This window comes from Diprion similis, chromosome 8 (assembly GCF_021155765.1).
Source record: "Diprion similis isolate iyDipSimi1 chromosome 8, iyDipSimi1.1, whole genome shotgun sequence".
NCBI lineage: Eukaryota > Metazoa > Arthropoda > Insecta > Hymenoptera > Diprionidae > Diprion > Diprion similis.
This window is the reverse complement of record NC_060112.1, coordinates 26,972,602-27,033,549: the sequence shown is the minus strand read 5'-3', so window position 1 is coordinate 27,033,549 and position 60,948 is coordinate 26,972,602. Positions and strand designations below refer to the sequence as shown.

General features: G+C 45.3%; 1 protein-coding gene across 1 annotated transcript; it reads left to right on the top strand.

The window, feature by feature from the left end:
* Window positions 1–20,297: 20,297 nt before the first annotated feature.
* LOC124408647 lies at window positions 20,298–27,800 on the top strand. The gene is made up of 3 exons (XM_046885744.1): window positions 20,298–20,781; window positions 26,912–27,234; window positions 27,317–27,800. Exons 1-3 carry the CDS (start codon window positions 20,612–20,614, stop codon window positions 27,760–27,762), a joined length of 939 nt encoding a protein of 312 aa, XP_046741700.1. The 5' UTR covers window positions 20,298–20,611; the 3' UTR covers window positions 27,763–27,800.
* The last annotated feature ends 33,148 nt before the right edge of the window (window positions 27,801–60,948 follow it).

Genomic DNA, 60,948 nt, shown 5'->3' with positions numbered 1-60,948 from the left:
GGCGGAGACATCACAGACTTGAAATTTCTGTCCCGAGAGAAATCACCATCTGTCGATATCAACTTATGAAACGTTTCGCCATCTTACCGGTAATCAATAAAAAGAATAAATACTTACCGCCTCGCAGAAGGTAGCAGCATTTCCGCATGCCATCGAAGCGATCATCGTTTGATGGCTGATAAGTTAGATGTTATCATTCGATCAGGGATACGTTTCGCAGTCACTGTTCCAGATCATAGATGCACGATGTATCACTACGCATCGGGGTCTTGTAGTTTCAATAAATTTTCTTGTACAAAAATTGCATCTATGAACTAACAGATGTGGTTCGTGAATGATGAAAGGATAGTCAATCAATCAGTCTGTCAGTATTCTCAAAATTCATCAATTTTTTAATAATTATGTACCGTCAAGCTTTAACTCGTGATTAAGACGATTAAAGTATTTTGTGTAATTCAATTGTATCAAAAATTATCCAGTTAGTCTAATATGATCAACAGAAACCAGAATTAGCGGAATCAACAACGACCTATCGTTGGATGGTTTTTGTAATTGTGCGCAACAATATAACAAGTCTACATAATTTCGCAATCAACCGTCCGGAATAACGAAGTTCCCGTCATGTGCGAAGGATTGGCGTTGTCTTCTAAAACTTGGAAAATGCCCTAAAAGTGAAAGCATTCACCTCGTGCACGATTTACCTCTCTGGATTCACGGAGAAGTCTGCTCTCTCCATCCTTGCAGCATATAGTCGATTGAAGAAGAATATCGAAAGAGGAAAACCGAACAGGGGGGTGGAAAATATGTCCGTAATTATGCAAAGCGATACTATGAATCAGCACGAGATCACTTTCATTTCTTATAACCTCATCGCATTTCACCTTTTACTTATTACCTCTGAACGGAAGACGCTTTTTTCCCATCTCACGTGTACTCGCCCAGGTATAGGTATAATATCCAGCACATACATGTGCCTGTGAGGTAGGTTGGTATATACGTACCAAGCGAGTATACGTAGGTTGGCCCGTATATGGGTACGCATAAGACGTGAGCGGGTATGCCCTTGGTCATAAAGCGCCTTAATAAAATGCCTTGGTTTCTAATACCACCCCCAACCAGTCCTCCGCACCCTCTTTCGACACCCTTCTCTGAGGCCCGTTCATCCCCCATACGTCTCATATGGGAGCTAGCTGCCGCACATAAAGTTTTACTAGATTGAATTTTCTAGCAGCAGCCAAAAGCGCTACGCGGATATAACATACGCATATATACCTATATATCTCTACGAGGCGAGATACAATACACCGCTGTTTTTCACATAGCTGCTTGTGTACCCCGAACCGTGTAAAAAAAAGCAAGGGTGGTCGCCTATGTCTGCAGGCTTACATCACAGCCTGCAAATTTTCGCGGCTAGATTGCAAACTCTCTCCGATAGCGTCGTGCTGAGTTAGCTATTACGGCAAAGTTCGTCAGGTGCGGAATTTTTACCTGCCGTATCGCGGGAGTTGATTGGGACTGAAAAAAAAATAATTGCTTGCGCGTGCTGATTCGAATTGCTCTTTAACGGTTTTCTCAAAGATTGCATGCCTACGCATGTATATCTGATGTAGCCACGAAACAGCGTTACGACGTGGCTTCTCACGTGATAATAAGTTTACAGTAATATGGAAAGCTTCCAACTCTTCGACGAATCTCGTCAATTCATCTATAGCGTGCACGCTCCGCATATCCTCTACATAAGTTTATAGCTTATCTTTTATCCATCCGAACGAATATAATAGTTTTAATTCGCTGGTGAAAACAACCGTTGGCAAGGCCTCCTTAGCTGATAAACGTAACGAATCGTCAATCTGGAATATGCGAAATATTATAGAATATTTGAAGGACATTTGTTTGAAAACACAACGAGGCATTTTGCAATATTACGCAAATCAAAGCGATCGCCAGTTGTTCAACGATTGGCTGTTCTGCTGGTTGATCGGTATAACCTTAAAATATTTTAGTACACGACACCCTGGATACAGTAAATTTTAAGCCCGTTACACACGCAGGAAGATATGCGTGGAATGGCATTAGCCAACGTCTACAGGTGTAACTTTTCAAAGGACAAATTAAAACCCTCTTCGGAAGGTAGATTTTAATGCCGCGGAACAGAACCGGAACTTGGTATTCAGACTACCTCGAGAAAAACCTTGTGTGCGCTGCCCGGCCGCAAAGACAAAAGGCGAAAGACTTGCACGTCCAAGTAGTGGGGTATAACCTGCCTACAAAGAATGGAAAGCTAGAGAAAGAGAGCGATCAACACCGCGGGGGGAGGAAAGGGCTGTGGTGTGAGAGAGCACAGAGGCAGAGCCAAAGGCACAGCCAGAGGCAGAGCCAGAGGCAGAGCCAAAGCCAGAGGCAGAGCCGGAGCCCTGCAGAGAGTAAAGAGGGCAATTTGGAATTTGGACGTCGACCACCGAGGCTCGGTCGATTGCGTCGAGTTTAGCGTCGTCGGACCAATGGGGACCCGGGTTCCAAGGGAATCGAAACTGCTCCGAACCCCTCGTCCCGCCCGCGCCCTCCTTCATCCCTGGCTCTTCCGTCTCTCCTGCGTAGATGCGGAGTCTTAGGACGAACTGGTTAGCGTGGCCCTGGCGGAGGAGAGGCAACCGACAGGAGTGGAGATGAGAGGAGAGTGAGCCCGATACCGGGCGAAATTGGTACGCAGGGCGGCAATGGTGGGCCACGAGGCGAACCAAGGGGGGGGGGGGGGGGAGGGGAGACGGGCCCCTAGTTTTACAGTTTCGTTTTATGACTCGCGGGTGTCGTGTGCTCGCCATAGGGTTTACTCTCTTCTCGTGGATGTCTGGGTGCCTCTACGTCAGCCTGCCACCATCCCCCGGCCTCCTGCACCCACACTAGACTCTATATTACCAGCTCTATATACATCAGCGCCTGTGCCTACAACCCGGCCTCTCTATCGTTTCTTATGGCTCGCGAGGTTCGTTGGCTCTCGCTTTTTCCTCAAACTGCAAAGGCGCCAGGAAACGTCGAAGCACTAGGTACTTAAATCGAACGCAGGCTCTCTCTCTCCCTTCCAGCATAGCGTTGTATTAAGCACTGATTGGGCATACGCCGGCTTGTAACTCAAAGCGTGTTATGTGCCCGCAGGATACGCTCAAGCAATAACCGAAGGTTTTCTTGTTCATTTTATTTTTTTATTTTATTTTTATTTTGAAGAATCGCTTACGTGTATACCGATAGGGTGAAAACGTGCGAACGATCCAGGAAGGGAAAAGGAAACAATCGAATCAGCGTCGCAGAGATCTGGGTCGTGTTGCTACAGCGGTAATAATGGGTCTCCAAGGAATGATCAGGGTCCCTGTCATGCTTCGGGATGGAGTCGACGTCTGTGACGTAAGCCGCGAGGTCATTCCATCGTTCATCCACTGCATATAATTTTCATCAAATTCGATCCGATTATCCCGATAGCTTGGTAACTTTTTTTCATCGAGTGGTCGATCCTGTAAGTTTAATATACCATGGGAATATAAAATTGTCAGCGGTGTATTTGAAAAATCTTTTTACCTATTCCGATATTTATTACGCAGGTATAAGTATCATCTAATACGTGTTGAGTTAATACACCGTAAGAAAAATCAAGCACGGTCAGCAATACAGACGATGATTTGGTGACAAAGTTGAATTCGCAACTTGACCGCAAATAACGTTCTGAGTTACAGGTGTTGAAATGTTTTACAGTGCAGAGATGCCAGTTCTGCCGAAACAAATTGGACCTCTGCCAATGATCTCCACGATTTGATATTCAATATTTTATTCCGAAGATCCGAAATTAGTATAATCATTTCCTTTCTTACGGCGTATGTGCAAATGTATTGAAAAGTGTAATATTTTCTATACTTTAATAGAAAATTTTTGTGTTACCGTATACCGCATAAAAAAACACAGCATTCATTCTTCGTGAATACAAAATAGTGAAGTGTGTTAGTGTGATTAAATTTGTCCATTAATTTCTGAAATTTCTACCAGCCGGTTCAAAGTGTTTTATTACGTGTAACGTGTAGCGAAGAATATCGTGCTGAATTTAAAAGCTGTTAATTGAAGCCTTTATGTTCAACTGATTATGTGGTCTGATAATTTGGGGTGGAGCTCGATGGTTGTATTATAATTGGTACAGACATATGAATATGAATGTATGAATTCTTGGGAACTGGTCAGCTAAGCAAGAACGCTCGAAGAATGTATCATTTCATCAAGGTACGAACGACGTATCCCGCTCTCCCCCCCCAGCATGTGCGTGCGCTGTGGGAATCTTTTCGCGTTCAAACAAAGAATTATCGCGATGATCTCAGAATCTCGCGTTCGACAAGTTTCGCGAAAATAATAATTACCTAAAGGTCAGTTGACGACCAACCGCGAGCTCCGCGGCGTCGCGCGAGTTCCCTGGTCCATATACTGTTTATTGTCGACTTGGTCTGCTTTCCAGGAACACGTGCGTAAATCACAATTTTATTACGGATAATTTTACGAGGTGAACGCCGCGGCCGGTGCGTCTGATGGCGGCTACCTTAAACCGAGTTAAACCATCTTAAACCGAGCTAAACCACCTTTAAACCGTCTTGGAATACACGAGCCGAGCCATGCCGGGAGTCGAGCTTGCAATCGAAGGCCGTCCCGCGAATTTACGGGCTTCCATCATCCTCGATCGCTCGTTAGCAACTTAGCAACTGACGCAATCTCGACGCCCGGAGTTTATCCAAATACACGCGATGCACTGCATCGAATCAATTTTATCCCAAACCTCTTTATCCGTAGAATCGTTGCATCGTCGATTTATTCTGCAATAAGAAGTGTAGCATACGACAAGACCGCAGGTCAAAGTCCGCACATTGCTTGCAGAATTGCCGCTAATTTCTTCTGACCCTCCTTTCTCCTATATTAACATTATCGTTCAATGAGATTAAAGGTATTCCAACCCAATGATTATTTTTCCATTCGAGTCTCCTTACGGGACTTTTTTTCTGTTCGCTTTAGATTGCTGAATTGCGTAATAAAAAATTTGAAACAAAGGAGAACGGAGATCGAAAGTTGTTTCCGACATGGTGAAATCGCTTACGATTAGTAGGCTGACCTGAAAACGTCGTCGTTATGTACCTCCTCTTCACATGCGATAAAATTACTTTTCCAACTGGCTATTCATAGCTTAAAAAAAATCTGATCAAGCTTTAAATTCCGTGGTACTTGCACAACTGGAAAAAGTATTCCGAAGGGAAAGTAATGCAGCCGATTAAAATTAGTCGAGCGAGTCCTTCGAGGTGCAGGATCGGAGTTCGTTACTCCCGAATGATAGCGATAGTAGTAAAATAGGATTCGATTTAACAAGACCCACCGCAAATGTGAGATAATAACAATCGAGCGGTCGTCGCCGGCAGAGGCGACCGCATCGTCTGCGGTTTTCGGAGGAAGAAGCTGTTAGAAAAAGGATCTGACGTGGCCCGACAGCGACTATTAATTACGCCCGGTCCAGTTTTCTCCTTGCCGCGGTAAGTCCTATACGTATATCCCGAGGCGCAGGGACGCGTCTAGGTATAGGTGCGGGTAAACTCTTCCCTTCGGAATTAGGTGCACACCCACACACAGACAGTCTCACACACCCAGGCCACGCAGTAATTTCCGCGAAGTTCTGAGCTCCCGCCACCGCCGCCGCCGCTTTGTTGCCGCGAGTAGAATATAAAGATTATTTCACACAGCGGGAGACACCGTGACTGTAAAGATGTCCGTAGCGCGAAGGGCGGGGGAGTGGTGGAGGGAAGAAGCGGTGTAAAACAAACACTTTCTCTGTTAGGCGCCCCTGTCTCCTTCTCCCTCGCTCATCTCTCAGCCCTGCCATTCTCACCTTCTTCCTCGCCGAGGTCCACCTCGGTGATTTTTAATCTCACGTCGGTAGGGCGGCGGCGGTGGCGGCGGTGAGCAAACGGGCATTCCTCGACACCACAAAAATGTCGGTCAGTGTGCGAGATTCTCTATCCCGTTCTTCCCTCTCCGGGATCCTCGGCACGGTGGTCCGCATTGCGCGCCAAGCCGGCTTCCCTGGATAATTATCAATCTCCTTTCGCTCTCAATTCCCTCGTCTCTTTACCCACGCTTCAGAGTCAAGGCTGTCTCGTTTAGTTTAGAGAACATTGCCACCAGTTCACCAGAACGATCGCTCTCCAGACAGTATCTTCGTCATTTCCGCTCTCACTTATAACTCCAAATAATTTATCCGTGGTTTGATGCGGCCGTAGCATATCGGAACGTATTATTTTACTACGTCGAAAACCGATTACTCACAGGTTTTTACATACCTGCCATTGGATTCGGACAAAAAGTATTAAAGCTGGATGGTTTAATACGCTTTATTCCAACGTAGGGAAAATTTTACTAAAATCGCTTTGCCGCAGAGAAACAAAGTTGCATGAATAGCAAAAAAAAAAAAAAAAAAAAAAAATGTATGGCTGCAGAAGCACATATTTAATTGGCTGAATAACGACCAGGTCGATAGCGGCAGCATCGATGGTGTTTCGGCCAATAGATCAGAATTATATTCGGAATATCACCGCTGGATATGCAACTAAAACTAACTTTGCTTTCGGTTTGAATTATAAAAATGACCGTACGTCACCTTGTTTCAGCTTTCCATAACTTAAAGTCTCGTACCAATTGCACAAATTTAATATCGATTGAACTCGTTCGTCCGCGGCAGAACCGACTATTTATCACGGAAATTTTCACGCGCAAACTGCGTGTTACATCGTTAAGATGATATTTTGTGACAAAAAAATTCGATAGAGTTTCGTCGATTTCTATTCCCAGCGTCATGGTACGTGGTGTTATATATTCCAATACCGAAAGGTCCCGATTACAGTGACTTATAATAACCGTCGACGAAATTCCGCGCGAGGACCCAAGTTCTCACGAGTAGTCGGCGACTTTGTTGTCAAGAAACGAAATGCTAATTCGATTTGCATAATTTATTTAATATATTCCGAATAAGATTCTTTCGGAAGACGGAGGCGAATTCATTTCGCTTGCGCAACTCGTCGTTGAAACTTCTGCACACGGCAGGCCGAGACCGCTTGTATTCCCGGAATTACAGTATACTTTTTCTCAACAAAATGTAAAATTAATTGACCACCGGGTTGACATTTGATTTTACGATTGTTTTACACACCGACCGTGGCGGCGAGACCACCCGTGTTAGACCGAGTGGATGAGAGGCGAGGGGCGATTTATTATTGAGGAACGATCACTGTGCCTCTTTTGCGTTGGCAAATATTTGACTCCTCCCCGGCACGCGAGCCAGGGCGGGATAAGGAAAATGCGAAAGACGTAATTTGTGATGGGTTGGGGTGAGAGGATGGGTAAGAGATGCGGTTAAGAGAGTCTTAAAGCAGATGTATGGGATTAAGATAATAGCCTCGGTGTACGGAAGAGCTGTTCTGCTATAAATTGCTCTAGTCTGCGAAATAGGTATAGACACACACACACGCGTGTGCACATCCCGATATAAAGAGGCGAACAGATCGCGCTGCTATACCTACGTATAGGGTAGCAAAAACGACTGATATGATGTGGGTCAAAGTCTTGAAGACTAGGGCACCAAGTCGGTCGAGTTCGACGAGCGGTTTTCCTCGGACGAAGACGGCTCGATGGTGCGAGAGAGTCGAGAATCCGCGGGGGATGGAAGATTAATTTTTCGATCCGGATAACGATAATTATCAGGCGCGTCGAAGCCTTCATTCACGGCAGACCTGTAACCTTTCAATTTTTAATTCAGTGATAATTTGTTCGAAAGTGTTAGAAGTATGGATAAAATGTTGCGGAGTTTGTATCGCACATCAACTGATGTGAGATATCGGAGAGAAATGGGGTAAAAAAAGTAGCTCAGTTTTTTGATGAAAAACTGTGCCAAATCTGATCCAGTCGAACATTGAAATGTGGATATGTAATAGACAGTGAAACTGAACGATGCGAGGATATGACACAGCTGTGTGCTGAGCGTAGGGTTAACCGAGGGTGGAATCTGGCTGACGTTTGACGTTGATAATAAATGCGCGAACCCTAGCAGCAATCGAAGCGACAATTTTGAGATTGAAAACTTGATTCCTTATCTCTGGGCGACGTTCGGCCGTTTTAACCGAGAAAGGGGCCAGCTGAGTTCCGAGCTTGAGAGTCAAGGAGTTAAACGAAGAGCGAGGTGGAAGAAGAAGAGCCGGGCGAAAGATCGCTTTATATGATGACTGATGGGCCGTGGGGTAGGTTCTTGGCTTTCTTTCATTTTTCTTCCATGCTACCTACCCTTCGCGTTCTCAGTCCCAGCACTACGGCTCCTCGGCCCATCGGACAGCCACCCCTCTGCTTTCGGGGACCCCGACCACCCTAATAAGATAACGATAAGGACGAGAGCGGCCGCCTTATCGCTACGGATCTTAATCTCGCGTACCACCGACGCCGACGCCGACGCCGAAGGCTACACCGCGGCGTTCTCTCTTCCTTTCCCATTCTTCCCTCTCTCACTCTCCCCTTTCCGTTTCTCTCCTTCTCTTTCGTGGTCCGTGGACGCTGGCCCGGAAAATTGGGATGTAGATCTAATTACGCCAGTGGAAATGGAAAATGTTCCAACGATGCGACGCTCTGCCTCTGTATGGTGCGCGCGTCCAAGATTTTCTTTGACGTCACTGATCCGAAATACCCCTCGGTGCAATGTAACGATTAGCCCGAGGTGTACTTATCTTTTGATCCCACTGAAAGCTCAACGAGTCGCACCTTCCTGATCTTGGATAACTGATGAAAGTTATCTTACGGTCTTCTGAAACCATCATCGGGTTGTAGACAATTGAGACGAAGTACCTTCTTTCGCATGGCTGTGGTATAAGCGAATTGATGAGAACTTGACCATAACGAATTCACGGTGATTCTACGTTAGATTCCAACACGGAGACATGCAGGGTGGAATGAATCTAGTACCCGGTGTGACCTGACCTCTGCAGCGTGGACGTAGGAACATATTTCTGCGTTGAACCGTTACCCGAGAAATCCGGCTCATTCTCAGGGCAGAATCAATCCCCGCGCTTGTCACGGGAGCGGGAAATTCCTCAACGGAAAAGAAGGAGAGAATCTGCCGGACGAAGGTCGACCCCGAAACTTGCCGGGCGATTTTCACCACGGGGTTGACAGCCCCTGGCTCTCTCCGCGTTTCTACGAGGTGGTTTGGGCCACGGGTGGCGCGCGCTGCAAGAGTGAACGGAACAGCGCGTTGGTTGGTGCCTATATGTATGCTTCCTTGCCTGCTTGCGAGTTTGCAGGCTTGGGGCAGCTTTGCCGACCGGACCTCGTGCACCTCCCTCGCCCCGCAACGCACGTATACATACACCTATACACAAGTATACATGTATACAGGTATATATGTATACGTAGCGCCCTCTTGGCCCCCGGTAACACGTAGGGGTTGTTCGCAAAAGGTGGAGGCGAAGGTGGAGCTCAGGGGAGAAGTTGGAGGAGGCCAAGGGGAAAGGAAAGGAGGAATGGGCAGAGACGGGGGAGGAAGTCGGCCGGAGGAAGGCTAGATCAATACTGGCATCTCCGCTAGCTGGACCAGGCTGGACATTCGCGGCGTGCCTGAAGCCGAGGTGTGGCGAGGCAATCTCTACGAAATTTACATGCGCGCGCGCTGTCGCGATACCCGCAACGACGTTTTAATCATATTGTTCCGCACGTCTAACTCTTCGTCCTGTCTATCTATGCGTCTGCCCGTATGCGAAGAAAAATTTTCAGAGAGATGATCGTCCTGCTTCCACCACCGGGGATGACTTGAACGGTAATCCGTTGCACACTGCAACCGGAATCGAGTTATTCTCCGAAACCGGAAACACATCCCATTGAAATGCAAGTGACGAATCTGAAACATTCACCCGCAATGTCGTGAGTTGTTAATTAATTTAATCGTCTTTCGTGGTAAGAAGACGAGCAGGTATTTCGCTTTTCAAGTTCAACGCTTGACCTCCAATTATATTGACGGAATTATTGTTATTAGACTAGACTTGTTAATTTAGATCTTGAACGTCAACTGAGCTTATTCGTCGACTGCTACAATGAAACGGATAAGCTTATAGTCACACCGTGCAGGAAGACGAACTATGCACTGGTTGGAAATGAAAGAACCAGTCATTCATCTTGCCTCCTAAGTTTGGAATGGACATTCAGGAATGCAAGAGGTTCATCACGGTTCCTCCCGTGCAACCTTTAATGAACAGTAACGAAGTTCGATATTTCGTTCACGAATTGAATGTAGGCAATATGTTGTGAGATATAACACCACAGGCTGAGCTCTACCTCGTTTGACTTTTCACCTTGACGTATGTATCAGCATGAAACAAATAAGAAATATTGACAATGACCTAGGTTATATTTGCTTGCGGGTATATCTTGTTTCACCGTGATTAATTTCACGAAAATCAGAGGCGACCAAATCTCAAGTTGTGAGGACAAGGCTAATGGTCTCTTGTTCTGAGATAGCTCGAGGTTCTCGGATAGCCTGTTCGACCAAGCAGAAAACCTTCGTCATCTGTGCGACCCTATTCGTCATTTACTGAGATCGCGCTCAATTACATATATATATATATATATATGTAATTGAGCGCGATCTCAGTAAATATATATATATATATATATATATACATATTCGAAAGAGCTCGGTTCTTTGAGAAGCGATGAGAACCACTGACCTCTGGCCACCGGGTACTGGTCAATTTCCCCTTAGACTCTGCGAGGGTCCACGACGACGGGCGCCTCCGCGAATACGCAGCTCCTATATACGATAACACGTTAACGAAAATACAGGAACGCCTCGGTGCTCGCATAAGGTGTAGCACCGCCACACATGCGCACCGTTGGGAAAACTGGACTCGACTCGAACTGAACGCCCCCATTTGCACACCTTTCCTTTTTTCACTCTCTCACCCTATCTCCCTTGGCTCGTATACCGAGTCGTTTTTTCTCTCTCTCCTCTTCTCACTCTCTTCCTTAAACTCTCTCTTTCTTCCATGGCCCTTGGCGCCGCTCTTCGATCAACGATAGACTACATCCGCAGCCGGGACTTCAAGTTTCCTGAAGGTCATATTCCATCGCAATAGGCGGGGAGATGCTGCGACGTAACCGATCTAGATCACTAACGAGGAACACTTTTTATTTTCTCAGTCACTTTAGTTAGACGTTGCATGTGTGTGTGTGTGTATCTCTACCTACTTCCGTTCTGTCCGACGTCTCAATTTTTTTTCTCGCCTGTAGTAACGCTACCTCTTATATAGTTTATCCTGCTTACCCTACATAATCTACATTGAAAGATTAGAAGCTGTTTTCGTTCGTTAATTTCCGGTATGGTATTTTTTGAGTGTGTTCACCTATTGTATCAATGTAGAATACGACCTTTCACGAACTTGAAACTACGACTCCGGATATGGTTTATCATTGTTCGAAGAGCGACGCCAAGAGCCAGAGCACATACGTGTATTTTTTGTACCTACATATATATATATATATATATATATATATATATATATATACAGATGTATTTGTGACCCGGTGACGAGACGGCCTTAATATCGCGATACGGGGGTCAAAGACGAGGTCAAAGACAGTGAGTCCACGCGCACACTTCCTGGCGAGTTCCTTAAAGGAGATCTCCTCCTTCCACACCCCAAAGTTCCTCCTTCATTTTTCTTTGAGCTCTAATAGGGTCGTCTTATTGTCTTCTCCCTTTCTTGTTTTCTGACGTCGCCGGCCTGATTCTAGAATTTTGCCGTCGTTGCGCGGTATGCCGTGGGGGTGACTCGGGAGGATTTATCGAGGGGCATTTCTCTTTATCAGTTTTTTCCTTGTTTCTCCTTTTTCGATTTTCTTTCTTTCTACTCTCTGTCTCACGCGTTTTCTTTCGATTTGATACGTGGCGTCCGGTTGTCGAAACCACTGCCTGCTATGGCCCACATCGGGGTGCCCTCTTCATCCCTGCCATCAGGGCTTTTCTGGTGAATTAATCAACCCCACCTACTGTGGTAATAGGAAGCAGTCTTTTGCACCCCTTTTCATACGAATCGAGATGGGGAAGAATGACAGCACCGGAACTTGTACGTTATGGTAAAACTCATCAGAGTTTATGCACCATAATGAATCTTACATGCGTACTTGGTCACATATGCTGTGCAATACTTTACTTTTGAGTTCTTTTATATATCTTCCCAACCTAACCGAAGCTCTCCGCCGCCCGCCTCATCACACCTCTCACAAACAAAGCGTAACGTTTATAACACAGTTTTTAACACGAGTATCCATCGATATTTGCATCAGAATGATTGCAACCGTGCTTGAAAGAACTGGATAGAAGAAATAGGAGAAATAACACCCAACTTTTCTTTTCCTTCTTCTCTTTCGAAGCAAATATGCGGGGTTGTTGGCGTGGGTATGTTGAAAAAACGAAAAGCAGAATGAGGTAGATGGATGCAGGAATAGAGAGAAAATAGGAAAGAGGGTTGCTGGGTACGTATGTAAAAGAGAGAGTGAAAGAGTGAGAGAGAGTGAGAGAGAGAGAGAGGAATAGCATGGCATCGCATGGTCGCGATATTACTAATCAATATCCAAGCATGCAAGGTTGGCTCTCACATCTCTTCCTTCTCTCTCTCCCTCACTTCCCCCCTCCCCCAGCCGCCATACCGCGACTCGCACGGCATACACTCTCGCTTTCGTTCTCTCGGCGTCGCTTTCTTGCGCTCTCTCGCATCCCTTCACTGGTCAACCCCCTCGCGGTCTGTAAGCAGCCGACCGTCGCTCGCGTAGTACTGGCGCAGTACACGTGTGTATGTATGTGCTTTCCACCACGTGTCACCGGGAGAACCGGCACCGTCGTCATCGTCTTCGTTTTCGTCGTTCAGATAGCGTCAGAGGAGGGTGTCGAAGGGCGCCAAAGGGAAACCCTCGTCCACGGGGTGTGCAGCCCCAGCTCTCTGCACTTGATTCTTTGACAAACATGTTTGCCAAAGGAAATCCAAAACTTTAATCCACCGGTTTACTCTCGCGGGCTGGACTCGGCTCCCTCCACCACTGTCAAGGGCCGTGTAGGGAGGATTAGTATGTCTTACTCCCGAGTGTATTTCGATTGAAAATAAAGTCCACGGTCCGAATGGTTTTATCTTCGACCTTGACAAACATGGAGCCTGTTAATGAATAAAAGTAACTTCGACTCTATGATATCTACTGAATAAAAATTTTCCTCATTGATTAGAAATCAATGAACTTTTTTTTATTGAAGATTCGTCGAAAAGTATAATGTATCCCGAAGGTGAACGCACCTGATCATTTCCATTTTCAACTTCTTTTCACACCTGCTTGTATACATATACACTAGTGTTTGTGATCGCGATATTGGGTGGTCTTTAGATATAGATCAAGAAGGAAAAGAAGGTGTGCAAGATGTGTGTTGGAGGGTCTGTGCACAAGCAGGAGAATATCGAAGAATATATGGTGCAAAGAGGTGCCCAGGGTTGGCTACCACTGTCCACTTTCTCTCTCGACGCGGAGGAGAACCCTTTTGGCGTCTCACCCCCTCCTCGCGCAGTTACCCCGAGGCATCCCCTCGCCCCGTCCGCCCCTAAGGCCTCGATGGTCCACGCAGGCCTTCCCTCCGCTTCTTCCCCCCGCCCTGCACGCCACCTTAGCTCTCCGAGCGTCCCTCACCCTCCGCTGCTTTCGCTCTCGGCATTCTCTCCCCCCCCCCCCCACCCCCTTCCACCTTCCCCGCTCTCTTCCGTTGCTCGCCAGCCTCCCGGCTTTCCACCCACGCGCGTATACCAAGTGAGAGTGGACCTTGGGTCCAGCGCTGCTGCATCGACCTGTCCTTTCCCCGACGTCTTCGCCTCCCTTGCCTACAACACCCTTCATCGCCGCACCCTAATCCTCATCTCCGAATACGTCTACTCTCACACATCGTATCGATTGGTGAACCGACCGTTAGAGTGCGCCACCCAGCGACGACTTGACCGAACATCACCGCGTGTTAATGGGTATGCATGTACATTTATTTTTATGTACCTTTATGTTTCATCTATTAGGTAAGATTTCGAGGTGAACGCTGTGATCCTCTTACTAGTTATCTTCCGCGAAGACACAGCCGTGTAAAGGCCTGCCAGAATCGGCTCCACACCACCGGATCGGGATAGAAGAATAATGAAGAGGAAAATGTGAATGATCGGTAGTAGCTGCCGATGTCTCTCACCTGATCGACGCTTATTTTTAACTGTAACATTCCACTATCCAAAAATAAAGAGTGGAGTTAATGAGAACTTGGTTGATCTGATTATTGTATCTATTGGAAATTAAACTTGAAAAGAATATCATACCTTTTGTAGTACGGTACTGCAGGTGTTTGAGCAGACCATCAACCGAAAATTATTATAGGAAACTTACCTTTTTGAATTAAATTTAACACCTGTATTAAACTGGTGTATAATATTATGTCATGTCTTTTACGTTGGCGCATCCCGTCGCTGATGAGCGCGGGACATGAAGGGCGCGACGATGAAGCGTCATCGTTGTGTACGGAAGAGGATTAAAAATTTCAAACAAGCGGAATCAGCTCGGCAGAGTGGGAGGACTATAAAAAAGCAATTAGGGACAAACATGTATAATCGGGGAGGGATCGTGACTGGTTGTCAGGGACGTGACGAAGAACAGTGGGCTCTAGCCTCCCCCCGACGTGGCCTGCCTTCTCGTGCTCCTCCTCAGCGACGCGATCTCCTCCTCTTCCTTTTCCGCCACCGGCAGTCTAACGGCTTCCCAATTTAACACGCAATAAAGTTTATCCGACGGCACCGTCGCCCGTGGGGATTTTCAGAATTAGCGGCCCATTGACGGGAAACAAAAACGTTATGACAAATTAGGCCACCCGCCCTCACCGACAACCAAGTAAGCGCTGGCAGGGAGAACCCTCGCGAACGACGCCCCGTTGACGTCGCCACCCTCCGCGGGGAGGCTTCACCCTCGTCAGCAGAAAAACGCGCGGAACCTACCCCAACCATAAATATGTTTAGCGGTCGTTAGTCCCCTTCCTCCTGTCTCCTCTCCGCGCCGTTCTTCTCTATCTGCCTCACTCCTTACTCTCATTCTCCCAATCCCCCTGATCAGTCAAAAGCGAGAGGCGATACGACGAGCAGCAACTGTTCGGTTTTCCTTGCTCTTCCATCGTGCTTCTCCTCATCATCCCCCCCTTTCACGCCAACCTGCTAACCTCGCTATCCTCTTTCCTTCCTCCTCGAAGGAAATGAAACGTCTCTCTTGTCATAATCGTCGAGCCCCGAATCTCTGACCCCAGTCCTAACCCAAGTATTACTTACCGCGGTCTGTCTCGAATCCAAATTCCAAGCCCTGCTTTCCCCTAACATCTAAATCTCTCCTACTCATTAGACAAGTATGACATTGTCCCGGTAGTAGATGATCTTCCGAGGGACTAGGTGGAAGCTCGATCCCATTATCTATGTCTTCGTTAGTACAATGCCCACTATTTCTATATGACGATCAGCTCAAATGCGGATAATCGGTATGATTCTCCGATGGTCGGCTCACTGGGAATCAGCGTTTCCCGAAATCTAACCCAGAAACGTCGAGGGTTCGGTTTTACCCCGCTTTCGCAATATTTTGCAAATATTTTTTTGGGAGCCTGTCATCGAGTCGACCCAAATCTTAAAATTGATCCTGTTTTTACTGGCCGAGCATCACTGGCATCAGCCGGTCCCTAATTATACCACCGCAATACTGCGAATGTAACGAATCTTATATTTCGACAATTTATAGTGGACACCATCCGTTCGGGCCCTCCAAATACCTGTTAATCTGATTCGTGATTTTGAAGTTCAACGAATCAATCGAATCCCACGGACGGTTAGAATTTGTCTCACAATTCTCTGCGAGTTGAGGACCGAAGGGGATTCAGTGGAAATTCACCCCAGTGAAGTAACAGAAATGAGCTTATACTCTTTTTGCCACTCAACTTTTGTCTTTTCCCGAGAACCTCGTGTAGAGATCAAAGCATAGCTGCTTCAGTCTTTGAAACACCAATCCGTACCAATGCCCTTATATGATCTATTTTTTTCACTACTGATTCCACTTCATACACGAAAAAATTTGTTTAGAAGTAACGGTCCGAGTCGTAGATTTGATATCTTCTGGGAATAAAATCATGATGTTTTGAATTTGGCGTCTTTCTAGGAAGTTTGCTGTCATGGATGTCCAATTTTTGGTACTTTGTACGACAAAAAAAAAAAAATCATGGCAAGTCTGTAAAGTTAAAGAAGTCATATTTTGGTTCGGTTTCGGAATTATTACGGGTATATAGTCCGAAGCGAGAGATTCTTTTGGAACAAACGGAGAACTGGACCACCCTCATCAAGTTTGGAGTAAAAGTAAACATTGGTCTGTTCAAATACCTACGGAGTTTCTCGTTATTCTCTCATTTCTGTTTATTTTCAGGTCCGTATCCACAGATTTCATTGTATTTGTAAAGAAATGATGAGCGAATGTTGATTTCCAACTCACACTCGAGTGAGCGATGAGCAATTTACTTCCACCTAATTTTGGCAGCCTTGGTCTTCCAAGGCATCAAAGCCTCGTACCAAATCGGGGCACGACTGGCATGGTCCAGTTACTAGAGGACAAACGCACGGCTTTGAGAATAAAGCCCCTCGGAGTTGCCTCGGCCGTTTGTTGTCTCTTCCTCCAATTTCTCATCCTCATTCTCATCCTCATCCTCATCCTCATCCTCATCCACATGTTCGTCCTCGTCGCCGTCTCCTCCACACGCACACGCGCACGCGACACGGGCAAGATAGGACCAAAGGCAGAGGCGTGTGGGTTATTGGCGAACCGGGAGCGTCGCAGGGGTGGCTCTCCGCGATAACAAGACACGGCCGATCACGTGACTCCAATACGGAGTAGCCAGCCATCGGAGCGAAGCCGGGGAACGCCGTTGGGGGGAGAAGAAAAAGAAAGAGGATCAGAGGGATGAGGACGATAGTGTATCAATACACAGGACAGGACACACTTTTCAATTGGGGCGAAATAGTGGTACGCCTGTTGGATACGAGAACTGCTTTTCGGCCCCTGTTTCGCTTCTCCACAAGGGTTAGTATTAATAGCTCAAAGAACGCCAGCTACGCTTCACGACGGAGCCCGAGATGCTCAGTCACTAGGTTAGTAATACCGCATCCTCAAAGGCCCAGTTTTCTTCTATATCATGTCATGCCCGTTTTCGGTCAGTGGATTAGAAAACTTATTTCACTTCATCCATAATTCATTATTTATTCCCCGATTTATCAGTTTCACTAGCTCATCGAGTCTTACGTGAATTTTAATGAGATTTAGCCTTGTGCAAAGCGAATAGAAAAATCAATTGCAAAATTTTCACTGAACAGACAAGAAAACAAACAGCCAGACAAGAAAGCGAGTTGATAAGAATGTAGTAAAAACCGAACTAATTTTGCCAGTTTAATCTCATGAAAAGTAGCGTTTTCATGTATCACGCGAGCCGCCGGAGTCAAAAACATTTATTCTGGTACATGTATTTACATGTACATGAAACATAAATTGATTTCGAATATTTATGTAATGTTCTGCAAATAACGCAACTTTCTAGAGTAGTACCGTGCTATGCGTATAGTCGGCCAGCCATTTTCAATCATCTGGCTGCTCGTGCAAAGCTACTTTTCCATCTAAAAATTTCTCCTAAACTTGGCTGCATGAGATCAAAAATCATTTTGTTTTTTTCACTCTAGAATAATCCATATGATAAAGCTCGTCCAAATTCACACTACACTCAGTGCGGTGCTTTCTTTCAAGAAAAACTGTCTAATCAAATCAAGTATTTGAGATAAGTAACTAAAAATTTTAAATACTCGAATTCTCGATAGATATTGTTCTTTTTGGTTTAACTTTTATATCGGCAAGGTAATTTGACTGTGGACTCATGGTTAAATAATGAGAAAATATTTCATAAAGAAGCTCTTCACCCTTGAATCAGACTGGGTGCGATCAGCCAGCCAGCTTCGTGCCAGGCTCGGCGTTAGCCACGGAGTTGACAAAGAAATGAGTAACCTTTTGAATGGAGAAGCCAATGGTGTTCAAACGAAACATAATGGCACTACAACCAGTTAGTAATAATTGTCATCCGCACTGGATGTGCAAGCGATTCGTTTGAAACGTTAACACACACAAAGCGAACGCATGTATGTTGTGAAAGTAGATCATTTATAGTTATGTGGAAGAGGTCACATAAAACTGCTCCAAATACAGCTGAAACTGAAAATCTTGTTCACGTGTATTCGCAAAGATTAAAATCATCATAACACTCATAGAATAAGTCAAGGCGAGATTTTTTAACGAGGTATGGAATAGTGCACCGATGTACTGGATTATCCAAAACTTTCGATATTCTTTGTCATATTCCATTGAGCACAATTTTAGTATCGATCGAAAATTCGAATATTGCAGGAACTTGATTTTGTGTTGATTGAACTACCCTGTCAGGAGTATCACTGATTCAAACGAAGTTTTCAACTGATAGTTTTCGATAAATCACTTAATAAAAATCTTTAACAGTGCACCTTTGCCTGCAGTTGTGTCATTCAGCTAACAATAGGGTGGGCCACGTACGTAACTCTAAGCGTATCACTCGACGACTTCAGGAACGGGGTCGGAGAGAAGTTAGTAAGAAGTTGGTTGTGTACCAAAGCGATGTAATAGTACTACTGGATGACGCGCGAACAATGTTCGAAAGCGAGTTAGTTGAGGATGGAACTGTTATACCCAGTTGTTTCAAGGCATTATATGGTAGTGCGTTTAATTTTCTGAGAATAGTCACCGAGGCAGGCTCCTGCTCAACTTAGTTGAAACTCATGCATGGCATTTTGTGGCGAGCTTCCTGACACTTGTCGTCAACTTTGCGAAACCCTTTTCTCTCTCTTACCCGAAAACGTCTACGAGGAGTTGACTCGAGACAAGAGGATGAGGAAGGGAATGGGGTTGGGGATGGAGATGGAGATGGAGATGGAGATGGAGATGGGGGCGAGGACCCCTAACCACCACGGGCCGCGATGAAGTCCTCTGGTGGTACGGAGACAAGCAAAACTCACCTAACAAATGATACCGTTTGTAGTCGTCATAGAGCGAGGGAAAGTAAGGCTTGCTACAACGTAACCGCAGCAAAGTTTTCCCGGAAATGATGAGGTCAGAGGTGAAAGCAGCAGCTCAAACTCTTCTAGTCAACGTGACCGGAGCCCTGATCAGCGTGAATCAAGTTGTAACTGCCAGGAAGAGAGCCACTCTTCTCGCTCGATTCTGGTGTTCATTGGAAAAATGTCCCGATTTCTCAAGGCATGAGCTACCGTCAGCCAAATCGACACTACATGTAACTGAATACATGCATCTACGCCTCGGTAAATTCATCCTCTGGAATATCGCCGCCAACGTTTCCAACAGAACACGGTTAGAGTCTCGTAAATCACCGGCATAAAGTTTTGGCGGCATTTAGAGACACGCAGGTCGCCAAGCTCGTCATTTTACGTCCGCTAATTGTTGTCTTGACAAAACAGAGTTATATGAAAAAGTTTGTGTCAAGTTTTTGGTTGATTATGTGGGGAGGATTGTATAATGACTTGAAACACGCGTAACAATTTCAAAATGCATTTTTCAATGTTCACAATAGTTTAACCTACTGTCAAAAGCGGACTACAAAGAAATGTTCTTTGGAGGCAATCATATTTCCAGCATCGCGTGTAGGTGACTATATACTCTAGTAGGGGCAGAACGTATATCGATTCAGTCAGGTGAGATCGAATTCCAAGTTGAAAGTCGATCGGAATAACCCATTTGATGGCTCGAAACGATGGTCAAGGAAATAAAAGTTGTGTAAATAGGGAGAAAGAAGCCCGGGTGGCGGAGATATAACCATAAGCATTGGATATAGCGGTTGCGGGGTGCAGGAAGGGGGTCAGTGAATATAAGGCGAAGCTTGCCGACGCACAGGTGAGTATTTCGGAACGCAAGACGTACACCGCGTGTCGCTACCTCACCAACGCAGAAATTTATGACAGGAGTTGCAGGTCGCGGTGAGGTGCCAGCAGAGCTTCCGAAGCGAGCATGCGATAATATTGCCGTTCGCGAGGGCTGTGAGGGTTGCCGAGGGTTCGACTGCACGCCAGTCCGTGCTCAGACGTGACTCGTGATAGTCGTGATAGCCGATATTTTTTCGTCTTCTTCTGCTTGGTTATTTCCTTGAGCCTGCCATGTGAACGATTATGTTTACCTCGGGCTACACGTAAACGTCAAAAATATTGTTGGAATTGAATTTATAGGATCGCCGTGCTGAATGGTGATAAAGATTATCACTTGACAAATACGACATGGCGCAGAAGGACTTCAAATTTAATACCTAGAAGACTTGACTGAAGACACGGAATTGGCCATGCTGCAAAACGGTTTGAATATCTTATTCAAATCGTAGCACTTCCAGTCTTTCACTTCATGCAAGATGAATTTCAGAAATTTGAAATCTAAACGTCGGGATTTATGGTGTATGGGTATTTCTGCCAACGATGAAGGAGTCCTAGAATCAATCACTCTATTGAAGCAAGATAAACGTGACACGAATTGTTCTCGAAAAAATATGACATTGCGGGAGATTCTTCAATCGTTAACTCGGTGAGCAAAGCAAGAAATATCTTGAACACCATTATTCGTACATTACTGTGCACTTTGTAATAGCAGATCAATTATTCACTTCGTTGTTGAGAGGTTGTGCACTGTATCCAAAGAAAATAAAAAACAGATCAAAACGTCAGCACTTGATGAACCTCAACTTCATTGAAACTTTATATCTGAAATTTGAATGAATTCAGATACTTTTAAATATTTTGTACACGTAAGGGCCAACTATACCCATTTTTGCAGGCTGATCTCTTGGTGATCAGAATTTAGTTGAAGGTGAAATTTTACTTCAAAAGCTTTAGCTGTCATTTTTTTGGCGTGAAATAACATTCAATGCTGCGAAAGAACTTCGAAAATCAGTGTACAGGCGAAAGGAATTTACAAGGGTGTGAACGGCAGCCATTTTGATTTTGGACCTGAGTTCCGATCCTCTAAATTAGTGTTGTAACAAACACTTTTAGTGAAGAAATGATTTTTCAGTCCAATATCTCAAACATAATTTTTCATTCCCAAGAATTGAGCCCTCGAAAATTACTTATACTGCATGGGTTCATGTTTTGTAAGAATAAACAGTTACGGTTGACTCTTCAGGCTTAAACTGCATGGTAAAATTGTCAATAGCAATGACTATGTGTGGCACAACACAATCCACCTTATACCTATATATCGTGCCTGCGTAAAATAACTCAAAACCTTCCCGCCGAAAGGGGAACAAAGAGCGGGCGAATCGATTGGCTCATTTGTTAGATGAGAGGTTAACGGGTCCCTCTTTATACGTGTGTACATAAGTATGACGGCATGACTAGTTGGGTTACACAAAGCCGCGACTTCTGGAATCTCGCGTGGGCCCAGAATCGTGGATTGTTTTCGCATTTTTTTCGTCGGCCAGCCTCTGGTAAATTTATTTTCCAGTCATTTCGACCGCGAGAATTTCAACGAAAGTGTATAAAGTTGATTGGGGAAGAGGGCAGGGGACAAAAAACGTGAAGTGGCGAGGAAGAAGAAAAAAAAACAAGAACGGATAAAAAACGTCCGTCTCGAAGATCGTAACTCGAAAAGACGTTAAAGGTTAACGGGTAGTACACGACCTTGATATTTCGCGATTGATTGGCAGGCAATTACAGATCTGTTGTCGTTTTGCGAAATATCCAATTTTAAATTATACCCCGCCAAGCGTTGACGTTTTCGGCGGAAGCGTCGGGACAAAACACGCCTGGTTGAATTTCGGTTTCGCGCTTCTGCATTATACCTACCTTATACGGCAACGCGGTCTTTCTATTCTCCGGCAGCGCAATGCTGCGGACCTTTTCTGCGGAGGGAAAGGCTATAAAACTGGAGAGGTGCGTCGCAGCTATTGATTCCTCGTGTTTCCTTTCGGAAATTACGCATTTTTTTTCTTTCTTCTTTCTTCTTTCCTTCCTTTCTCCTCTCTTTCCGACTTCGTTCGAGGTCGATAGGTTGCCGGCACAAAGCACTACGCTCTACACACGGCGCGGTAACGCAACGATATACGACCCAACATACGCACGAACAATACATAGTAACACCTATAGTCACGGTAATATTCCAGCAAATAGAGGGTGGGAATCGTGCCCTGAAATGCGCATCGATAACACATGATTTACTGCACATGGTTAATCTTTCGTGATTGAGTTTCGCTGATTGTGAGAACCAAATCCTAAGCTCGCAAGTGCACGCCATCTCGGAACGACTATACCGGGAACTTAATGGGACTCTCGCCGCCTAACGCCAACAGATAGGTAACCGAAGCTACAATTCGGATGTGCAGGAATAGATAATGTAGCTCGGTTGCATATCTGCTGGTGTTGGGTCGTGGGTTTCGCATTGAATTCCCGCTATGATCGTTCCGAGATGGCGTGCACTTGCGAATTGAGCCCAGCGCCTGCAAACAGGCAACCTAAGTTACGTTTTCGATGTCAAGGGATGGAAAATGTAGTTTTGGTTGCCTATCTGCTGGTGCTAAGTGACAAATTTTTCACCCAACTCTCGGTATATTATGTTATGTGCGCAGAAGAAGTGCACTTAATGTGATACTGGCGTGGCAAAACAGTCTTATATTCTTCTGGAATCTGTTTAGCAGTGATTTCTGGTAGTCAAGCTTTTGGGGTTGTTGTTGATGGGGAAGAATGCCCTTCGTCGCCTGCCTCTCTGCCCCGAAATTCCGCGTAAGCTAATTAATCCCTGCGGCTCATAATCTCGGCGTAATCCTGCAGACAGACGAGACGTGCTAACAGGCGCGAATAATTTGAAAGAGATTTAATAATCCCCGACAATTGCAACAATGCCAAAACGTGTCTTCGCCGGTATACAGCGATGAAGGTATTCCGGCGGGCAGGCGTAAAATGTTCTTCCATTTCCATAAAACGACGAGCAAACGGCGAGAAAACTCATCAGATGTAATAAAAAAGAATTTGCCCGCGGCGATAAAACATACGGCGAAACCTCGTCGGATATCGGGGCTGAGGAATATACTCACGGTGTGGCAAAGGCGTGTGCAGGCGTTCGTTCGTTCGTTCGTTCGTTCGTTCGTGTGCTCGCTGACGTGTGGGAACGCGTGAGAGCGCGGGTGCACGCGAGTGTGTGGTGCAGTTGGTCACGCATAGAGGCGGGGGGGCTAAAAAGAAGAGTTGAGAGCGAAGGAAATGAGAAGAATGAAAGCCAAACTCGTTAAGCGGTTCGCGTATTTTATTTTTACGCTTTTTCGCTCTCGGTTAATGTAAACATATTCCTCGAAGAGCCGACTATATACGACGACGTCTCGCACGGACCAGCCCGCGGTCTACTTTGACCAAGAATTAAGGCATTCCAACACATGTGAACGAATTTTTGACCGAATGTGTGCGACCAAACTTTGCACGGATTTTTTTCTTCCCACCCTGTTTCTTTTTTCTTAAAACTCGCTAATAGCTTTCATGAAGCAGCCATATTTGATTGATTAAGACATTGATTAATGAATATATTATGATTTGCACACAATTTTTTGTCATCCTGTTGCCAACAAATTGCTGCAGTACCTATGTGAAATGTGAAATTCTGACTTTTTTTCTAATCCATCTCAACAAATCCGTCAATGTCTGTTCAAGATGACCAATAAACGTGATTTTCTATTCCATTCTTTTAGTTCGTCGGTAATATTTTCCGAAAGCCAACCACCGCGCTAGACGAATTCGTTAGTGAATTCGCCGCCGCGGGGTTACATGCCGAATTTATTCGGCAAGCAGGGGAACGCGGTGCGTAACCGCGATACCCAAATCCGTTTATCTTCGATCGGCAGGTCTACATTACATATTTATCCTGACTGGACCGACACCCCGGTGGTCCAGCGAAACTCTGTGACTCAGACGTCGTCGTCGTCGTCGTCGTGGTCGTCGTCGTCGTCGGCGGCGGCAGCAGCAACGGCTATAGGCGGTTCGGCTCACCGCCCGCGGCAACTAGCTGACAGCTACATAAGAGACGTAACTAATCTATCCCACACCTTGGCAGTGGCCAACCGAAAATATAAAAATTCAGAATAGCTCGCTGAACAAGGATTAAACTCGGTTTCTCCCTGCAGAGGATCGAGGGGCCGGGATCCTCTAGCATACGCGAGCCTTTTCGCGGCAGGTGTTGTTGCATCGAAGCAATACAAAGAAATCAATTGTCATTTATGTTCAACATATCTTGAACATATTTCGAGAATAGGGCGCCTGTGAGAAATCATATAATGACCCGAGTCTTGCTTTTAAGGTAATTGGTTCGCCCCGACATTAGTCATCCGTATAGTTGCAAAGTTGTCAGGGAAATGATTCGGAGGTGAAAATGAGTGTTTCAGCATTTCGTGAATTGACGTTATCCACATTGTAGGTATAGGTAAGCATGTGCATGGAATTACGTAAACTTATGACGGGGAAAATAATCGTGACTGACTGGCGCAACACGGAGGAATCGTGAGGTTCGAAGTTTGTGTTTTGCAAGCAACGTGCTGGTTTGTCAGTCCGGTTGCACGCCACAGGCGCAGTGCGGCATAACATGCATAACAACAGACTTCATAACTGACCTGAAACTTCACTTAAACCCTTCCAAGTTACACCGAGTTGCCGTACCTAAGTGTCTGTACGCTGTACGGACATGTGGGTCTGCTGTGCTTGTTCCTTCCCTTATTAAATTGAAGATCCTGCAATTTAACTACATTGGCAACCAAACATTTTTCTAAACGGTATTCGTGATTACGAACAAAAGAGAACTATGATGACAGACAGTCCAGATCTTCAGCAACTGATTTCATTTTATCGTTTATCCGCGATTGACTTGAGAATGAACAGGTGGAGATTAATAGTTAGTACAGCAGGATAATTATTCTCAACATCCAAGTCCATTGAAGGTCCAATTTTTTAGTTGTCAACTTTACAGCTACCCCAAGAAGACTTCGTTTAGTTGAAGAAGGGAAGACTTATACGTCAATGCAACACCCAAATAATTGAAATTACCCCAACGACCAAGTTTCAGTTAGCGATCATTATAAATAACAGGCTTACAGCATCAACTTTTCTGTAACACTTAAATCCATAATAATCCATTCGTACTGCCAATAGGCAATGTTTCGAAATGCTTAATCCGTTGAACCTATACTTCATTTTACAGAACATGGCGAGGGCCAAGGAAGTCTTGAGCTTAGAACGAACGATCTATAGAATGCCGTAAACCAGATCTTCGAACAACTGTTAGCGAAGTACGCGTAATGTTTGCGGTCAACTCGGTAGGAATAAAGGGAACGAAGGTAGACCCGTAGGAGTTGGTGGGCAGTGATCACTGTGGCTTCGTACAGAGGGAGACAACTTCTTGCGGAGGAGGTCCCGGGCCTCTACATTCGACGGCTGACCCTTGAGGATCCAAGAGACGCGAAAGACCGGTCTCGGTCATCGCCAGCGCGTCACGTCTGCTATCCGCGGCGCAGGCCTTCCCCACCGCTGATTGGACCGGCGCGGAAAACGTCAAGGTAACACGCGGTGAATTTTAAACGAGCCGCCGAACCAAATTCTCACTTCTCCCACACTCTTTTTCACTTCCCTTTATTATATATCTTCTCATTCTCTGGTTAATCGGCCGCGATGTCGAATATATGGGCAGTTAATTGCCGTACAAATAATAATCCTTGTCGACGACTTTGATCTGTTCAAGCCTCGTTGAGCCCAGAATTTATTTTTGCTATGTCTAAAGAAACTGTATTTTTTTTTCAGTATTAAATTATGCAGTACAAATCTTAAGAATTATATCAGGTTTCGCTCTATGGATTTATATGCCGGCAACTCGTTTCGCTGACTCGGCAATCGTACGAGTCGCTTCGAGCCTATAATTAAATGTAGTAAAATTTAATGGTTTCGTAACTCGTGTGTAAACTGATCAGGCCAGATCTTACGGATGCCCTTTGTCCGCAAAGGTTTCTACGTAATAATATATGGGCTGATCATTAGCGTACGTTACAAGAACCTTCGGTCTTATCACAGCTAGGATGCCTTAAATTTTGAACCCCATTGACGACTCCGTGGCTATGATATTTGAGAATGAAAAATCAGATCGCTTGGGAATTGGAGTTCAAACTCACCCGAAGCAACGCCTTGCGTATAACAGACATCAATAATAGCTACCACAGTTGGTATATGTATTTAATCTCGATTGCCAATCTTCTCTGCACAGTCTCGAGTAGCCTGTTATAATATTTCGAAGCTGACCCCAACAGCACTGGCTGAACAAGGCTAGCAGTTTGGATACAATTTTTTAACGTTTCGCAGGTGCGATAAAAATATATACTCCAATTTCTTGCCTCTGGTGAAGAAGACAAAAAAATCTAAAGTCCTCGACAACGAATATCGCGTGGGGTGTAAGCTTTACATATTATATCGATGTCCCATTTTTATTCGCATTTCTTTCCCTCTTGAACCTTCAAACACTTATCGCAGGCAATTTGTCAACCTTGCTTCTGATCTTTTATCTACGTCCGGTATCGGATCAGTGCTTGACCAGGCGAAAAGTCGGCATGTAAATTAGGTAAACCGATCTGTCGCAGGCAGGGAACCTCGACGATTTTATTACTCTCGATAATTACATAGAATTTTTACTTCAATAGCTATCGTAGCGTGACGCAGTGGCTCGACCGTATCAAAGACGACGCGCCGGCGTTTCTTACTATCACCTCGCTACAGCTTCCCGATTCTCCGATACCCTTGATCGACTCTCAGGCGATCTCTCGATGCCACTCTCAAGAGTCGGCCAGAACACTCGACAGCAATAGCTATGACAAGGACGACATCATGGATGAGCTTCTGAGAAACGTTGTCACCGTCAGAGGTCAGACGGAAACTCAGAGATCAAAGCGAAACAAAGGATCGTCATCAAAGTGTGCGAGGGAGTTCACGAATCTCGAGGAATCTACCCGAAGGATAATTGAAGGTCCGTAAATTCTCCTTTCTTTCTGGTTCTTCTCTCCCATACATCCAACCACCTGTATTGTCACTGTTTTGCCTCCAAACAGGGCCTGGTTACCCAAGAGGAAGGTCAAGAAGGTCGACCCGAACATCCAACGGGAACCGACGCGAGGAGTGCGTTTGTTCCAAGGTTTCGAACAATCTACGAATAAATATTCGCAAGAAATCGGAAGTCCGGCGATCGTCTCGAAGCCCGAGTCCGGAGGTGACGCATGTAATAAGGATTGCGATGAGATACCACGGCCAGGAGGAACGCGAGGATGGAAGGTCCGCAGCGAAGCCCAAAGATCTCGCGACGGACAAGAAGGACCAATCTGAGGCTGTAGCGCAGGAGGGTCGCGGCTGCTGCCCCGGGGTTAGCGTCGCTCTGGACTTCACTCTGAATTGTTCAAGCCTCCATTTGACATCTCGAGACGTGCCTGTGAAGCCGAGCAGGAACAGGGGCTCCTTGACACACCTGGATCAAACCGAGGAAAATGCGGGGCGTGATTGACCCGCGAATTTACTTGTTCGATTTTGATCTCGTTACGTGAATGACAAACATTGAGATCAGAGAGAGAAATAGCAGCTAGAAACCAATTAGTAGTTCATCAGCGTAGTTCTTGCAATTGCTAGAAAGTCTTTGGGTATTCGACACGCAAATTACCTCCTGTTTTTGATTGTTCATTATTTTCAGGTTTGTTTCAATACAAGCCGATCAAGCGACTGTGCAGAAGCAAAGATCAAGCCTCTGCACGGAACAAGATTCACGAATCAGCACAGCTGGATGGATGTTTTCAGAGGCAGAGTCGAGTGGCTATTTTTTAAGTCGAAAACGAGCGTGTATATCAAGCGTTATTGTAATATCTGATATAAATATATTATCCAAGGTTCCTTGGCTCGTGTTATTGTAGTTATTAGTTGAAGAGAAATTCTATCTACTTGTTATTATAGTATCGAGTTACTGAACGGTAATATTCCGTACAATTCACATGAAAAAACCAGTTGAATCTGCGTAGTGAGATTGCGTTATAAAATTTAGAGTAGGAACTTTTCGGCTATCAGGTTTCCCGTGGCATTATCCTTTCATCGTTTCCTTTGTCTTTGACACCTAATCGCCGCACGTTCCCAGGCACATCCGCGATGATCAACGAGAACTCCGAAGAGATTATAAAAAGGTCGACGATACTGAGTGCAGCAGGCGAAGCGTCGGAGGTTGTTATTGTTATCGAATGTTTCACAACACGATCGTCCTGGAGTAAATAGTCGTTAATCGAATAAAAGAAAACCGGCAGGGTCAGGTCCGGCGTATCGCGGCACGGTATTCGCGGTGGCTGCAGAACCTCGGCGTGCATGGCTGTGAGAAAAAGAGAAAAAGAGAAAGAAGAAGGAGAAGGAGAAGAAGAAGAAGAAGAAGAAGAAGAAGAAGAAGAAGAAGAAGAAGATGGAGAAGGAGATGGAGAAGAGTAGAAGTAGCGGAGAGGCTTGCGCGGAGAACGGCCATGAACCATTTTCGCCCTTAGAGCAGCAGCAGCAGCGCCGCGAGCTCGGGCAAGCACCGTACAGCACAGACAGAATAAAAATAAGTCGAAAACCAGCGAGAGTGTGCGTTCCCGAACTCCCAGCTTGCGCGCCGGTGAACGGATTTCGCGGGCCCAACCGGACCCCGGGAGAGCGTCATCTCTCTCACCTCAGCTTCGTGTGTCGTGTGTGTGAGCTGCCGCGGTGCGGACGCCTTATTTTCACAATTTATTAAAGGACTTAATTAATCGAGCAGGACCGGTGCCGATCCATATTACACGCTCGGTATGCGGGTACGCCTACACGCGCATGCGTGCGGGCTATACGACAGCGTGCGCATTGTGAAAACTGGTTCGTTAGGGTCCCGCGAGTTGTTCAATCTGGTTGATAGGGCCTAACAATTATAGGTATGTATACAGGGCGGGTCTCACCGAACCTCGTAATCAGGTGGGACTTGGCTCTCGGCAGCTACCAGCACCTTCAAATTCATACGTGTTCTGACCACTTTCGAGACGTTATATACTGAAAATGAATGCTAGATATGGACCAATCTTAATGCACTTACTGTGGTTTGTCTCCCAAGTACGCAGTCTGAAGTGGCAGATTTTTTAAAGACGTTTAAAGCGATAGGCATTTCCGAAAATTAGAACGTGAGTCTTTATACCTACATGTAGTGAAAATCTGCAACAGTTGCCGAATGAGGAAACTGAAGCTAACAATCGGGATGAAATCTTTTTCGCCTCTGTTGCTGCAGCCCAATTTTCCTAGAATGATAAAAATCGAGTATGAGTGACGTGGCCTGAGACTAAAGTTGGGAGAAAATTAGGAACAATCAAGGTTCAATTGTGCCCCAATTTGACAGGAACCAGTCGAGTGATGGAAACTGCTTTGCCTAGGTGGAAGCGCTGCTCGAATATCGGCTCGAGTTACATCGTGGGCCTCTCATTCTCTCTAGTCTCTGTTCTTCGTGATTTCCTCTCTCTTTCTTTCTCTCTCTCTCTCTCATATTTCGTGTAACGGTGGCAGGCTACGTTCTATCGCCACCGGTGTGTCTGCGTTGGGCCCGATCACATGACGTCACGTTACGGAACTGCGCATGCGTGCATTATACAAACACGTGATTCTTTATTTCCAAGAATAATTTCACTATACATGAAACTCGCGAGGAATTCACTGGCATTCTTCCCACAGCACGAAATCGTCGTATCTCGTTAGTGGAGCATATCATTATTTCTGGCATAGGGATCCTTCGGCGCTGGCGTTCCCGCAAATATATTTGCTGAATTGATCAGATCGCGGAACCTCACGGACTCTGCGGGTTTACTAACCCGTAGAAATCGACACTGCCGATAACTTTTATGCCATCTTTCTTTTATCATCACGAAGCCAGATTCCATGCTAAGGCTTGGCAAAGGAGAGATCGAGCGTCTATCAAAAGGGTCGAAGATCCGTGAGATGTGATGCTTGAATTTCATTATTTGTCTCTGCTTAACGATTTAAACGAATTTGTCCAGATCAGGATCACGTCGAAGCAGTCGACATTATAGAACTCGATTTTATGAACCGTTGGACTAGACTCTTCTAGTGGATCGACGTCAGTGGCGTAACTCTGAGGTGCTTAGATATTTAGAAAAATGTTGAACGATTCTCGATACTTTACGGAACCAGAGGAACAAAAAGTTTCTTTCCTGCCACAGTTGAACGACGGTGACTACGGAGATAATTGTGTACGCAAGTAGGAAAGGGATCCCGTAAACAGAGTGGTCAGAGAAAAGTTACCTCGACGGGAACAAACGACGTTTTAGGCGGCCAATAAAGCAATCGTTAATCTTTGTCAGACGCCGAGTGCTTGGGAGCTGCTGGTGATTCAACGAGATGTCGATTCAGACTCAAAGATTCATCGACTCAGCGGCTCGTTGACTCGCTGTCGCTTCCTTGCATACGGGTTTCTGATAATCCGATTACGATCCATGCGACGATACCGCGTGAAAGTAGGGGAAAGTTTAGTACCTGTATAATTCAAAGTTTTCAACATTTTGATATGAAATTGGTATCATCTGGAAGAGCAGTCTTTCCATAAAAAAAACGTACTTCCACTTATTTCCAGTTGTTCGAACATTTTGATGTTTTGTGAAAAAGACGAACAACCTTAAAAAACGATAAAAAAAAAAAAAAGATTAGTGTATATGGGAATAACGTTCCAAGGTACAAGAGGGGACAATTTATCAAAAGACAATGTTCGCACTCAAGGAGGGTACATTCGTATATATCCTGAATTTTACAGTATACTCACTAGGTGTATGTATGTGTCTCGTCGCATGAATAGATCTCCGAAAAAGTCATTTATTGGATCGTTAAAAATCGACCACCAAATCACAAAGCAGTTGGTTACACGTCAAGATGACGAAGTACGTAACCAAAGTTTAAGTAAGTGGTTCACGGTATCTAACTATTTATAGCAAAGTATCCCGTTCTTTCAACTAACATCCACTACTCGTCAAAATCAACGACATGTTTTATTTAAGGTACACTATGGTTAAAATACAACACTTTCCCCTTTCCCACATCGCAGTCCCGCGTGTTTCGATTTATTTTTGTTCACTCATTTTTTTTTGAGATTTTTTTTTTTTTTTTTTTTTTTTTTTTTCAAAAATTAATCCCTCCCAGGATCATCAAGTTAATGAGAATATAATCTGAGATGTGCGTGGGCTCACTCGTTCGCGTGGATAATCTTCGCCATTCTCTCCCCTTTAGTGATCGTTCCTCTCCCGTTCCATCACTCTCCCTCCTCCCTCCTCCCTCCACCACGCTTACAACGCCCCATTCTATCCGTGGCTGCATCTCGTGCCGTACGTATAATTCAGCTGCACAATTTAATGCAGGTATAAGGTACGCGTCTTCATTTCTGGCGGTTGGACAAGCCGGTTATCTGTCGTCAAGTATAGCTTCGAATCATGGATGTAAGTAGATAATACCCCGGTATATAGCTGAAACGTTGGACATTATAAGTAAGCGGAAATGTTGCATGCAGTACGCGTGATGTACTTTGCACTTTATACTTTTCACCCGGAGTTTAAAATATACTAATTATCGACGACTTGTTCTAACAATAACTGCGGCCACTAATTGCCCGTATGTTGGTATAAGATATGACCAGTATGTTCATGGTATATTTTTCTCGGAGGGCCGGTTGGAAAGTTTGACAAGAAGATCGACTCGCGTCGAAATCGTTGTGTGCGACCGGAATAACAGAGTGATGCAACGTCGAGATACACACAGATGCGATACAGGCGTGCGTCCGGGATATCTAATTGCTTAAAATTAAATAAATTTCAAATAATCGACTAAATTGCCTACCAAGGCGCTGTACGACGAATTGCGCCAATTGACATACGATTTAAAGACTCAAAGACGCAATGATTAACGTCACAATGGGATGCCTCACAGGAAGGCTTCCATCACCGTTGATTTAGCTTCATTAGTATTCTTATTAATAATTTCACTAATTGCCGTTTGGGGAGTTAATTGTCTTCTTCGTCTGGGAACAAACGGATCACGACCACCCCGTCTCTCCTCCGGCAGAATACACCCAAGGCTTCCGGATCTTCCAGCAAGGGTTGCAGACTGCAACCTTGATGTGAATCAATCGCCAGGGTGATATTGGGACGTACGGACGGAATTAGTAATAAAAATAGAGCAGAATCGATACTGATAATATTTACGGCATAATATTTATTGTGAATTGGATATGAGTCTATTTACCTACAAACGGTAAAATAATCGTCAACTTGGGATATGTACCTAAAACCCCGTTTTTAAAGAAATGTCGACCCTTGAAATGTACACTCACCAAGTTCTTGAGCCTACGAGTGTCTTATCGGCTTCTTTTTTCTGTCAAATATTCGTCCCTCTCACTCTCCACTGAAGGGGAAGTTCAAGGTTGGGCACCGTTGTTTAACAGCGTCTGATTTACGTTGCCCGGCTATATGGCGTGAACGCGAAATGCACAATCAAGCACGCCATGGTTCTGAAGCTTTCATTATTCACGGTTTCTTTTGGCAAGAGAGCTTATTCTCGAGTTAAACTAAGGTGACTGTCGATTGGTTGCTACACGAGAAATGCGAGGAATGCAGTTTGCAAGGCTACACACTCCTAACCAGCGGGGAGAGCAAAGGTGGCGGACGATCGTTTATTGAAAACGGATATGCCTACCAGACAGGGGGAACTTTTCACAGGTGCGATTCAGTAGTTGGTGCAATTTCAATCGCTGGGTAGATATACTCGTTAAGACATTTTTTTACATGCTTCATCACATCGTTTCAACTCCATAACTCGAACTTTTCACAAACGTTGATGTATTTGCCGTTTGGACGGGATGCTGGGTGATCAACGCGGTAAAGTGTTACAATTTTTCCGACACCTTGACGATCTTCATCCCCACAAGTTGTATACACATAATCTGACCCAGATCCCCGAGTCTAACTGAGTAAGTGAGGTCTAACACGGACTCGGAAGGGTCGGGGTCGGGGACAGGGACGAGTAAGGAGGTCTCGGAAGCACACAAACAAAATATAACAGCGCCAGTTACAAGGAAGGTTGCCCCGACGAGATGAGAGGAGGGCTCGCGGAAAGAGGATGGGAGGAGAGCGTACCCTCTTGAAGCATGAATGAATTACGGAGGGTAAGAGACGGCCGTGTTCATTCATTCCCTTCTTAGTGGCCCAGAAACCCACAAAAAGTGTATCTCTCAAGCCAGCGGCGTAGCAGCCAACGGAAGCCGAGAGCCGACTCTCGAGACCCTAATTCCTCATATCTTCTACTCCGTGTTTTCGACTCTCCGCCTTCCGCACCACTTGGACTGTACCTTCATCGAGGTGCATCGCTGTTTCCGATGTTTCATCAAAAGCGGAAAAAAACGTAGCACTCGTCACAATGATCGTGAAGAACGTTCCTCGAGGGATGCCGGTGACGCGAATGTGATAATTAACGATAATTTCGTCGATACTATCGTTCTGACTTCACGTGTTGTGCATTAATATTTCATTCGCGTAAAAGTTAGAATTCAATGAAAAGCACTGCTGGTAATTTGAGAGTCAAGCATTCCGACAGTTTTTCATCAGCTTGCGTAAAATTAAGGAAATGGTAAGTCCATTGAGATAATATCTCGGCTTCCAAGGATGTCGTTAGATTCACTTCTGAAGCCTGAAAATTGAAAATAGTGTAACTGAGTCTTTCTAAAGAACCTCGTATGTTTAGATTAACCATTTAAATTATATAAATGTGAGTAACAGATCGGCCACTGGTCAAGTGGACTCTCCTTATCTCTTCGCGACTCGTTATAATTCTTCTCAACTTTACCATCTTCTTTGTATTCCTATCCTAGTGGCGAAACGACGTGGCGGTCGGAAAACCTACATCACCTGACCATGAAACGAGCCGGCAGGCGGCAAGCAACACACAAACGTCAAGGAAACGATGATAAAGAATCGGCTACAGGTTGAGACCGGGCGGTTGAACCGTTGACCTAGGTCAGTTATCGTCCGGCACGACCCACTTAGGATTAACTTGGGATCTTTTCAGGGAACCCTCGGCCGTCGTCTTCGATTCGATTAGGTGTGGATTTGTTACGGTACGATGAAAAAATGAATTGGTATTAAACGGATTCTCTTGTATTAGGGCTTTCCTCCAGAGTTCCTTGAAGGGATCTCGTGTAAGGACGTTACCGGAACCTGTTACGTCATAATCCACTTATCCTTCTCATCGATCGATCGCTCGTGGTGGTGGCACACTTATTCCACCTACAGATACGGCTCTACATACCTATACAAGTATACACTCTCACCGCATGTCTGTATCTCGAAATATTTTCCCTCTAACTTTTATCCCAGGACCTCTCCGAGGCTCTCGCACACAAGATCTGACCTGCAGGAGGTTTATCAGTCCGTAAAACAAAACCGGTAACGTCTTCATGCCCAGGCTTGAGGGGGATTCTCCTGTTCATTCTCGTGTTGTAAAGTAGATGACTATACACGCAAGCCGCTCGACGGACTATAAAGGAGGAGGCTCGTTATACCGTGTTATTATAGTGGATCAGAATTGGTATACATCCACCAGTGGTTACCGATGATTGGTAAGCATTTCTTTTTTCTTTTTCATAGCTCTATCTTTGAATTGCTTTTTTGATCATGCTTTTTCACCTTTGTGTATACAGCATCGTCTTATATCATACATATAGATATATTTTATCTAATACACCTACGTTCGTCAGGTGCTCGTACGAAAAGCGGGGGCATACGGTTTGGATCAGGAGAGAAGATTCAGAATAGAATTTCCGAAGGGGATGAGATGGTAGGAAAGGTCGAAGGGAAAAGTGAAGCGAATAGAAAACACGAATCGATGCGGGTTTATAGGTCAAACACCAATACAACGCGGTCGGTATCGTGCAACGGCTTAGCAGACGATCATCCCAGGATCCCAGTAATGACAAAAATATGATCCTGCGGGGTCGAGATGATACGGGATACGCGACTCGAGTAAGTCTCTGGGGCCAGAAAGTGCGCCTCTACTTCCCTAGCCCTTCCTCTTCCTCTTCCTCTTCCTCTTCCTGTTCCTGTTGCTCTTTCGCTGTCTCTTACTCTTTCTCTCTCACTCAGGACCTCTCGCTTCTTCTTACCAACCCTCAGCGACCCGGATGAAGGATGGTGTCGGGGATTCACACCGCAAAATATTACGAGAACGAGCTAAGAAGTGAAGGCCGACGGAAGAGGAGGAGGACGTTGACTAAGAATGCGGGGGGTATGAGAATTTGGGAAAGGAGAAGGAAAGGGAAAAGGAAAAGGAAGAGCGTAAGAGGATCCGGAGGAGAAACACCGTCCCAACTTCTTGCGCCTAAGACCTCGCAACCCAAACAACACCACGTGTTCCGGCAGGATCTTACTAGGAAGGTCGTCCTACCCGATGTCCTTTCCTGACGGGGTTAAAGGAACCAGTTGATTGCCGTGGATCCGCGATTAATGTGATTCTCAGGATGAAAACGGCACAGGAAAATCTCCTTGTGTAATATCTGCACAAGGAATCAGTCATACAAATTTCAAGCTCGGATAATTTGTACAGAGATCATATGGAAGACGGGCTGGATATTATACATATACAGCTGTTCCAGATCTGGGTAACCGCGTAACCTTTAATTTCGGGTATCACATGGCATCCTCGACTTCAGGTCTCAACTAGTATCTCACATCACTAACAAAAAGAATCTTAAAAAAAAAAAAAAAATTCAAACTAACTGAAATAAAATAAAAGACATCCAGATGGGAACGAGAGGCTTTTTGCACGTCTGAGATACCGCAGCCGGCCCAAATGTACGAATCTTTTTGCTATTTAACTTATAATCGAAAAACCGAATGTGCCGTTGGTATTTCATGTCATGTTTTAGTAAAGTACAGATGCGGTCTTTGTCGGTGAATGCGATAACCTTTCAACCTCGCCGCCACATCATCCGACATTGCACGATATGTTCACTTTACCTCATTGTCAGCACTATCGTGTGCGCAGCGGTGATGTGCAGGGTTTGTAAGATCCCTAATTACTACTTTTGTTTTATTTTAGTGATATTTCTCGATGTTTACTTCACGAGCACCAGCGAATGCTGTCTTCGTGATGTAAACAAGATAATAGGTTCCTTTTTCCACTCACGACGTGGGTAATGACGATGATCTCGGCATTATAGTTCGAGGAAACGGTTCTCAACCTGATCTCCCATCGAGAATCGATTCCTCCCCGTCGTCGAGTGATGCCGACTCCCATTGCTAGTCAGCAAACGAACCATTTTCATATCGATGTGAATTAAGGCAAAACGACCCTTGAATATACAGGTGGTGCCCTCCTTTACCCCGCTGACATTCCCCCTCTCGTCCTTATTATCATTAAAGAACATTGGAGCAATTTTAACGTCTTCTTGGACAGCAAAAAATGCGAGCCGCTGCCCTAGACTGAAGAATGATCGGCCAGGCGCCGACCGCCATCATTCTCTCTCCTCCCCCTCCCCCCTCCCCCCAGCCCTCCGTCGGTCCCTCCTCTCCTCCGTTCCCCTGGCCAACGCTCTCTTCGTCTCCCTTTTACCCTCTCACTCGCTCATTCTCTCGTTCTGGTACTCTCCTGGACTCGTTAGATTCACCCCCAGATTAGGCCTTGTGCTATTATAGCTCCAGCAGCGGCCTGGTGCGCCTCGGTGATTCTACTCGTTTTCGTATGCATGTATATGTGTATACACTTATATCAGACATTATCATGTATTGGTGTGAGTATGAGGATGCATGCATGCGGTATATTCACGGTGGACCATCGTGTCTAGAGTTAAGAGAGGAATTTGTTCACGGAAAAGATGAGGCTGGGAAGGGAAATTGCTTTGGAGGTTATTATACGTGAGACACAGTTATGAAATAGACGTTGAAATCAATACTATAAAATATGAATATTTGTATTTTTTTAGCATGCCATTGGAACGATTTAAATATTTCTTCAATCCTCATAGACTTTTGCGGAGGGTTTGCAATTTATCGTTTTAGCTGTCACAGCGTTTTTCCTCCATCACTTTGTAGAGTATTGAATTTCGTTCAACCTGTTCTGAGATTTACTTAAGCTTTTGCCGATGTAAGCTCAACTCGATGATCCAGTCCGATGATTGGAATGATGTGTCCCGCGATTCGATCTTGACAAGATTCTTTGACAGAACTGGAATTCGTAGACTATCAAAACGAGGTCACGACGAAAACTCTGAAGCTGATTATGATCAGTGCAATGTACGTTTCAGAAGTAAGATCGAATGAAAATCATGAATATTGATTCGAAGATTCAACGATGCAGGCAAACTCACGGTTGTCGAAGAAAAGACTGTGCGAGTGACTCAATTCGCGAGCACAAACGCCGTTGGGCTGAAGTCACATCCGACCCACGTTACTATTGAGTTTCAGGGCAACGCCACGGCTAAGCTACGGTGTGAAGTGAAAGAACCGAGCGAAGCCTGTTCAGAGATGTTAGAGGATATATTATACTCGGGCGTCGAGGGCGGTAACACTTGTTTGATTCAATTCCCGGAACCCTGGGAACAATGCTCAGCTATACCACGTTTTGCTCAATTTTTCTCTCTCAAAGACCGACTATTCGCAACACGATTCGTGGGTCCGTTGCTACATATTCCCGTTCCGACTACCGTACACCAAGGATCCTTGGCATCATGACCGTGCTTCTTGGTCTGGAGGTCTGGAGACGATCGTCTGTCAGCCCTTCAACCGGCGCCGCGGCGTCCTCGGCCTCAACTTCTTGAATCTGCAAACATCTCTCGATGGGGAAAGGGCGTTGCGCTTGCAGAGATATGTTGCAATAAAATTCATCTACCTGCTACCTGGCCAGAAAAGATCAGGATCCATTTCGTGACATAATCAAGTGCTACCTGGGCTTGGGATACCCGGACGTCTCGGGGTAACTGGGTGACTAAAAGGTGTCGTAGAACCGGGACGACGGCGTCGAGGAGGTTTCTTCCGGGACTGCAGAGCCACGCGACCGAGTCCATTCCTCCAAGAAGCTGTTCGATTGTGTCCCGAAAAAGGTAAAGAAGAAAATCCAGCAAACCCGCTTTAATTCCCACTATTATTTAAGAACCCACGGCACGTGCCTCCGTTACCTGATGCAACTTTCGTCTGGCTCTCTAGGTCTGTTCGTTCCTCAAAATGGCAGATGGTAGGGAGAGGAGGAGTAAGAAAAAAACCGTGTAAACAAAAAAAAAAATTCTCCAAGGGGGCTAAAAATCCTGGAACACCTCGCCGTGTTCTCCGGGAACAATGTCACGCCGCGCCGCCGCGCCAGCAAAGACAGTTTTTGTGACCTCGGGTTCAAAAATTTTGCTCCTAATCCCCTTTCATGAAGGAATCGTCGACAAAAAGGTTAGACGACGAGTGGGTGTCGACTCGATTTACTTATCTTAACCCTGCCTTGGATAGCACGCGTCTGAATGCGTTGTAGTACCCGTTTTATAAATTGGCGAGACAAGTTATTGTTAAAAATCATAATCCATATTCCAATGCTTGTTTGATCTATTAATTAAAACTACCTCATGGCTCTGAAACTGAAGCGTAAGAATTACAAGACCTTAATATTAACACAAATACAAAACCGGTGGATTTTACGAAGAATCTGGACGAGGAAAACTGGTAGCCGTTTAAAAGAGAAAGTAGAAGAAGAATAAGTCAATTACAGGAAATGACTGGGTAGTAGTATTGGCTAGTGTCAGTTTAATCTGTAATACAACGACTCTATTTCAGCCCCTAACAATCAGTCCGAGTAAACATACCATCCAGTGTGGCTGTGCGCAGCCCGAAGTCCGGTGAAAAAAATACTCACATGATTACTGAAACCAACTTTTCTATTGTTGCACTACTCGACGCAGTTAGCTAAATTATTTCGAGTCGCTTGGTGAATTCGTTAGTATTGTAGACTATTTAAACTTTATATTTGAATCTATAAGCAATACTGAAATTGAAATGGTTTCATGGTTCTTACGCTGAAGATGACTAAGAACACAAGTACCGATTCGCATTTCTCTGATCTACATTCATTAGAGTTGGTTTCGGCCAAATATTTACGCAGTTACGAAGGACGTTGTTTACTGTTTACATTCTCGGTGTCGATAGTGAACAGCGATAAGAGGAAAACGTCTATCAACGCTGCAAATATTGGGTGGACACCCCAGAACTCAAGATTAGAGAGAATTAGAAAATGTTTTCACTGGAGTTCGTTTGAATTTCATGTTAGCTCCGCGCCCATCGTAGATATCGTTATCCAAGTGCCACGTCGTGCGCGGAGCGACAAGGATCACAACTACACAGGTTGCGTATTTAAATCCAAGAAGAAAAAGAAGGAAATAGAATACCGTCGAGTAATAAATAAGAGACCCATATCTTGGGACGATTTTTGCTTTGTGCTCTTACCGCTCGGCTGCAGGATCCTGCAAGCAAATAATATTGCGAATGATATCTTTTGCCATTACCTTGAGATACATCACAGTATGAGGTAATGCATTTTCCACACAGTGAAGTGGAAGCGGAGTAAACTCTTCAAGGTTTTAAATATTCAGGTGGAAACGTGCTCCCGTAATTACCGATAAACACCGGATAATGGCATGATAATATTAGTGCTGTTACCGGCATACGAGGTGTAGTAATTCGTGAGACATTAGCGCCTTGTAAACCTGAATGTCAGAACACCCACCTGCCGTGTTGGCGTCTCGTTACGTACCGCGAGCGAACCTTCGTTCAACTTCACACCCGAGTGAAACGAACCTCCGGAACACACAGGTTGTATGTAACGGGCTCGTGTAACACGCTCGTATACGTATATGCAACAAGGTAGCGAACATAAACGGAGCAATCTTGCTTGAAATTTTTCTATTCCATTCGTGTACCCGAGGAGGATATGGGAATTTTCTAAAAAGATTGCCATTTGTTTCTCTAGCCGGAAAGAAAAGTTACAATCTTTAACCTGAATTTGTATTTTCCTGTTTCTTGTTACAGTTGTGTAAGTACCGCTCCTCCAAACTTGACCACTCGCGTATTCAAAGCGTTCACAGTACTCGACTGGAAGTGCGGAGATGCATACGAATGCCCCTGAAAACGGTCGTCAATATCTAGCTGCAGGCACTGCATTCGTAGGATTTACCTCAAGCCAGGAGTCTTGCGTCTCCCATGGGCCCTGATGGGAGAACTGAAAGAAGATGGAAAATCAGGGGTTGGTTTTGCGAGAGAGACGCAAGGGTTGAGTGGATAACGGGATTTTATACCCGGCCTTGGCCACACTCCCACGAGTCTTGCGGGAGGAAGACGATATTCATCGCAAACGTAGGCACGGTGCACACAATGCTCGCAGTCTGCTGGATCCTCGTCCCATGGAGAGCAGAACCGAGGACGCTTCCACCATGGGAAAATAGAACAGATGCAGATTGACTCGCGGCTTTTCTCTGTGCACATAACCGAGAATTGACAAATAACGTCGATCCCTTCATCCGCTAGCTTCCGGTTTTCAACCAGACCTGCGGATCCTTCGTATAGCGATCGGGACGTATGATCGATGATCAATATCAACGATCATCTCACGTCGAACAAGACTAAAAGAAATATAGAAGAATTTACGAGTTATTATTGATCACTTCGCAAGCCGGACGATATTTAACAACAACCGGACATTGTCGTCATTCTTCATCGCTTTTATTTCCTGAGATACTCGCGTCTCGATATTTCGTATCGCTCGACGAAGGAATCGAGGAGCCGGAGGCCCGGGGAACAGAGCCGAAGGAATACGTTCACAGGCTTCGTCATTACAGACGGTGACTCAGACCAAAACCAGTTTGGTATTCCTCTTATTTTACCACTGAGTATATAATATTAGACCGTATGTACCTATGTAGTTGTCACTGATTATAGCTACGGACCTGCAAAAGAATTTGATACTCTCTCGCCGCGAAATTATCGCTACGCAACCGCCGGTGGAGCTGGAATAAAATCCTTTTATTCACTTATTATACCTACGTATTTATCCTTACATCGCTTTTCACAATTTCGCGATATACGTGCAGGTATAACAACTCGGGGCGGCAAAGTATAGAGTGGAATTTCAATCGACGCTGATTGCCGTTTCTTCATGATTCATGGTGTTTGCTTTCCGAGTTGAAAATTCGACAGGGATGAATAGACGTTCCTAGAAAATTGTGCACCGTACAATCCCCGTAACCTTGGCCATCGATGCGGTGGTGAGCTCGGAGGGGCGGAGAGCCGGAGGGAAGGGCATTATCCGTGAAACTAGCAAATCTCCGGGGGTGAGTTTCGAGTTTTTACAATTTTACAAATCCACCTCGGAGACCGAGATCAATAGGGGAATTATTGCATTTTTCATGGGGGTGGGAAAGTCTTCGAAAACCCCGCATAACAACGTGTTCTTACAATGATAGTTGCGTAGCTGCGTACTTTTCATTCCAGCATTTCTTCCGATAACTTTCCAGAACATCACTTCCAAAGCTTGGTATTTCATAACATCACACGAATGTACAATAAAGTTGTCCAGATTTTTCAACAACAATCAGCCCCAATGTATTGTTTAAAATTATTCCACCAACTCTAAAACAAATTGCAGAGACGTTTCGCGAGTCTCTCCACGCATTTGCAGAAGCATGATTGAGACGGCGCTCGAGTTCTTTGAACTGTGAAATTCCAGAGGTGCAGAATCATCGGATTCGCGACCTCGTGGAAGGCCTGCGAACGACGAACGCGAGTCTTCCTCAGCCTCTTTTATTCGTCGAAGCTACCTTCCAAGGTGAGAATTAGAACTAGCACTGCGTGCTCGTCGCCGTGTGCCTAGGTAGGTTATAGGCGCCTAGCTACCCTGCCACTCCGAAGTTTAGCACGGTGTACTAGCTCATTGTCACTATTCGCGAGGAGAGCAGAGAACGAGACTAGCTAGCTGCGGTAGCTCGCGTCTAAAACAAGTCGATGCGGAGCTCGAGATGCAATTTGATCCTTTCGGTTTGCCGCTGGTTGAACTTGGTAGTCGTTCAGTATTTGACGTGAATGAGGTGACAGGTATTGTCCCGCGTGTCCTCCCGCAGAAACGTACCCACGTACCTGCATGAATATACCTTACGGTAGTGTACCGACGTTTCTTTGATCGTCACCGTGCCTCTGTGTGCGATCTCTCGTGTATACATATATATATATATATATATACATACATATAGCTGTCTGTATACTTATGACGTGCCGAAGCGCGTGCGGCGCCTTTAACATCGTCCGTACGTACGATAAACCTAGTGCAAATCTTCGCGTCTCTCATCAGCTTCTCTACTTACCTATGCGTGACCGAACATATGTCGTAGTCAACCGCTTTGCGTGCTCCTTGGGACGGATCTTGCTCCATGAGCTGTGTTTTCCACCCGATAACGTCTCCGCGAAAGGGCGGGGTTGAAGTTACGAATTTGAAAAGTTCCGAAAGCGGTTAATTCCGAATTATTTACTAGTGAAACTTAAAGTAAAGAAATCAAACTTTCACGAAACAACTAAGTTTCGAATGGTTGGAAAGCCGACGGCTCAAAGTTACCAAATGCAAGATTTTCAAAATTCAAGTTACGATAGAGCAAAGTTCCGAAAAGTAAAGTTTCGACAGAGTAAAATTCTCGAAGTTGAAATATACTCACGCAGCGTAGTTTACTCAACGAGTGGGAGTAAACCCCGCCCCCCTCAAAAAAAAAAAAAACGAATACAAGAACGACCCGGATTCTGAACGTAAAAATCTCGAAAATCCAAAACAAAGAAGATCAAAGTGGTGAAATTTCATCAAGCCCGAATTTTACAGAATTGAAAATCCTCGATCACCCGGAAGTTCAAAGTTTTAGATTTTCAAGGTCTCTCACTTTTGTACTTTCGGAACTTTAGGCGTCGGGTTTCGGACCATTCTAAACTTTGATGTTTCGTCGAAGTTTGACTTCTTTACTTTAACTTTCGCCGCAAAAAAATTCTGAATTTCACTCCCGCCACTCCACGCACTATTCCCAGCCAGTTCGGTTACAGCAATTCGTTGTTGTCTGAGGAGATATCGGGAGATGCTAAACGCGGCTGTGTAGGGAGGGACGTAGGATCGGGGCGAGTGGGATTCTTCGCCGTCTGCAGGAGGTCTGGTTTACTAATAAGGTAAGGAATTATTCGCGGACAAACGAGGCGGCGGGATGCGGTCGTTGAAACTCGGGGCGAGAACCGAGGTGTTTCACCTTATCCGCAAGTAGGTGGCGGAATATGAATTTGGTGGAAAGTTGGCAAGCTGACTCTCCCGGCCTATCTTCGCGGGTCAAAGGCTTTGTCAAGAACGCTGCGGGTTAATCACACCTAAGCTACCGACCGAATTAATTATCTCTAGACGAGTAAGCCTGTAATTTTATCGCCTTCAAATCACCGGCCGCATAATGAATATTCTAGTACTAATCAAACCTCGGCGCACTCCACACGCAATTAAATTCGATCCGACTCCCGTATCGTCTTCGATCTTTTCTTATCGTCTTTAATAGAGGCATTTCCGGTACTTCGCACCAGGCAGCCTGGTGCTGTAAATCTAATACACCTACACCCAATGAATTGGAATGTACCCATCTAACAATCATTACCTTCATTCGTCAATTTTTATTTTATTTCATCTTCAGGATGTAAAAACATCCTTCGGCGTCACCAACTTCTCGACATCCTTTCTTTCTTTTCCAGAACTTTTCCTATTAAATCTGTATCGACGTTCTCGCCTTAGTTGTAAAAAAATTTTAAACATATATACATATATTAGAAAAAATAATAATAAAATATGTAACCAACACTATTATGTAGCTATATTTATCAGACTTTTTCTCTTACAACGTAATCCTAGTGGCTACTTTTCTCGTCCGATGGCGCTACTTACGCCTAAATTTCTCAGATACGCTTGCGAGAATAAACGTTACATAACAGTTTTCCAACATTACCAAACAGTTTTAGAAATGAGGGGGAATCAGACGCTTCGCGCATCCTCTACGTTGCACGAAGTCAAATTTCCCATGCAAGTGTTACAAAAAACATGTTGCAACCCTAGATCATTCAGTTTATTCGATGATAAATGAAGTTAGAATTTCAGGTGTAAAACATAATTAACAGATAAATATCTAAGGCACATTTTTTTAGATATTGACACATCTGCAGTTTGTACGGCAAAAATAAACTTCTCACCACAAAGCGCCCATTTCAACGTAAGGTGTACGTCGAATTTTATAAACAGTTGTAAGTTTTCTTATTTCAAAGTCGTTTCTGTAATAGGTAAAGAAGACCAGACTATACTGAACTTATTTTATCGATACGAGAGGCGGGTATTTATTAATGAGTTTCGATAGATCCGATGAGCTACGGATTGCTTTGGACTTGTGTAAGGAAGTCGATGCTTGATGCAAGAATATTTTCTCGCGACAGAAAGCCTGGATTTCGGTGCAAGACTTGTTGCTTTGCGAAATACTATTCTGCTAGTATATCTACCTTCTTTGTTGCTCCTTCTTTTCTCTACCTTCTTTGTTGCTCCACGTTCTTTTTCGTCTCTCTGCATACTCCTCCGAAGATTTTGGTAGAATTCTGGCGCCGCAACGCGGGTGGTGAGCGTCCTCGTCGGTTCGATCCAGCCTACTGCGGACCCTCTTTTGTTGACGTTTCGGAGTAGCCCTGCATTCAGCCATTGTTGAGGCTACGTAACACATTGCAGAAAGCAACGTGGCTTCAGTTGCATGGATAACACGCATCCGTTGAAAAAGTCGAAGAAAACATTTGTGGGACCGTTTGATCACGAGAAATTGAGGCTTTGTTTAACAGCGATAAATCCAAGATGGTGTCTACAATCAGAAAGCAAAAAACATCTGAAAAAAATGTATTAAAATATATACTACGTTTTTTTTTTGTACTATCGTGAAGTTGAGCACAGAAGTAGTAGTAAGTGTTTTTGGAAAATTAGTAATTGTTGTGGTTTCCGAACGCCGACATCAGCTGCAGCTGATCTTTCGAGACTTGGGAGCAAAAATATTACTTGAGATAAAATAAGTTTTTCTTTTCCCTTTCGCACGCCTACAGCAATCAGTCATTTAGGTTGGGTTCTATTAACGTTCTGAATTCCTGCATCACAATAAAATATTTGCTTTTCAGCCCGGCTGTTTGTATAGGTGCAGGGGCTCAAGGTCTTCTATCTTTTTTTCCCCCTTCTTTCCTCCGTTACGCTCGCTGTCTCTCTTTCCCCCCATCCTCTCCATCCCTCTCGCTCTTTTCTTTTCTCATGCCGCGGATCTTTCATCTCCCAGTCAGCGCGTGTACTAGCGTTTCTGAAAATATCGGGCCAAAACAACACGTGGTTGTTATGTGCCGTGCCGCGCGTTATTCCCTCTAGGCGTTTGGTCTTCATGTGTTCGAAACTTCTTTGGCACACGTGCTAACCAGGGCATCATAACCTTGTACAACCAAGCTCTCGCTGTCGTGACCAGAGACCCAAGCTGTTCACCAAGGAATATGCCTTTTTCGACATTTCGTACTTTCCTACAGCGGAACGTCGTTTCGTCTTTATATAAAGGATCGGACGCCTGGCTGAATTAATAGTCAATATTCATTTTTTTTCCATAGTCGGAACGGTAATTGAATGGTTTCACCAATTTTGCTTCTTCCTCGTTTTTTTTTTTTTTTTTTTTAATTTTTTTTTACGCTGACGCGACGCAAGATTGGCATTTAACCGACATCACGAGTAATAACTGTTATCCTGTGTAGATGTCAAGGGATAATCATACCCACGTAGCTTCAAGCGTTCTCATGCCAGTCGCCAAACGAAACGAAACACGAATTTAGTTACTGTCAGAAATTAAAGTCAATCTCAATTTCATTGTGCAAGATTTACGATATTTTCAACCAAATATTTACAAGCCACAGGATAACATGCATCGAATTTTATAGATACTGTTTCCCGCGGCGTTAGCCCCTCAGCAAAGTAAGACTCATTTTGTTCAACCAGTCCATATATTTGAAAGAACGTTTGGAAATCTATAAGCAATTTGAATCTGTGGCTGTGGTTTTGCGTTTGATACAATTCGGTAAAATGTTTGTGAACAAGATTTGTTTAAGCATTGATAAGAGTTTGAAGGAAGGAAAAAGGAATTTTTACAAAATTCGGAACTAAATTTATTGCAGTTGATTTATAATTCAAACTGCTGACGAAACTTGACACGGGGGTGGGTTTTTCCTGCACTGCGGGATCCTACGGGAGTTATGTTCATCGTTAAAGGGGTTGAAAAAGCAACACTGTTGCTGCACCCTACTCAACCAATCGAAGCTCGCCCACTGTGAGGGCGCCCAAAGAATTGCCAGGTGCGGTGGTAATGCACTGGCTATAATTTGCGGTTACGTCACGTGTAGGTACACGAGAAGGAGGTGCAGCAAGACCCTGCGTGCTTCGGAAACTTTTGAATTCTCGTAAATCGGATCAAAGGGAACATGCAATTTTCATTGATTCGATTTGAATTCTTTTTTCACCCCTTAGTTACTTTTTTCCTTTTCGCCCCATCTCGCCCTCGTTAAACGTCACATTATGGGAAAAAGTATAATTTTTTTGTTTCGCCCCCCGACCTACAACCTTAGACATTTTCACCCGTACGCACGTACAGTTTGTCGTAATATACATCGACGCGCTGTAATTACCCGCACAATATTGCATGCTCAGGCCCGCAAGGTTTTTCGCGTCCCCCACGGCAGGTCACAAAAAAGTTTTCGCGCGCTCGTCAGACGTATTGCAACTGACGCGAGGGGGCGTCGTGAACTTGAATGACAGAATATCTGGTTACCAGGGGGGAGAGGAATGGGAAGGAGAGAGAAAAAAAAGTAAACTGTAAAATTACAAAAACCGGATACAGTTTGCCACCGGAAGTAAATATTATTCCCTCCGTTTCTTGGCGGTCCCTAACATAGTCGTCGTCTCCCATGAGTCGACAATGCCGCAATTGTCCCCTCAGCCAGCGTCTCCGGACCTCTGTATACTGCATACAACGTTTACTCAGAAGTTTTTCACATGAACGAGTTAAATTCTCTAACCAAACAGGCTTGCATCCGAGCTCGCAACCGGCTATATGTGAAAATGATGTGTGTTAGATATCTTTGCATTGTTTTAAAACACCGATAATATAATTGCATTCAGTGTACCCTTTTTGCTCAAATACAGCATGTTGAAAGTGGGATCAAATAGGGTTAACAAAGTTTCAATAAACTATTAAGTGATATTATTTCTTCATCTAGATTGGACGGCTAATGCGAAAAAAACTTTTTTTCATTTACAACTTACGGAATGATTATTTTTTTGACTGATTATGAGCAGAAAGGTCAAGCATAATAGTAAAATGGAGATGGTGGCCAGTTAAGGAGAAGAAACGTTCTTCAAGCTCTCTCTCTCTCCATTTCTCTCGTTCTCTACGGCAAGGTCGCATAGAAGATGGGATACTAGGCTCGTCTAAGATCCCCGAAACCCCCCCGAATCCCGCCGAACCTCACCGAACCTCCCCGACTACCCTGACCACCCTGACCACCTTCAACTCCTCCCCCATGCCACGTCAGCCTCGGGGCGAGTCTATTCTGGAAATTCTCAAGGGGGGTAGGGCATAGATAGATATATCCAGCGTTGGCCGAGTTCAACTTGTTTTTCGAGAACGTAAAATTCCGGGAAGTGAAGATTTATTTTTCTGAAAAGACTCTAATGGCGAGCTCAACTAGCGTGTCGCGTCTTCCTAAACTAGCTGAGTTACTGCCTTGTATCCATGAACCTCCCCCCACCCCCTCTTCCTCCTCTCACCGCCTCTGACGCTACTCTTCGACCATTCTTTCACCCTCTCCCTGCTTCACCCTCCACCTTTGCCATATCCTGCCTCCGTGTAGACTCGGCTGCGGGGAAACCGTGTACACAGTCCGAGAAGCCGAGAGGATGCCTCATTCTACTTATACGAGTACACAATGTCTTACAGCCTTCTCCGGATCAAGCCTCCCCCAACCAATAATCCTGAGTCAGTCGCTGCTTCCTCCTGACGGCAGGATGGAAGTACTATGCAGAATTTGATCTTGAATAAAAATATTATTCGCCCATCTATCACCAGCTATCGCTCTAGGACTTGATCCTGGATATGAAATGGAAGGAAAGTCAGGGCTGGTATAAGATCGTTGATACTTTCGAGGAAACGTTTACATCGGAAATACGATGGTGTACATGCAGCGGGAGGAGAATTCCAACGTTGCCTGTGTGTATCCTGCAGACATCTCTGGTGTAAGTATATACGTGCAGGCATACCTGTAGCGTCGATCTATAGTGTGTCGTGTATCCTCCTTTTGGACGGAGTGAGGCCGATGTTTTTAGAAAAGTTTGTACCAAGGGTGGCTAGAACAGCTTCCGAGGGGTGAAACCTGTTGCCAAACCTCCCCTTCGCCCGTCCCATTCCGACGCTCCGCCGACAGCCTCCCCCGAGAGTTGGAAAGAAACTTTTATCTTCCTTTTAGTTTGAGAAATAAAATCATCCCTAAGGAATGTAAATTGAGCCTGGGAGATAATTACTCCTCGAAGGATGTAAGATCGACGTACGTATCCGTAGTGCGTCCATATTCGTACGAAATAAATTGACACCTACTTTTCACTTATCGTTCTCAATAGTTCAGAACAATAGAATATACTTTACCAACAATCGTTGGATTTTATTTATCCTCGTTATTTAGTGACGTGGAATTGGTATTGTCACGTTAATTTCTGATAAACTAGCTGCTTATCCGACAGACACGATCCTCTGTTTTAAATAAAACTCTGCATTAATGAACTCCAAGTCTATGAATCCTCCGACGAATTGATACATCAGCAATTGACTATCCCAAGTGTTAATAAAAACGTAATATCATTATATGGCGTCGAAAAGCAGTAGTGTTGAGTAAGTAAGCACGCGTTAAAAGTTTTCTTAAATATAATTTTGGTAGCGACATTACGTGTGTACTCAAATGGGACGTGATTAGTCAACGAAAGATGTACAAATTATTCGGAATATTTTCTAATTAGCCTGATGACTGGGCGGATTACGGAGGTACGCGTTTTACAAGCCAGTTCGTATCTTTACACCGTTTACGATCCGCTCTACGTACATATTATACATATATACATGGAATATACACACATATGTATACATATGTATATAATTGAATAAAATTACCATTATCATCTTTGGCAAGCAATTAACGTTTCACGTGATTTATATTACGGACATAAATAATTTCCAGATGCACTAATTATTGCCGGTGCTCTCGATGCCCGTGTATCCGCATAGCATAGGTATACACGCATACGCAGACCTCAGCCGTCGGTAGGTATATACATCCATCTCCTCTTCGTACCAAGATGAAAGACTCCCGCTCTCCGGTATACCTACCGAGAGTGGCCAAACTTCCCGTGAAGCGATAAATTCTAAAAACAATAGAAAACACCATCCCCGGACAATGGAAAAAATGTTTGGGATATATATCGTTGGAGGCCGCTATGAGGAGGTAGGCGGAAGCGGTTTTTTCGTTTATTAAAAACCGCGACATTTCTTTACCTCATTTCGACCTATAGGCACGGACAGGCATCATCATCATCTGTAAAGCGTACACTTTGAACGGAAATTGTAATACCTTTTACCCTCTCCTTATCTTCTTTTCTCTTTACTGTCGCGTTTTTATCCGTTCACTTCTTCGTTTTCATTATTTTTCTTCTTTTAGAGATGCGACGCGACGTCTCTAAACTGAGCGTGACGTCTTCGCCTTGAGCTACATAAACACCATTCGAGAGACGTATCGAGACAAGAAGTGAACAGTGATCTGGCGTAAGACATAATTTCGAAAAAAATGATGAAGACCGAGGTGTGCAAAATGGTAATCCCTTTTGGCTATAGAACTCGGCTTAAGTAGTTGTTATTTCTAAAATTTTAGGCTCTAGCCCGAGAAAGCGTTAGTCACGTGTCGCTAAAACGTTCTCCTTCATCTCCGTACAAGCCAATGTCCTGTGACATGTTCGAAATACCTTGACGCAAGCGCAGTGACCGATGAAAAATGGTAAGAAAATTTTTGGCCACACCGCAACGGGGCTTCCAGGGAGACTTAATTGCGTGCAGGCATTTCCCGTCTCTTCTTCGCCTTTCGGACGCAGTGAGAAGGGGCGATGCAGGGGGAGGTAGAGGAGAAGAAGCTATCTGTGAAGATTGGAGCCCGAAAGAAGACACGCCCGGTGTCCGCATTGTAAAAGACAAGGCGAACGAGGAGGACCGGAGTGAATTTTCTCAAACATTGGCGGCCAGCGCTCCGCGCAGTTTCACCAAATTATTTCTGAACCGATTTCACCGCCGTTGCCTCGGTCGCCCGACGAACTGACGAGCTGACGAGCTGACGAGCCAACGAGACGGACAGGTAGGTAGATGAAACTTGTGCTCCAGCGAGCCGACGGGCCCGCTTCGTTTACACCAGGAATATATACCGCGCGACTCCCCGGGGAGACGAGGAGGCACGAGTCGACGAGGTTTTCCTCTCCTCGATTTTCCCCTTGATGCGGAGGTATCAAAGTTGACGGTTCGACGGAGCGTGGCTTGTCTGCTCTGCCTCTCGGTCGAAGTCGTCGGGACGTGTCTGGATCAAACGGAGGGATGGATGGAAAGCTAGATCTACAGATAGGTGAATAGATAGAGCTGGATGGACGGACAAACGAATGCTGCAAGAAAATCGTCGGTCTGTCATCGGTACGAATAAAGGATACGACCATTTCGGCGGAACGTAGTCGGAGCATCAACATCGGTGCATGTCACTCTGACGGGGAAAAGGGTAGGTTTCAAATTTTAAAGGGTCGATGCCAGTCGGAGTAATTTTTTCAAACATTCTTTTCACGCTTGCTTGCAACTTTCTCATGTCCTGATTGTAAGTCGAGTGAAACTGAAATCAGTCTTCTATCTTACTGTGTTTATTTTCAAAAGACTTATTGTTAGTGTGTGCCTGGATTTCGTCACCCGAGCAGTAGATTACTCCGCAAACATGTTAAGTTATTTCTCACCCTTCACATGAACCGATGTTGTTTCTTGGAAACTGGAATAGGAAGGAAAAATAATGCCACTCGTTGGACAGTTTTACCCAAACATGCCGTTGCTGAAATGAAAATATTGTATTCAACTGTGAAAAACTGACGTTAATCGATGCGACAAAAATCCGGTTTCCATTCAAGAAAGTAACGTTTTGATTACCAAGCTATATAAAATAATATTTCGATTAGCTGAGATTGTAGAATAGCTCATTTTTTCATCGCTGTCGAATGGGCAATATGAGAATGGCGTGAACAATGGCCATCCTTTTATCCTGACTCCAGCTTGAGCGTTTTTCATCTCACCGAATTAAATGGAGAAGCGAGTGACATCGACGTCTTCGCAGGGACGCATGGACGAATATCGTCCTACACGTCCTCCGTACTTTTTTTTTCGTTTCCGCATACGTACGTGATCAGGATGACTCACTCGAAACTGGAAACTATCACAATTATATATCTTCAATCGTTTTCAATACCTCAGAAAATTTCAGCTTGAAGCTTGAAAATATTTTTCGAAATGAAAATCATAAATCGTAAAGTGAAATCGAAAGTTCCAGAGAATCGAATACAAACTTGAGAAGGATTCTTTCGTGCAATAATCTATTCCAAGAATACATCGAAAAATACTTCAATGCTGGTTTTCATCAGTCTATTATTTATGCACATTTTTTTTGTTAAGTACGCGCCTATGTAGGTAGATATTATGTATAAGGCATGCATCTAGAGTTAACAGAGGTGAAGAATATACGCAGGCTATCATCGTGAATGGGCGGGTGTGCGTGTAGACTGTGAAGGTGTTCGCGGCAGGCGTCAGAATCCCATCAGACCTCGGTGTGGCCGGAGGGTCAACGTCGCCAAAGAGTGGTCGAGCCCCTCCAATTGATATTTCAAAACTAGGGTCAACTGTTATTCTACCGCAGGACAAATTGAATGCCGATATTTTCACAACAGCGAAGGCTATCTTTATTTTCAAGGAAACAAAAGAATAACATTAAAAGTAGGAGAGGAAAAAGGCGGAAGTGAAAAACACACTTTCCCTAGAGATCGAGGAAAATTATTCACCCGGAAAATAGCCCTCAAGGAGATACGAGAAGCTTGAAAAATGTAAACAAAAATGAAACTAATTGACAGGTAGCTGGGTTTACTGCCCATCATAAGGGAGACCCGGTTTCGTTGCGAAGCTACGTACCTCGAACTGTCCTGATAAATCCTAGATAAGGATAACGAGAAGAAAATTATGCGTATCTTTTGATCTGACTAAGCAAAGCTCGTGGCGTTAAATACATCATGCGTGAAGGTACAAGGACTGAAACAAGTACAGTTATTCTGTGAACCGATAGATCTCGGGCGACTTAAAAGCTGGTCAAGTTTTTACACTTGCTCGAGTTACGAATGATTATTTAATTATGATTAATTTCTTCGCATCTCGGCAGAAACCTGATGCGAATCCTACCTCGTTGCTCTGAAGTGTGTTCTTGATCTGTTTTCGTGGCCCTAAAGTTGCAGCTGAAAACACGAGAATGATCGTTTCGAGCTTGCATACTTTATCACGCTCTCGTTTAAACTCGCAGAAAATGGTTGTCGCGAAATTCCTGCGGCCTGAAAGCTTGCAAAGGCAAAAGTCTGAACGCCGAAGTCGGAGAGGCGAGGTGAGCTTGATTTTCCAGTAACTTTCGCTTCGGGCCAATCCGCTAATTGCGTCTCTCTTGGCTGTTTTAATATTGCAGACTCTACTCAGTGTGTCAGTATGCCGAAGAGTGGTTTGACTTGCCTGACAGCTCCAGAGTGTACTATCCGATGGGTTATAAAAATTTCATAGTATAAAGTATTCACGAAATGGCAGGTGGGCGAGCGGACGGGCGGAGGGGGCCGGGGTGCAGGCCTTCTATCTATTTTCAATACACGAGAATTCGATACCTCTGGCAAGATTTCCTTCAATAATTCAAAATTGGTAATGATTCTGACACCATGCCTTCCTATCATAAAATACAGTACCAGGAAAAGTTGCATTGGAAATCAACTAACTAAACTCTTCTTTAATCGCGAACTCGGGGTCAGCGAGGGTCGGTAAAAAAATTTTGGTTCATACTAAACTAGAAAACGCCAGATGTGGATAAAGTACGTGACGAGTGTCCATTGAGATGCCCATTTAATAATTCACATCTAGTAATGATTCGGGCACCGGTTGACGATGTGCAAAGTGCCGGGATAGCAGAAAAGCACAAGCTCTTCCCGTTATGCGGATAGCCAGGGTAAACGGTCAAGCTCTTGTTGCTGGGAGTTTGCAGCTTGCGAAATACATTTCACGTCCATTTTCGCACCTTTTCCAACTCGGCACCTGCGCCCCGATCGACTGGACTCGCCAAAACGTGAAATCCATCTTCCTCCCTCTCACCCTACATCGAGAAGAGCGCGAAGCCGAGGTGCGGTATGGTATGTCCAGTCCAACCAGGATATCCGTGTGCGTGTGTATGCGTGCGCGTGTGTGCGTGTGCGTGGGTGTGTAGAGTGGCTCCCGTCTTAGGTCCCCACGGTTACGACACCCGAATTCTGTGCAGTATTGACGTATTTTGAATACAGGGGGACGGAGGGAGGCGGAAGGGAGTGAGGGAGAGAGATAAAGTGAGAGAGAGAGAGAAAGCGAGGGAGAGGGCCGAGTGGATAGCTCTGCCGAGGGCCATCAGCGGAGTCCACGCGCTCTGTTCGGGGTGAACGTGGGTGAGCCTCTCGTCCTTGTCTCGCACCCTTGCCGTCCGGGCACGTATTCCGTCTCCCTCTCTCTCCCGCTGGCTCTCCCTTCTGTACACTTATACATATGTACACAGATGTACAGGTATATACACATAGATGCATCGCGCTTTCTCCGTCTCTCTCCAACTTCTAGCACCCTCGCACCGCCGACCACCCCGGCAACCACCCAAGCCATCCAAGCCGCGCTAGATATCTCCATACGCCACTTACCGAGCTCAGGGTGTTCTCTGCTCGCCATTCCGCTTTCCACCGTCCAACTCACTCGGAAATCCTTCCGTACAAATTTTGAAATATCTAGATTAATCGCCTTGGACAACTGGGTTTTGTCGCAGGATTGGTGAATTCTTTAAGCAATAATTCTTTCATCGTGAATTTGAAATTAACGCATCGCCTATGAACGTTGAATGCTAGTCAAGTTTATACCTGCTATCTTCGAAGAATATCAACCGCATTGTCTATCGTCAACCCATTATCGTATTTCGTAACAGTAGTTCAAATGATGATGCCACTTCCGTTCACAAGAACGACATTACGACAATTTTCTTATCAAACATCAGCTGATGACGCTGTATCATATTTATTATCGTTGTTAAGAATTTTTTTTCCATCATACAGACACCGAGCTGAAAATTGCAAATCTTCCAGGGTGTGACTCTCATCTCTTGATTGATGAATAAATCGTTTTCTATTGATATGCAACGATTTTGAGCGTCACTGGATCTGGTTTTCGCGTGGCAAGGACCACGAGCCGGTGCCAGGGGTGATGTAGGAGGAGGTTGATGGTGTCAGAGGCGGGGGTGGGGCTGGGAGCAGGAAACGACGACGGCGGTGGTGGCGACCACCCTCGCTGGTCTGCAGAATGTTGTCGTTGGAGGCAGCGGTCGTGGGGTGGCTCAAGGGTGGTCCAGGGGTGGCCGAGGGTGGACTCTAAAGTCCACCGAAGGGGAGCCCTACAGCTACCGAGAGCAAGGGAGAATTTACGCCTCGCAGCGAATTCCTACCGGGCCTCATATCACGAACACGCACACACTTCAGCTTCCAAAATTCTCGTACACCAGCCACGCTACAGGTCCGTTCACAGATAATTCCATACGCTTCAACCTACTCTCGTCATCTTTCAGTGAATGAAATTTCTCAAGTTAAAAAAAAATTCTACCTTAAACGATACCAATGACCGTGGAAAAAACTCTCGACTACCTACCATTCGATGAAAATTATCCGGAGTCATGATTTGGTCAGATTCTACTCTTCGCTGGTATACCGGGGTACGGGACGACCCCAGCCAATTTAGTTCTGATTTTAGCCATTTTAAGTTTCGAAAATAATGCATTTTGCGACATCTACTCTTAGTTTTAGGCTAAAGTGTATCATGACTTTTGTAATTAAGTACATCACTTTAACTCTCAAGATAAATACTTCATTTTCAGAAACGACTATAGAACGATTTTTGTACTTGAAGCGGTATATCTTGAGTATATCAAAAGAGAGTTTAAAGACTCTCTGGTAATTTCTGCAAATTAAAATAACCAGTAGTTTTATACTCCTGACATGCATTTCAGTGATTGGGGTCTTTAAGGTCCCAATGTGCCAGCTACGTTATTCTGGTGACGTGTGCCAGCTAAGGGTCAATGCCACTGTTTGCTGTAAAAAAAAAACCATGCACCACAAAATGATCCATCTGTAGTGAATTGTCATGCGTACTTTACGGGGCCGTAAACCGTTCCAAGAACCGCATGATTCGCTGTTGTCAGGCGAGGATCCGCGAGCCCGTTTCGAGACAGCAAGTAAGCGTGTAAATGGTAACATCTCGACTCGTTACGAAACGGCATCTTAGGAAGATTTGGAGTTCGACGTCAAAGCTCATTCAAAACCTTGCCATGCAACGTCAGGAGTAACGCGATTCCTCTTTGCGATCCAGAAAGCGCAACTGGGACCGGGAGTCGATGGAACCCCCTGTAGGCCAGGAAGACCCTCGCCTGGTTTCTCTTCGGCGCGTTTCACGCACACAGAGAGATTGACGAGTACGTGACCGTGGATGGGCCATCGCGCGTCATAGGAGCGCCAACACCAGCCGGGCAATCACGTGCAAAGACAAACAGAGGCTGCGGACCGCTGATTGCTGAAGAAGAAGTCCTCCTCGGCGGCGTCGCTGGTTCTCTCGTCACTCCCGACGTTGCCTGTGGCACCCCCCGCACACAGGAGTTTTCGGGAGGCGAAGGAAAACCGTCAGGGCAAGTCGAGATGCTGACGAACGCGGAATACGAAATCGAAGACGTGTTCCCCGACGTCGAACGAAACGGGCAGCTTATTCGATAAGGTCAGCAAAACGAGGCCCTCATTCCTCAACCGTTGGATCCTGCCTGTTTCTCTACCTTCGTGTTGGTGTCAAGTTTATCTATGGAGTGAACCGGTGATTCGGATTATTGCCTCGGTGGATTATCGTCTTAGCTTTGCTTTCCTCGACGTATTTCATGCTGCGGTGCCTGGTGGACCGCAATCGACAACAAGTTGGATGTCTGTTTGAAGGGACGACGATTTTATTGGTGCAGAAAATCATTGTTCATAACTCTCGACGTCGCTGATTATCGATCTGACGTCAATATTCTGAAATTGAATATATGCAAACCATGACGGTGGAACTTTATCAAATAATTCACAAATAATTGCCGACGAGATTTGGGCTTACTTTTTTTTTTTTTTTTTAATGTCTCATCGGAGTTGTATGAATTCGGATCGTGGTTGACTAGGGTTCTTTACTGCTAGGTATAAGAATAAATATTTATTGACTTCCAGTTGGTTTTCTTTGCGTTCCGCCACCTTTGAACGGTTCTGCTTCACTGTGTACTGTAACGACAATGTTACATAGAGAATTAAAAGTAAGAAGCCGAAATAGAAGACGCGGTTGAAATCTCAATTTGAATTTACGTCGAAAAGAATGAGAAATTATTGTAAGCCAGCTGTAAACTTTTAACCTTGCTGTAAAACACTTGCGTTTGGTCTACCAACGTAATGGTTCCTACTGCAATGATGGCATTGATTTTAAGTGAATTCAACTTGAATCTTGTACTTGATCAGAATCAGAATAAAATGTAAGGGCTTTAAAAGAGCGATGTGTTTTCAGCATTTTTTTTTTTTGTTTTTTTCATTTCCCCGCACTTCGATATCCAAACCCGCTCGTCGTATGTGGTGTGGATTTTTTGCGAAAGCCGTAACGTTGGATGTCAAAAGAGCAGAAATCGAGGTACAAGGCGGGGGATCTGTTTCGCTTGTCCAGGACCTCGCCTCCTGAATATTCTAAGCTCTAAAAGCTTCCCTCCCGTTCGGAGCCCGGCGCCGTTCGCCCTCACGTTAGGTACGGAGGGTCCATCAGGTCCATAACAAGCTCTCTCTATCCTAGGCCGCCGCCTCGCTCTTCGTTTCGCTTTCGCTGGCGGCTGCGGCGAGGTGAGGCGAGAGAGCGAGAACGAGAGTGAGAGTGAGAGTGAGACTATAAACGAGAGTGAGAGTGCGAGTGTGAGCGAGAGTGACAGTAAGTGTGGGAGCGAGAGACGGAGAGACGGAGAGGCGGAGAGACAAAGAGAGAGAGAGGGAGTGAGACGGACATGGTACAACACCCACAGAGCCACCTCTCACCACCCCCTGCCGTTCACCCAGCCATCTCCTGGTAGCTCGCACGCTCGCTCTACGTCTACGTTAGGTAAATTCGGTGTAACGTTGGGGGTGTTGGGGGTGTTGGGGGCCGATGGGGACTAAAGGGGCGTAGAGATGCTTGGGGGGAAACCTACCCCGGGGGTGGACCTCCCGGTGATCGATAGCCACACACACGCGTCCATCTCCCCTCCCTCGGTATCCCCCTTCCTCCCCCCTTCGCCCCTTAAACTCCCCCTCGTGGCCCCTTCTCTCGCTTGCCTCTTCCATGCCCCTTGTCGACCCCCGGCCGGCGTCTCGACCCCGAGAAATCGAACTAGTCTACTGGATTCGCGAAGACGACCGTCAAACTCTGTCCACCGGTTCTCTCTCAATTAAATACCATCCTAGAAGGAAGTTTCTGCTGCCTGGCCGAGTACTTTGAAGAACAATTCCTTTCCAGTCTGCTTGAAAATGTGATTGACAGAAACGACTCATAACCGTTTAAAATGGTCTCGACACCTCAGGGTTTCAGTTTCAAACTCAACGTCAGTTTATTTGCAAAACAGTCACATTTGTGCTGAAAATGTAGAAAGGCTATATCCAGAGAAATCTCGTTTCAAACGAACTGGGCTATCTATGGTACTTTTGTCAGAAACACGGTGATACATCTTGCGGAAGAATATGTTTGAAATTCTTAAATGATCCGAATTACGAACGATGATCAAAAGCATTAGACCGAATTTTCCTCCATAGAGTGATGAAAACTTTTCCCACCTGGGGTCATCAATTACCCGTTTATTCTCCATCCCTATGTCCGTCAGCGAGAGTGTGGATCGAGACCTTTGGGCGACTACCCAGTACCGGAGCTGGTGCTCTGGTAATAGTTGTTCAGGTGCCAGAGAGGATTAGGGGCTCATCCGTTGCGTGGATTTCGGCTGGCTAGAGATATTCCTAAACCTACTATGCTTCGGTTTTCCGAACTCGCGTTTACCGCCTCCAGCGCACCTCTCGGTATCCTATCGGGATCTAGTGTGAGAATTCAGCTGAGGTCATTAAGTCTTCCCACAGCCGTTGGCGCGGTTCGTCGTCGTTTTTTTCAGGAGCAGCGTCCGCTGGGAGAAATTTTGAGGACTCGATGATTGAAACATAAAATTTCTCTCAAACAGGTGAGGATGATGCTGGGCTTAAATGTTTCACAGACGAAGGACTAGCCGATAACTCGAGCCTGCAAGTCCGGTCAGGGAGTCTCGAATGGGACAGGATTATCGGTGGAAGTGACGGTCGAACCACCTCTGGCTTCGCGGTAGGGTATGCCGCTTGACCACGCGTAACTAATTACAAGATCGCAAACATATTTCAAAATGGAGGGGGGTAGAATATCCGCCACCCTAACCTTCCAAACAACGTGCCGTGTAAGCCTCGTAAAAAATATACGACTGAGTAGGTATGTGTGCACCCTGGCAGGCAGCTACTGTTTGAGTGGCATTTGGAGACACGTGTTGTCGGCATGTTTTACGGCTGACAGCATACTGCGACCAAACGAATGTATCCTTTTGTTCTTTCCAGCGCTTTTTGATGCTGCCTGAAATTCTCGTAACAGACTACTGCTTTTCCGAAGAAAAACTTTCCTCCAACAACGTGCTTCATGAAGACTTTTCAATTAGTTCGTGTATCCCGATTTGGTAGTAAATCGGCAGATGAGTACAATGATCCAAGTAAAAAGGAGGGAAAATGGGCGACGAATAATTTCGAAATTGATTTGAGGCATTCCCTGTAGGTACAACCGTCGTGCCTCGTGAATCTCGGATCCTATTCGAAATCTCAAAGTGGTTGGAACCGTGGCTCTCACTTACAGAGGATGGAGGTGTTTGCGTAACGCAACACAGACGGCGAGTCGAGGAAAGCGGCATCGAGTTCCTTATGGTCGTAGGCCTATTTGGACCAGGCGCCCAAACAAATCCCGTTTCGGTTCTTCCTCCCCTGAGACGAGTGTTGGCTCCGCTTCAGCGCCATCTTCGGAAGAAGAAGAGGAGGGCTGCCTTTGCGTATCTGCGGAGAACATGAATAATTTCGTCTACTTTGCTACGCCGGAGATCATGGTCTGGCAACGTCATACGGTAAGAGCGACTCAACGTCGAGGGTCATTTTTACTCCGAACCATCCCTTTGTTACCCTTGTCCAACGCACAAACACCATCTTGCAAAACTCCTATCGCAGCTATTTATCCCAAGCGATGGAAAGAGCCGCTCTTCTTTTCATCTCCACTTCCGATTCAGCCTTGAAAAACTACGCAATTTTTTTTTCTCTTCCTTTTTCAATTTGGCTTCTTCTTCGTGACGTTGTTGAAACTGCAGGACGCGTCGATCACGTGACATATTCTAGCCGCGTCTTAGTCGCTATAATCTATTTAGAAGCTTTCAAGTTGTTCAGTGCTTGGACGTATCAATTGATATTATTCTGTTCTAGGTACCAGACGCGAAGCGATCGCTCAAGCAGTGCCTTGAAACCTCGTATTCCCTAATCGCAGAGGGCATTAGCTATCCCACCTCGTGGAAGGAGAGGAACGCCGCCCGGTTCGAGCCGAGCCTGTGTTTAACTCTCGAAAATGACCGGCGTGCTGTGGGTGTAATGGGGAAAATAAATTTGAAAAAGAGACGAAAAGAAGGAGTATAAAAATGAACCGGCGCTGAGAAGAAGGACTCCGGCATCCTGCGGCACGTGCAATCTTCCTCCGGTTCTGCCATTTTCGTAATACGACCGGTACGCGAAGAAGAGAGCATTGACACAACGGCGAGGACTTCCACCTTGCCGTCCCCGATGCGATGCCCGGTACCTCGAAGTGCTTAGGTTTCCTGTTCTCCCCTCGCCTCGCCTCGCCTCGCCTCGCCTCGCCTCGCCGATCCTCGCCGATCCTCGGCGAACCAAAGTCGCCGGTTCCTAAACACCCCCCGGTTCGAGTCCAACCACCCGCTGGGCGCTCCGTTGTCGAAGGGACAATGGTGTCCAACGGCTCAACGACAATCGCTCGGAAATCCTGACGGTTTTACTGTCACTGGAAATCCATGCAAAATATACGGCCCCTGCGAACGAGGGGGGAACATTTTCGAAC

Bases quoted from the DNA above. Each gene is read 5' to 3' on its own strand.
- LOC124408647 (XM_046885744.1), top strand. From the start codon at position 20,612: ATGAATTTCAGAAATTTGAAATCTAAACGTCGGGATTTATGGTGTATG. The intron at 20,782-26,911 runs GTGAGCAAAGCA...TTACTTCAATAG, and splicing joins ATTCTTCAATCGTTAACTCG to CTATCGTAGCGTGACGCAGT. The intron at 27,235-27,316 runs GTCCGTAAATTC...GCCTCCAAACAG, and splicing joins TACCCGAAGGATAATTGAAG to GGCCTGGTTACCCAAGAGGA.